The sequence below is a fragment of the Pagrus major genome, chromosome 21 (assembly GCF_040436345.1).
Source record: "Pagrus major chromosome 21, Pma_NU_1.0".
Taxonomy (NCBI): Eukaryota; Metazoa; Chordata; class Actinopteri; order Spariformes; family Sparidae; genus Pagrus; species Pagrus major.
The window spans coordinates 13,248,283-13,320,371 of NC_133235.1; the positions used below are offsets into that span (position 1 = coordinate 13,248,283).

Consider the following 72,089-nt stretch of genomic DNA (forward strand, 5'->3'; position numbering starts at 1 on the left):
CCTCTGTAACAGACCTTAGAGGTTAACTTAAATGGTTGAAATGTTAACTGAATCAATTGAGTGAGTTGTGTTTGGGCCTGCCCAAAAATGCCAAAGGATGGGGTTTAATGACCCACCCTATAAACATAACTTTAAAAGAAGTCTGACAACTTAAATCCTCCCAATAATAAGAATTATTCTAAATTTGACTGATTTCTGAACTGGATTACAAGGTTTAAAGGTGGATTGCACACAGTTAAACAAAACAGATACTTATACTACATAGTAATAGATATGTATTACTTTTATTTATACCATGAAAAGGTTTTTTTCTTCACACAAGTAAAACTGTACTGCAAAAATATATTTTTATGGTCAAATACATTATGAAATTAAGAAATTAGAAATTTTGGTGGATCGATCAATGAAAAATACATCAGCATACTGAACAGTTCTGAAAAATATTGCAATTAGATTAATTTCCCACATCATTCAGCCATAGTTTACATGCTATGATCTTAATCAGGATAACATCATAACTTGTTAGTATTCCTCCTCCACAGTAAACATGGAAACAACTTACTGTTTTAAGTGTTCCAGCGTGATACTACAATTAATATGAAACAAAATATGGCCCAGAAATGTTATTCTCAAAAACCCGCTATCAGAAAAAACATTTTAAAGATACATAATGAACGCACACAATGTCAAATATTACTTTCAGTGTTGTTATATGGGTAGCCTGACCCTTTAACATGTTTACTCTTTCGAGTGTTTTTGAAATGCAAGTTAAAGGAACATTATGTAAATATTTTACCTTAAAATCATTTTGACGTTACAGTGACTTATACAGAAACATCTATAATAAGTTAATTGCAATCTGAAACTGTTGGGGTGCAAAATCGTCTGTGCCTCTGTGTCAGCTGTCTCTGTGTGTGTAATATTGTATATCTGTTGGGTTGGCATCCTGGCAGACATCTTTTGCAGTCTTGCATTTTACGGATTCCTCACTGGGAGCAACAACTTTCCTGACTGTCGGTTCAAAGGCCACATCACTCCAGCCCCACTGGTATGTCCCAGTGGTTACAGTCTCACACACTGAAGTGAAAATGATAGGCATGTACAGCATCTCTTTGAATTCATAGTTATTCATTCGTTATTCAGTTTTTTTATGTAATGCAATCTAAATTACTGACTAATTGTCAATTTTCTTCTTACTTATTTTGCAATGGCAGATATTTTTTACCAATGTAAGAATATATTGAAATTGTTACATTTAATATCTACTAGAAAGCTGAATAGTCTTTTGAAGTTGGTGGTTAAGGTAGAAAGTTTAGGAATGTGCCACTGCCATGATATGACGGCAACCTGCTCTAATTTGGTGAGCTAAGGCTAAACTTACATGTGTGACGATAAAGAAGTCCATTATAAAGGGGTTGAAATCCACCAAGTATTGAAAGAGAGTGAACACAAGATTATGCGAGCCCAGTGAGTAAGTTAATGATTATTTTCATTAGTGATATTTTAACAATGGATATATTCTTTAGTCTTTTAAATGTCAAAAACATGTTCCTTTGTTCCAACCAACAGTCCAAAACTGAAAACCTCTTCATTTACTATCATAAAATTACAAAGAAAAGCAGCAAATCCTTACATGTAAGAAGCTGGAAATATTTGACATTTTTTCGTGATAAATGCATGAATGATAAATAAAAGTAATTTTCTTCCGATTGACCAATCGATTAATCATCTAATCGTTGCAGCTCTAATTCAAATATTAGCCTACAGAAATGACTCACAAAGTAAGAATTAAACAAAAACAAATAGAGCAAATTTACTCAAATGTACTATTTCTAGGTACAAAAGTATTGATTAATGGCTCTGTGAACCCACGCACACACACACACGCACACGCACACACAATCCTTTACAAGCACCCTTTATTTGACAAGCCTAATCTTTCTCAACACAAGAAGTGACAATAAGCAGACACAGCGGCATAATTAAAGGGACTTTCATTCAAATTAACACACACTCACACACACACATACACACACACAACCCTCTGATGACCCATTAGCCACACAATGGCCAGGACAATGCTTCTGTGTCACATACACATTCTGTCCTCCAGGGGGTAAAGCTGGGTTTAGATTTAGGAGTGCCATAAAAGTGTCTGCGGGGGTAAAAGAATGCCTTTAAAAATCTCTGTAAACACTCAACAGATAAGACAACAAGTTGCATATAGTGAATCTTTCATCTCGCCGCATCTGTTGTGACTGCAACCCCCCACCCTGAAGAGCCGCACATTTACAAGCAGAATCATCACTTATCTCTTAAAGCTCTTATCCGACCCTCCTCCTCCCCTTTATCTGCATTTGACCCTGGGCTTTTTAACGCGACAGGGGTGTGAAAGTCAGTTTGACCTCTTGGGGTAACCTCGAACACAAATCACCGTGCTCGCCACAAAGCACTGAGAGAATGGGCGAGAGGGCCTTGAGCAAATGAGCAATGACCACAAAATGCTAACCTTTACCTCCAGCACAATAAGCAGCTCTCGAGTGGGCTGCTCGGCACGTATGCAGGATCAAAGTGTGTTATTCGAAAAGGGAAAGATATGTCCTCCCTTTGAGAAATTAAGTTCACCTCACTGCTGCTTTGCGTCGTGTTTTGCGGTGGAGAAACTTTCAGATGCAACATTCGATTGCCTTCTAAAAGACAAAGGGCTGGCAGGAGATCTGCTTGCTTGTATTTGTTGCGGGGCTTCAGGGTAATCTGGTATTGTCGGGGTGGTTTTTTGAGGCCTTGGGGTCATGCTCTCTGCATCTCTGAGGAGAGAGATCCTCCACATCCTTCCTGTGTGTGTGTGTGCATGCTGCCCCACACAGCCCACTCTCTTTGCTCTTTGACTCCAATGGCCATATAAGGCGGCCGGCTCCATGGTAACCGCAGGGCTTGAATAGCAGTGTCAAATCCCTGGGAGCACACACACACACACACACACACACACACACACACACACACACACACACACACACACACACACACACACAGAGACTGCCCCCTCCCCCTCTGCACACACTCCCGCTCCCTCCCCCTCCTTCCCTCTCTCTCTCTCTCCATTGCTTTGCTTGATCTCTCCCTCACACACACACACACACACACACACACAGGTTTGAGGAAAACAGACAGACAAGAGGAGAGAGGGGTAAGGAGAAAAAAAGCAAATCACTGAGAGAAAACCAGCCTTTCTCTGACCGTGGCCATTTTCTTGAATCATAATTTGATTTGTGGACTCTGTAGCCCGAGAGAGAAGGAGGGGGGAAGAGGAGTACCCGTCCCCCTTTCCACCCCCCACCTCCTGTTTGCATGAGCCATAGGGGAAGGCTTTACACACACACAAACACACACACACCGACGAGCACACAGGGCTAGGCCGCAAGTCATTAGTTCTTGGTGGGCAAGCACTGACAAAAGGCTGGAGGGAGAAGACCGCATGAGTGCCTGGAGAGCAACCGCAGGAACTATGGAGGGCTGAGCAGACGGACACTTTCCTGCTTTTCTTCACTGTTTGGCTTTTTTTTTTTTCTAGGAAGGAAGCAGCACAGAGGATATCGTCACACTCGTGCTACAACAAGCAGGGAAGAGAGCTCACTTCCTTGTGTTGGGGATCTACTTGTGTATTTTGGTGGCTAGCGCAGGGGAGTCCACGTCGCCTCATCTGCTGCCGCCACACCGCCGCTGCTGCAGCTGGCGGTGCCTTGAAGAAGAAGCCCACGACCACATGAAAATGGTGTTGTTGTTGTGCGGACATCGGCTTGTTTTGCTTGATGTGGAATGTCTCCATTGTTGGTCACAATGCTGCCACTGAGAGGATTACAGCAGAATAGGGGAGACGTGTCTGCAGCCTCGCTGGATGGAAGGAAGATCTAGAGCGAGAAAGGGATTTATTTGCCAGTGAGGGAAGCCGGAGACATTAACATTCACTCTGAGGTAAGCTTGACATAATTTCTATAAGGGTTTAGAGGTGAATGTTTAGTTAGACAGCGACCTTGTATGAGGACGAGTCGGTGCTAGAAGAGACAAATTCATGTAAGGGGTACTTTAAGAGGGGTGGTCAGAGCCTCTCCAGGCATGTGCTAAGGCGAGCTACACTGAGGTCCTTTTTCAGCCATTACTGTTGCTACAGAGACAGAGCTGGGAGTGTATGTGTGAGGAAGAGATGAACAACAGTATGTAGAGCTGAAGCTAGAAGGAGATTTTCACATCTTGTGTCATTTGCTCACAAATCGTTCGCTCTCTTTCAAAAGAAATGTAATGTTTGACTCATTGTTTCCTGTGAAAGGTTCCAAGGCTGACGCGTGACACCATTAGACTGGGCAGCGTTCGAGCTGGCTTCTCTTTCACCATCTCAGGTACTGGTCTGAAGACAAGGACCCAAACAAGACACAGCAGCTACGCGGTGGACGAGAGAAGAAGAAAAGAAAAGAAGAAAAAGAAATCTACAGGCATGCAAAACTAAAAGTTGCCACACATGCGACTGTTTCCAGGTCATAGTGGAGTGGGAGGAGACAGAGCTGCTCTTGTTTTTTCTGCCAAACACCCTCCTCCTCAATGCTATAGCCTCTTTTTTTCCACATTGACATCTGCTTGTTTAGCCTGAGGACTGTTTTTGTTCCCCCTTCCCATTTCTGCTTTGTATGCTCAAAAACAATCAAGAGACGTAATTAACAAATGAGAGCACAAGCAAGCGGAAAAGACTGATTCGCTCCAGGTGAGGGGGAAACACACAATCTAGACTTTTGATGTTCATGTTACCTTGACAGAAACCAGAAATCTTGGCTGTCTGTCACATTTCCTTTGCGCTGGTTCGGTAACCAAGCGATGGCCATGGTGAGCGGGGGCTGGGGAGATCCCAACGGGGGCACAAACGGGCTAGGGGACAAGAGCTACCTGAGGGGGGACGAAGAGGAAGGCTCTCCCCAGGCGGGGGGCAGCGACATGGAAGCCGGAGATGATGACAAGGCCTGCGTGGTGGACTGTGTGGTGTGCGGGGACAAGTCCAGCGGGAAACACTATGGGGTCTTCACGTGCGAGGGCTGCAAGAGCTTCTTCAAGAGGAGCGTCAGACGGAACCTCAGCTACACATGCAGGTGAGAGGGGCTTAGTATTTAGATTAGTATTTCATTCAAGTGCGTGTTATGGTCAGCTCACATTGGGACGATCCAACACTTTTAAGTTAAGCTAGCAAAACCGTAACCTAGGAGGTTAGGAAGTAACCTAATCTTTGCCTTAACCCCAAGATAAAACCTACCAGAGACCTCACGCGTAATTGTAACTTCAAACAGAGACTAATACACTTAGAAATGTGTTCTTTGTACTGTACTGGCCTGGCCTGCAACCACGACTAGTCTTCCCTGCAGGTTTTCAAATGACTTATACAACTGTTAATAAATTCTCAAGCTTAACATAATGATGTTTTACAGGAATGTATGTACAACTAAACAGCGCTTAAATATATTGAGATTTTGATGTGCTAAATTACACTACTCGAAATTAGCTAGGGATATTGGGATATGGATAGGCCTGTCACGATAATCAATAAATCAATTAATCATACGATAAATTAAAATGAGCTCGATAATTTTGCCGGCCTCGATAATTTCCATTTGCATGCTTGTTTGTTTTCCTCGTGTCTCTCACTAGAACCCTCTTGTCAGTCACTAGCCCCATTCACGCAGCCGTTTGCATGCGGGGATACTGCGCCAATTCTCCGCATCCGCCTTTGTGTGAACGTTTCAGATGCGGTGAGGGGTGAAATTTCGCTGCGCCTCCGGAGGTAGTATCAGAGGCGAACCGAGCCGGCGGCGCGGAGCGAGGGCGTGTCGATCTGATGGTGTTGGTGTCTGATAACTGTACAGATGCTTCACTCAACAAAATAAAAATAAATGTCCCACAAAGCAACGTTACAGGACCAAACAACAGGAACGTAGTAACTGGTCGTGTCTTTCGCAACTTATGTGAGGAAAAAAATACCGCAGTTATTCGTGAAGAAGTGTCTGTCATCCTGTCGGTCTGACCGACTCTTCGTCACATTTCTGCCCGAAAAACAGCGTCTGTCCCCGGCAAAAAACTTTAACTCACCAAGTGTTTGTCGCGCGACGGTCAGTTACTGTTGTCATGGTGACGGTCAGCCCTCCCGACCAAGACTTAGTGAACTTAGTGAACCCCGCGAGTGAAATAGTCAGACAGCATCCAGTTTACTGATGGCGATTATGTAATTATGTAAATTATAGAAAAACGTAACTTTGTCACTTTCCAGGATGTTTGGTGTGTCAGGATCTCAATTACAACACATTATAACAGCATCCATATGATTATAAACAGACAGCTGGTACAGGTTTAGATTAACAGGGGGACACCGGGGAAACACCTTGAAAAAAAACACATACGTCATCATCATCACGTGTACCGTCACGCCTCCGCATCACTACAGACAATGGTGCCAACATTGTTGCTGCAGTAAGGAACCGTGGCTGGCCATGGCTCAATTGCTTTGGCCACAGCCTCCATCTTTATTTATTTTGGATATTTAAAATGTCTTTTTCACATTGCAATGTTAAATATTCTTTAGAAATAAAGGTTTATTGATCTTTGAAAGGGTGTACTTGCATTATTATGCCATTATCATTATATTAGTTGAAAAATGGTCTCAAAGCGACAATATTATCGTTTATCGCAATAATTTCTAGGACAATTTATCGTCCAGCAAAATTTGTTATCGTGACAGGCCTAGATATGGATGCATATATGCATGTGCATGGATATGCAACAAAAGTTATATTAAATGTGTCGCATTATTATTGGGGACCAAAACTATTCACAAAACAAAAATTAAAGCGAAACACTAAATATATCCCTAACTCATTTTGAGTAGTCTGTCCATCAACAGAAATCCACTGATAAGAAGGGCCTATTTTCATCAGTATGGCCTGATATTTGACATTAGGGGGTAAACAGACATAACCCCACTTCAGTTTACCCACTTTTTTCAAATGAAACAGGGTTTAATCACCCTGTTGAGTTTAACATTACTTAACATTGGACAGTATAACAAGTACACACTTGTAGTTTATACACACACTCGTATTGAATGTGTGTATTATTTCTTGTGAGATAAAGCTAGCCTCAGCCACTCCGCCCAACTTCTCATTTTCATCAAACCATGCTAACATACAAAGCTAACGTCAGCTAGCTTGCCAGTGAATTTAATCTAGTGTTCTCATGGCGCATGATGTCGGGCACATGTTAGGACATTCTAACATTAGCATGACTGGATAGTGCAAATTAAAAGTCGTGGTTAAGCAAATTTTTGTTCGTACAAAACTATTTTAACTCACCCTCCATCTGGAAACTCAGTACAGAGCTGCGACGGTTACTGAGCTCGCGCGACTGCCTCGTGCTGCAAAACTACGCACATCCGGGTGAGACCCGGGTGAAGGTGTGACAGTTTTCCTCCATGGCGGACCCGACAAACCCGCGGAGAGCCGAAAACGTACAAGACTGCGTTTTGTAAGTTACGGCGACATATGGTTGCGTGTAGGCCAGTGATGATTATATAGCCCACAGGCATGACAGCTAACATGTCGTTGGGTCTCCCGTAAATGTAACTCTACATGATGTAGCCTGTTGTTGACATTGTTTCTTCACTTCCTGGAGGCTTTTTTTGTTTGTTTTATTTCATGAAAATGATTTTTCAAGTAAAATGGCGATACATTACTGAATGAATCAAACATTAAGATGACTGAACTGTAACAGCTGCACAAAACAGTGTGACTTTGCTTGAGGTGTGTGGAAAGTATACACAGACCCACAAAACACATAATGTTTACAGTATGCAGTAGCTGAAACAAAAATCAGTTATCACCAATTGGTAAAGTAACTTCTCAAGCTAAAGTTACATGCGTTGTCTGGTTCAGCTTCTCAAATGTGAGATTTATTTACTCATTTATTTATTGTCTTGTATGATAGAGGACTGAATATCTTTGTGTTTTGGACTACCTTCACTATCCTCCTTTTCATTTTACTGATGAATCGAGAAAAAGTGTCAGATTAATCTAAACTGACAGTTGCCACTCCACATTTCTATGATGCTTGTGAAGCCTGTCATGCACAGAAGCACAGATAAAGGTGTCTATAATGCAAAACAAAATTCACATCCTAATTTTTAAATCCAAACAAAGGGATCTGTCAACAATTATAGACAAATAATGTAGTATCTAATTTTGTACCTATGTATTTACTGTAAATAAATCACCACATTTGAGCTCCATAAATATTATACTAAATCTAAACATATTCTACTTACCATTATGACAAAGAAAATTATTATCAGAAAAGTTGCAGTCATTTATTCTATTGAACAGTGTTTCTGCTCAACTTGAGTTGAAGCACATATTGTAGAGTAAACATAAGAACAGCTGGGATATGTGAGTGAAAGCACACTGAATGATACAACCTCCTTCTGCTTTATAGGCATGATGATGTTTCCTGTAACCTAATGGAAAATCTAGTTTCATGATGTAATATTAATGTTCAGATGCACTGTAAAAAGTGTTGCTATTATACTGCTTAATACTTTGTACGTTATATACATCAAATCATTTTTAATAGAAGATGATGACTTTGCATAACTGCTCAGCCTTCGTCTTTCACATTTTCATTTTTCTGCAAAGTAGAATTGGTTACACATTTGTAACTTGGATGTTTTTGATAAATCTGCATGAAAATCTGATTGAAATCAGATAACAACTTGTAGAGGTGACAGCAGATCACACAGTCTGACGCCTGCAGGAAAGCATCAGTCTCGTAATCATTTGTTTACGTTCTCAGGTCTAACAGAGAGTGTCAGATTGACCAGCACCACAGGAACCAGTGCCAGTACTGTCGACTGAAGAAATGCTTCCGCGTTGGCATGCGCAAAGAAGGTATCTATCCTAATCCATAAATCCACCATCCATTTTAATCCCCTCTAAAGGATGTGCCTCACTGTGGGACACACTGATTGTACATGTGCAACATTTCATACACTGCAATTGAATGGATATAGAAAATGCAAATAATTGATATTTCTTTCAGTGAAAAGCCTTTTCATTACTTCATTCAGTGGCTCTTAGAATAGAAGAAAATCAATCATAGTCAAATTTGCCTCTGCCATTATCTTCGCCCCTTCTGCTCCATGAGCTCCATAGTGCCGAGAAAATGCCACACATGGCTGTCGAGGACCTATCATGGCTAAGCTAGCCATGCGTGTCAGCTCAATGCCACGTACTAAGTGGCTTAATCTAGTGCCTGTGTAAGAGTGACTGAGAGGGATACAGTGCTAAGACACCTGCGTCCTGGAGCCTTAAGCCCCTGGTTGATGCCACAGAAACCCCTCTGCCTTGTTGACTCGATCAGGCAGAATTCAATATGGGGATTTCACCTTAAGTGGTGGAGCCCAAGTGAGGCATTATTCAATGTAATGCCAATAGACACACAGAGACAAATAATAAATAAGTACAGCACATACAACTGAATTTGTAAGGCTTTTCAAGGATGCAACCATACAAAATACATTTAACCTGTAATGTTTGAAGGCCTGTGATTTTAAAAACAACCTGATGTGTCTCTGAGTTGTCCCCCCCATACTCACAAATCATAAAGCATGTTAATGAGACAAATTACGGCTCCCTGAAGGGAAATTCCCTCGACATGACAACCTCCACAAAGAGGTCAGAGGTCAGACTCAGCTGAAGAGCAGCATTCCTCGGGTTGGAGTGGATTCACTGTCTTGCTCAAGGACACTCGAACAGGACAGATTGTGACCACATGAATCCATGTCCCCAAATGACTGTGTTTCTATTCAGTAGTTTTTGTTTTGGATGATGAAAGATGTACTATGTAGTTCTGGGAAAGACATTTTAATCAGAAGAGAAATGCCTAAACAAACTAAATAATTAAACTCTCTTTGTTTTCATGATCAAATAATATAATATAATAATATATAATAATATAATATATATATATATATATAATAATAATCTTCTCTGTGTGTGTAAAATCTGGGATATTCTTAAATTGCTGCAATAGCATGTGGTAATTCTCCTCCACAATTAATATTGCAGAATGTTAAAATTTTAATGGAGAGTAAATTCTCCTCTCAGTCGTTTTTTTATTTCCATAGATAACCTTCATCTCACCCGACGAGCACAAGAATTTTTCTCCTCCCTTTCACGCTCTTTTGAGTCAGTCTGGGCTCGATTATGCCTCCTTTAATCTTGAAGAATAGCTTCCTAATCGGGTCAAGCCGGTCTGCTGATAATCTGACATACACTGCTGGCTGAACTCAGTTTTAACTTTTCTTCCTCTTCGTTTTCTTCTCCAAATCCCCTCCTTCACCTCCCCTTGCCTTTGGCTATTATCTCCTCTCTTTATCTATTCCTCTCCATTCCCCTTTGCTCTCATCTCCCCTCTGTCTCCCTCATCTCCCCCCTCCCCTTTGTCCCCCAACCAAACTACAGCAGTTCAACGCGGTCGCATCCCACCTCAGCCGAGCCTCAGCCCCTCCATCACGCCCATAGGTGGCGCCAGCGGCCTTGGAGGCGAGTTCTACAACAACAACAACAACGGAGGAAGCGGTGGAGGTCAGCCAGTGTCAGAGCTAATTTCCCAGCTGCTGAGAGCTGAACCGTACCCCAGCAGTCGCTTTGGACACCAGTACAACCAACAGGCCGGTCCGGATAATGCCATGGGGATCGATAATATCTGCGAACTGGCTGCCAGGCTACTCTTCAGCACCGTGGAGTGGGCCAGAAGCATCCCTTATTTCCCTGAGCTGCCTGTGTCAGACCAGGTCAGATTGAATTAAAAAAATAAAGTTTGATGTGTTTGAGAGAGAAATATACAAAACAGGTTGAAGCAAAGTGTCTCCATCCAAACATAAATACACAATGAATGCAGTGAACATTAAAAATGAATGATAACAGTGTGGGGCAACCTGATTAACACACAAACAAATCCACAGGTGGCCCTGCTGAGGCTGAGCTGGAGCGAGCTGTTCATCCTCAACGCGGCCCAGTCGGCCCTGCCCCTCCACATGGCCCCCCTGTTGGCCGCAGCCGGCTTCCACTCCTCGCCCATGTCCGCCGAGCGTGTGGTGTCCTTCATGGACCAGGTGAGGGTGTTCCAGGACCAGGTCGACAAGCTGACGAGGCTGCAGGTGGACTCAGCGGAGTACAGCTGTCTGAAGGCCATCGCACTCTTCTCACCAGGTGATTGTTGCTTTATTTGCTGTTATTGTGACACAGTGTACTGCAGTGCAGAAACACCGCAGGCAGCCACTTTTAAAGGTCTATTGTTCAGTGATACAAGTGCTGGATGTGTGAGAGACAGATTAAAAAGGAATGATCAAACTGAGTACAGCAGTGGCTTAGGTTTTCTGTCTTTTATGCTGCGTTCCAGTCAGTGCTGGAGGTTGGAATTTCTAACATTCCCAACCTCCACAAATGACGTCTGTTTGGCGAGTGTAGACACAATTGCACACTCAGCAGTGCAGCCTCGTTGCATTGTAACAGAAATAGAAGATGGAAAACTAACACAAGGTGACAGACGCCATCGTACATTTTATTTTACTCCACTTTTCTACTTCGAAACGTGTCTAAATATTCCATTCACTCGCCTAATAGAAATACTGTCTTCTACAAATACATCCTACCCCCTCCCATGGGTGCTACTATTGTTGTGTGACGTCTGATAACTGCTCCCTCATGAAGTCGAGGTAGATGGATTTGCCCTGAGTTCACAAGTGTGAATTAAGTGGTGTTCCACTGACTTTTTGTAGTAGGAGGTCGGAAATGTTCGAGTTACGAGTTGTCTTGAACACGGCATTAGTCTGTATTGGGTCAATCTCCAGAAACCCTTGATCCTACATTCCCCATAAAGCATCTCAACCCTACCAAGGAAACACACAAATCTTTCTCCACACCTTTATTTTTTAAGGCAAGCTTACTGTTAAATAATATATTGCGGTCTCAGAGCCTAAAACAAGATAATCCTTATGACATCAACATGACATGGTCAGGGTTATTCTTTTAGACTTGACAAAGCTCCTACAGTAGGACTTAACTGATCTTCACGTGCAAAATTGTTGGGGTTCACTCTAATAGATAGCCATGGGTTGAAACAATAATTAAGAGTCTAAAAGCTTATGACAGGCCCACATAAGTGTGACCGTTGAAAATACTGACATTCTTGTAAACTTCATATTTAAGCTGGACATTTTCAGCTTAGAGAGAAGAAGAGAACTGCAGATAAGTTGCCACCTTCATCTGTGAATTTACCTACTATGGCACCATCTCCTGGCTTATTAATGAAAATGCATTAATGCACTTCATGATGCATAATTCAGTGCTGTCACTGATCATTATGCAGCACTGTGCAGTTTAAGACTTGTAAGACTTTTTAAGTGGCTTCCTTATACAAATTGCTGAGTGGGAATGCCTCTTCCAAAAGCATCCAAATGAAACTTCAAGTAAAAGACCGTATTCTGCTGTTTTTTTAAAGCTGAGTTCAGGGTTTTCAGGTTTTAAAAGATACATATTTTCTTAAAGTGCAGACATGATGAGGCACTATATTTGTATGTGTTCCCCTCAGGGGCATTTTATCACATTATCTGCTGGGATTTCAACCTTCCACTCAGTTCATCACGACTCTTTATGTAACCTGCCCACACTATTAAGTAACTACCTCCTCCTCCCTCCCTCTCAGACGCCTGTGGTCTAACAGACCCAGTCCACGTGGAGTCTCTGCAGGAGAAGGCTCAGGTGGCCCTGACGGAGTACGAGAGGATGCAGTACCCAAGTCAGCCTCAGCGCTTTGGACGCCTGCTTCTGCGCCTGCCCGCCCTGCGCGCTGTTCCCGCCAACCTCATCTCGCAGCTCTTCTTCATGCGCCTTGTAGGAAAGACACCCATCGAGACGCTGATCCGTGACATGCAGCTCTCCGGAAGCTCAATCAGCTGGCCGTATGTCCCAGGACAGTAGCCCCCTGACGGACGAGGTCTCCGTCTGGTATTAGTGACGACAAGGACCCACAGGAAACCTCTTGACTCATCACTTTCCATCTGTGTGGTTATGAAACTGCAGTGCCAGCTGGCCGTCATATGTACTGTACTGTAACCGCTCTATTCCCCCTCATGAAATGAGCCCTCTGTCTCCATGCGGGCCAACAGAGAAGAGAGGAGCCGGTGCCAGGATGGATCTGTCTTGTTGCCAGCCCACTCGGTTCTGGTGCCAGGTCTCAGGCCAGAGACCAGCTCCTCATGCTGGGCTCCGATATGGCCACCACAGCCAGTCATGTCACCACCCACATGCCATAGTGGCTAAAGACGCCACAGTTTCATGTAGAGGGCAGCAGCACCCTGCTACAAATACATCTAGAGGACAAAACTGTCCCGCCAATGAAAGTCAGCAGAGCAGTTTTTCCCACACTGGGCTCATTTTTCATGGCTCACCATTTGTGATACAGTGACCTTTATATCCACACAAGTGATGACATTATAAAAGAGTATCATGATGATAATAAACAATCTGAAGCATGAGGAAGCTGTGGAAGTACGGTGGACTGAATATAAGACACGGTACAGGCCTCGCTGTTGAAGATAAAATTCTGAATTCACCGCTTTGAACTTCGCTCGACACTGAGCAAGAAGCAAAGAAACTGATCAAATGGAACAGAAAGCAAAATAAAACCAAGGAAAAATCACCAAAGTCTATCATATCATCCTTTAGAGATGGTTTTTAAAAAGAATAATTAATACACGAAGCAGAGAGAAAGAGATGAACAGACTCTTGTGGCCATCAGGTGAACAATGCATTTACATTCATCCACAGGGCTCACTGTTGCTGTAGTTGAAGAAGAAAAAGAAGAGAACGGACTAATACCTCACTAGACATCAGAATGCTTTAGTCTGATATTTCCTAAACACAAACCTCTGTAAATGTTGTTCACCAGAAACCGCCTTCTTTTTGACAACTGCCTTGTTATTCAATATGAATTTGGGACAGCGACATGAAATATGAAATGAGTCTTCTGAGCATTGCAAACATTCGTCTTGTATCTTTTTAAGAACAGATCCTCCCAAAGTGATTTTGTTCACTTGTGTTTTTCAGTATGAGTTTTGACTGACTGAATATGGTGAATTCAGCTACTAGGCATTTCAAACGTTGTTTGGATTGAGCTTTTTTTTATTGTTGAGGAACGGCTGGCTGACGTCAACTCTGGTTCTAGCAAAACAAGCAATCCACGACGATAAGAATTATCTCACTAAATATAGTCGGTGATGAGAGTTTAAAACCAATACCGCCAGTTACATACCAGTTTACGTCGATCAGTGCTGTTTTCTGGGAGTGATGATCCCTTGATGTATTGAGTTGTGTATATATATTGAGGCCAATTTTGTCTTTTTGCATGTTCAAATGTTGTTTTGGATCTCTGCTAAGTTTCATTCTTTTACATTATGTAATTCAAGGTTCATTTAAACATTGAAGTATTGCTTTCACTGTTAGCTCCTAAATGTTTTTTTTCTATATGTATTTACATGAAAATACCTCTTTCATCTGTTCAGATGTCAAAAAAGAAAGCTTACCTTCATGCCATTGCAGCTGATATGACACAGATGCTCGTGCTCTCATCTCTAAGAGTGTGAGATGATACTGTAATGGGTGAAAATCTGGTGGAAAAACTGCACTTGGAGGATATTCAATGCCAAAACACACAATATCTTTGACAAGTTTAAAGAAGATGGGCCCTGATTGTTGGTCCACCAGGATTTACCTCACAAGTGTATTTCAAGATGCGAGTTTACAAAAATCAAAAAGAAATGATGCAACATATTTCAGCATTTAATCATGAAAACAAGGTGTAACTCTGCTTCTTGATCTACCACTGGGCCGTCTAAAAGTTGTTCGGATACTTTTCTCTTAGGCAACAACTCACACGATCATGTCATCGATGGAAAAAAAAGATAAATATACTATTAATGTTTTCTTATCTTTGTGTTACTGAGTTTTTAAAATTTCATGTGTATGGCAACGTTATTAAAAGAATCAAAAGATGACGATGTGTCTTTTGTTATGTTTTTGTTTTTTCAAACTACTTGAACAAAGTGTTGTAATTACATCTGTATGAAGAATGCCAAATAAACACTGCAACATGTACCATAAATGGGTATCAATGAAAGTGAATTCATGTGGTGTTTTAACATGTTTTATTCAAATAATCTCCTTTTCCAGTCATGACGTCATCTCTGTATAAAAACATACCTTACAATTGCATACATTACTTCCGATACTACAACAATTAAAGGGGCAATATGTGATAGTTTTAGCTGAAAACATTCAAAACTCATCTTAAATTATTTACAGAATGTGAAGATATAACAGTTTTGACGTTATGACGTCGATGTCCTGTTTTGCAGAGATATCCACTGAAGTTAGCATGCTAACTAGCTAGCCACGTTCCGTCCACATCCAAAGCTCCTGTGCTTGTGGTGTAAACACCAGCACCCTTTTTGTGCTCTGAGCTCCCAGTCTGGACTACTAGTTGCACGGCTAACTGAGCTAACTAGCTAACAGCAGCTTCAGTTAGCAGCAGTTAGCGGTAACTCTGGTGATATGCTAACATCTGTTTTCAGTATGAATTCGACAGGTGGCCAATTCTTACATATTGCACCTTTAAACACTTAAATAAATTAAAACTGCCACTGAAATGTGAAGTAAAATTTACCACAAGATTCAGCTAATTTAAATGCTAACAGTGCCGTGTTGTCAAGCAGGTTATAGCACAACCACACAGAGTCTATCAGTCGCTCTATCCTAACACTAATCTACTGTGACAGCTGTAAAAGTAATCCAGAAGTTGTAAACTTTTGGGTCAAAGACAGTTTAGGTTCAATGCCTGGAAGGCCAGTATGAGGACTATGTTGGTATGGGCTGTTATACGACAGCGAAGCAGTAAAACTGAGGAGTAAATGGAGGATAAATCCTTGTTACTTTAGCCAGGTCACACCCTGTCAGTGTCCATCCCCAACCATTTGGACAGATAATAAAGACACACTAACAAAGACCTTGGTCAAAGATTTTCACCAGCCGTTTGATGTGGAAAAGTTTTTGCCGAAGTTCTTTGCACTGTTTCTTCTTCGTTTGATAGTCTGGTGTCTGGAAGAAAGAGAAATTAAAACAACTGACATCAGATGTTTCTTAGCAGGAGTAGCATTACTAGTTATAGTTCAACATTTGAGCAATTTGCTTTGTCACTTTTTTTAGCAGACATTTAGAGAAGAAAATCAATACCACTCATATCTAAAGCTACAGCCAGAAGACGGTTAGCCTAGCCTAGCATAAAGACTGGACGCAGGTAGAAACAGCTAGCTTTGCTTTGACAAAATTTTGCAATTGAATTATCATGAGGTTGCTAGGTAACAGCTGAGACTCAAGGAAGTCATTGCACCTGGCCAAGAAATCTTACCGTTAGACAGAGCCAAGCTAGCTGTTTTCCCTTGCTTACAGTCTTTATGCTAAGCTAAGCTAACTGACTGTTTGCTATCCACGAGTCTTCTGTGGAGGTCACTAGGGAAATGATTACGGCTAATGTTTCTAGTGCTCGGCAGAACAAGCTAAAGTAAAAAAGTATTCGCAATAATAACTGACACTGGCACTTTCAAGGCTTTAGAAGTGTTAGCTAAGTTGGCTAAGCAATAATAATATTGTTAGTAGTATTCACTCGATAAGGTTGCACCTAGATCCTCATGAATGAATAATACGCTGTTCCAATCACTGTAAGAATGACGATTAGCGTCTGTGACCATGGCAAACCCCAGTTCCAGTTAAGTAATAGGACATGCTGGAAGTCACGCCCATAATTTGGTATTCGCAATGTGTCATGGGAGGAAGAAGGTGGATAGCTTCATATTTGACCATTCACACATGAGAGTGACAGGCTACCAATGTTCTTGTCTACCTCTCAGCAAAAATAGTGAATGAACATACTCCCCAAAATTAAAATACTCCTTTAATTTCACATTTCAATACCACTGATCCGATTCCACTTACCCTTTTCAGGTCTTTGAGTCTGTTATACTCATCCGCGACACCCTGAAAAAAAACAAAATTATTCTCTTACTTAATTATACTGAGTAAATAGCAGAAGCAATACAAGTCAATTCTGAATTCGTAGCACAAAGTGGCTCATCTCTTCTACTTTGTGTCTGTGGCAGTCCAATAGACTCCTACTGAGAATGAACTAAGCTGTTAGCTATAATTAAAAGGCACAGCTATGACTGTATATTCTCCTGGCAGTCGGCCCCAAATTTTTCCACTCTGCCCTCTTTTTTTGTGTCCCTACCTGGTACTTCATGGAGCCCTCGTCCAATGTGTCTAGCTCTCGGCTCAGCTTGTGCATCTGGTCACTGATTTCATCCATCTCGGCACAAAGGCTCTTATAACGGGCCAGATCGGAGTCAAACTCCTTCTTGTACTGGTGGCGCTGCTCGTCGGAGATTATCTCTGGGTACAGCCTGGAGTGGGACATTAAGATGAAGACATGAATTGATTATTAAATTAAAATTGAGGCTGTGACAAAAACAGAAGAAAAAAAATCAGTCTTCTTGCCAGTATGAAATTATAATAATTTTTAACAGTTGGCCAACTTGCCTTGAGGAAAATGCAGCCAATTTGTGTAGTATTACAGCATTTTCTTCTGAAATACTGTCTGTTTCAGGTCATGGCACATTCTCTCCATTAATGCTGTGATTAATTAGAAAAAGTTAAGCCTGAAGGAAGTAAGGCTTTTCTCATATTGCTTTTAAACACTTTCATTTGGGTACAACCAAAGGGTTGTTAAAAATTGACACTGATGCAGATTTTTCGGGCTTCGAGCTGCTGGTAGCCACCAGTTTAGTGATCTTCAACATCTTTAAATTTGAGCATTTTTCTGCCTTAAAGGTGCAATATGTAAGAATTGTCCTCCTGTCGAATTCACACTCAGAGTAAATACGGTGCAACATATCACCAGAGTAACCGCTAACTGTCTCTTTGCCATTAGCTAGTTAGTTTGGTTAGCCATGCAGCTAGGACCAAATGTGTACCCTGCTAGCACAGGACTTCCCTTTTGTTGTATTTCCCTTTTTGCCTTATTGAAAAGTATTGTGCAGGAAATGTTCCACACAAAAACACTTTCCTTGCCTAAATACTTTCTCACAACAGCATGATTGCATTCTTAGTAGGCAGCAGAGTAGTGGCCAACCTGTAGAGGTAATCTGTGTGGTCTCGGTCCAGCTCGTTGCCAGTGTCTCCAGTGGTGTAACCAGTTTCATACTGGGACTCCATCATCTCCTGAGCAGCGGGCCTGGGCTGTCGGTCCTTCCTCTGTTCCCTCTCCACACGATGAGGAGGAGGTTTCCTGAAGCTGTCGGTCTCGTCTGAGGAGCTGCTGGAGCCAGCAGCCACCCTGCTGTTCTGGTACAGAGGCTCAGCCCCCCGACGACTGTTCTTGTCAGCAGAGACACTGTGGAAAGACACAAATATTAGATTTGTACTTCAGCGTCTACAGCTGCATTCATTTATGTGGGATTTATCAGAGTTTAAACTGTTGTATCACCTATTTGTTGTCATGAATTGCTAATAGTGCTGGGAGGTTTGAGTGTTATGTTGCCTCAGTGTACTCAGGTCTGAACTAAATATTTCAAGTTCTATGAGTTTTCAAGTATTTGGTGTGGCGCACTTTTCACATACCCTCTCACAATATTAAGCTTTAGGCTACACAAAGATGATTAAAGATGAAATCAACTGACAGTTTACTGAACTTACAGTGATAATTGTGTGGATACAAACATATATAATAAACAAAAAATCTACCAACTGGTATGTTGTAGCATCATAGCAGCAGAAATAAAAAATGACTTGGACATGATAAAATAAAAATGCAAAGCTATTGCAGTTAATGGTTCATAAAAAAGGGTAGTGGAAGATTTTAAAATGTTTATCTGCTGGTGGCGCTATATGAAAAGTTCATGGATGACTAAGTTTTTACATTTATCCTTATTGGACGTATCAGTCTGAACCGAAATGTACTAACAATCCAGATGTTGGGAACTTTTATTTAAAGCCACAAATGTCAACCTCATGATGGTGCCAGAGAAAAAGTCAGGGGATCATAGAGCCACACCACCAGCCTGTCTTAAAAAAAGATCACTTCTGTATAAAATTTTAGGCAAGATTCATCAATTTACTCCTTTTTTAGGAGTTGTCTGTGATGCCTTTTCTTCTGTGTTCCCGCTGACCTGTGGTGTTCCCCAAGGCTCCATCCCCGGCCCCCTGTTGTTCTGTGTGTACATGCTGCCATTGAGATATCTTATGCATAAACACAAACTTCAGTACCGAATGTATGTCCCATTAAAACCCAGTGAAGATGGACATTTTCAGCAGCTATTATTTTCTGTCAGACATGAAGTGCTGGATGTCCCAAAGCATGTTTTCTTAGCAATCCAACCAATAGTTCCTAAGATACTTTTTTGCATCAATGTCAACATCATGGCGGTGCTGAAAAGGTCAGGCAATCATCCAGTAGCAGTTGAGATATTTCAGTCTGGACCAAAGTGGTGGATCGACCAACCAAATGCAGACAGTACCATCTGTACAGCCACGCTGCTCGCAGAGTGAGTCTAACAAATGAATACTTCAAAGCTCAATCATTATTCTTTATTTGTCCCCATTAGCTTCCACAAAGTGGTTGCATTCCTGCGGTCAACACAAAAACAAAACAAAGCAAAACTAAATGATACAAAACAATTTATCACCACACAAATCAATAAAACAGGAACAGGCAAACAAGCTATTTATATAGATCAGAAGTAATTAAAATGACTATTTGAAACAATAGACAATAGTAGCCTAAAGACGAAACAAAAATACTTACAAATACACAGTACCAAAAATAATTTTAAAAAAAACATCAATCAACAATATTTTAGCAATAATCACTTCAACATCTATGTGAGATTCATTGACTTTTTGAAAGAAAATCTACTTTTGGTCAGACTGATGGTGGTGGGGAGTTTTTTTCTGGATAAAGAACAGTTCTCATCACTCTATTTATTAGTGCACTTGGCTTCAGAGATGCCACTTTGAACTGCTTTAAATCTTATTTATTTTTTCGGTAGTGCTCCATGATGCCTCTTCTTCTGTGGCCCCTCTGACCTGTGGTGCTCTCCAAGGCTCCATCCTCGGCCCAGTGTAGTTCTGTGTGTACATGCTGCCACTGAGACATATACAGTACATTTACACTTCAGATCCGTTGTCATGTGGATGAAATGCCAAATTAAAAACCAGTGAAGACAGCAATTTTTATTCGTTTTCTTCTCTGTCAGACATAAAGTGCAGGATCTCCTGAAATGTTGTCCAGCTACATGAAAACAAATCTGAAAAACTCATTATTGGTGAGCTAAAGTCTGTCATAGTTTTACAGAAACACACTGGCTCCTCTACAAATGTGAGCCAGAGACCTGGGTGTAATTTTTGACAAGTACCTTTCATTAGAAAAACAAGTTATATAAGTCGCTCAATCATGTTTTTGTCAGTTGAGGAGCATCTCGAAAATGTCACACCTTCAGCTACTACAAAACAGAGCTGCTGCGAAGATCATATCAGACCTATTTAAGTTTTACCTTTACCTGATTAGCTTCAAAGCACTTCATGGTATAGCTCCCAGTCATATTGCTGATTTGTTGCTCACCTATGAGGAGGAGTGCGACCTCAAATCCTCATACAAAGGGTCCTAACACTAAAGGTGACCTGGTCTTACAGTCAGGATCCTGTCTAAGGATATGAGACAGACCGAGCGACTGTAAATCATAACATTTCCTTGAAAATGCTTTTCTATCATTGAAACAATGTAATCAATTTGATCAGACCAAGACTGAAATTATCCAATTTAAAGCAACATTATGTAACTTCTTTACCTTAAAATAAAAGCCTCAAAATCATTTTGATGGTTCAGTGTCTTGTAATAAGGTGTCTCCGCCCTCCATCACTTGTTTCTGCACTATGTAACTTCAGTGAGAGGATAGGATCACAGCGTTATATACATGTTTACTTCAACAAACAAGTTTTCAACATGCAACATTGTTATAATGTAGGGGGCACTAAATTGCACAAAATGCCAATTTCTACATCATGTTGCTTTAATCTGATTTTAGTCCATTGTTCCATTTCTTCCAGTATAAAACAATACATCATTACAAATGTGTCTTTTCGTTATTATGTAATCCTTGTTGTAAGAGTGGCCATCAATAGGCATTAAAGGGGCATTATGTAGTTTTGGAGAAGAAATTCAAACTCAGAATTAAACAAGCTCAGAACTCTGCTTGAAGCTACAAAGGTGGCAGGGTCCACCAAATATAAACAAAGTAAAACAGTATGAAATTGTGTCGTCCTTTAAGATCAGTTCGTAACTCATTCTGACCATTACTCACCTGTTGCTTTTATAATTCCCATCACTGTGGATGCTGACAGTCCCGTTGCCATAGGAGACCACGCTGTTCTCTGCCCTCAGGTCAGCCGCTGCTCTCTCCGATACAACAACAGTTGGTGCCTGCTGGGTGCTGCGTGCCTCTCCAACATGGTTCACCTGAGATAATATCGGGAGACTGGAATCAGAATCTCTTCATTAAAGAAAAACAACAATAACAGAACATTTTTCATCCGTATGTCCTTCAGTATTCTGAAACAAAATGCCATATTATGCATCATGACATATATGAGAAAGTCCTCAAGGGGAATCAAATGCATTTTTTATGCTGGAAAGAAAATAAGCTTTTCTGAACTAAATCTGTCACATAATCGGTGAAGTACAAAACTGGAGAGTTCTCTACACACAGCACACAGTGTTCAACAACACTTGGATAAGAGAAGCTGTGTCACTGCCAGACATGTTCGCATGCAGCCAGACACACACACACACACACACACACACACACACACACACACACACACACTTGGTCATAGTGTGACACACTGCAGTAAAATGAAAAGAAGCTTGTAACACACGTCAACCCCAGAGAGCAGAAGTCCTTGTCGCACTCCAAGTCCTTTCTTTCAACAACTATCAGAGCCACTTAATTGGAAGGAAACACACAAAACCAATTTTCTGAACTGTGTCTGACATGAAATGCATGTTACCGCTGGACAAGTGTGTGCCTGTCCTGTTATCTGGAACACCGAGAAAGGTTGAGACAGGAGTGAAATCAGTGGAACAAACATTTCTGCTGTTCCATCTTCCTGAACTAACACGCAAACATGCAGCAGAGCGCCATGGTTCTTTTGTTTTTCAGACGGAAATATGTCCTTATCAAACACCTACAGCACATCACAGCAGTGTTACAACCACAGAAACAGAATGTAAATACAGCATTATAAAATAAAAACATTATGTAAAGAAAGCATCGTCAAATGATACCAAACACTAAAACTGCATTATGTATCATGTCATAGTGTGTGATGCATAATTAATAACTTCTAGTCTTTGGCCTATTTCTGGATCGCAGCATAGGATCCAGTGAGCTGATGTGAACGTCTGGAAAAAGCAGCCGGGGAAATAGATCTCATGAATGTGGAGTTGGAGGATGATCCTCTGCTGGGAATCCGATCCACTGCAGTAAAAAGGTGCTGTAAGAGCTGCTGCATTGTGAAATTCAAGTGTTTTTAATACCTGTGCAGTTCAGTCCAGTCAGTATTTGGCTCTAAAGACGGCGAGAGGGAGACTTCTGTATCTATTATTGATTTCAAAGTCTGGAGCCGATAATAACATTTCATTATAACTTAATTTGCTGATTACTTTCTTCATGATTTGATATCCAAAAAATGCAAATATATTGGGGAAAAGCACAATTTTCTGAAGCCCAAGGTGCCACATTTAACAAGCTGGTAGCTTGCAAATGTTCAGCATAACTGCTAACTGTATTCTTTTTATATATCCATCCACTGTGGCTACTGTTAGCTATATAGCTCAGATAGCCATGCAGCTAGCTGGACACAGAAGCTTTGGACTGCTCAAGAGGTATTCAGGCCGGGGGCTTGGTGATTGACTTCAGTAAATATCTCTTTATCACAAAACATAGACGCCTGTGACATAATACTTAAACCATTATTTCTTAAAATTCTTACATATTGCACCTTCAAAGAAATGACAGGTTTGATGTGTCAAAGACGTCTATGTATTTTGTTGCACAGATAGCTATTGACGTTAGCATGCTAACCAGCTCGCCCCAGCCCATCCTGTCTCGTAATACCGCTCCAAGTTCACTAATATCTACACAGTTAACTGGGCTAACTGGCAAACTAAAGCTACAGTTAGCAGCAGTTAGCTTTTACTCTGGCGATATGCTGCGCCCCATTTTTGTGAGTGACCTTTGACAGGTGGCCAATTCTTACATATGGCACCTTTAATTGATTTAATCGATAGACAAACTGACCTTAAAGGACAACACAATTTCATACTGTTTTACATACTTGTTTTATATTTGTTTATATTTGGCAGACCCTGCCACCTTTCTAGCTTCAAACAGTGTTCTGGGACCTTATTTTCCTCTGAGAACAGCTTTTTTATTTGGTTATGGAAAAAAGAAATATTTCTGAGTTTGTATTATTACCTCAGTAATACCTCAGTAATATTGTTAATACGAAAATTCTGCATTTGAATGTTTTCTCCAAAACTACATAGTGCTCCTTTAATTATTCCTTCATGGTTCTGCAACATAAAATAACCCAACATCTCCACGAGATATGTCTGTGTGTGTTTTTGCATACTCCATCTTTGGATATTTACTCTGTCAGGAGGAGCTGCACGCTTGACGCCTCATCACATCATGTTTAGCGTTGGTTCTGCTCTCCTCTTCCACTTTGGGGCAGTTGCCCTTGTTGATAAATATTAATTGGAAAATCCTTTTCGATGCAGTCAACATACAACTTTCAAACATTATTCAGTGTTTGCTTTAATTGCGTTATCCTACATTCTCTTCCCTCAGTTACCACTCTTTTCCAGTTCTGTTAAATAGAAATGTAGCACAAAACACAAGGAAATGACTTCTTTGCCAGGAGTCTAATCTGCAGCGGTGTGTAGCAGTCCCTTCGCATACTGAATCATTTAGCGCCACCACACTCTGTAGGGATTCACACAGCAACTCTGAGGCAACTCAACCCTTTTTATACATTATACATGCCACATACATTATATATGCCTCCCTGCAAGGCAAGCATCTTCACTGCAACACAAGCGTGCCCCAGAATAGGGGCCTGCATCTCTATGAAGAGGCTCCCTACACACACTCTGCAGCGACGGACAGAATGTAGGCCAAGGCCTCGCTGGATAAACTGATTGAATATGTTTCTTCCTTTTCAATAATGAGTCATGGTGGACATGGTGCGTTCATAGTACACTGCTACTGTAGTACATTAATCACTGCTAAATGCCACATGAGGCTCCTGCTGTGAAGTACAAACTGCACAGCTTTCATGGGGCTCTGCAGCACCTGCTAAAGGCTGGTGCACTGATGGTCTGGGACTGTGGCTCTCAACAAAATCATGCATATTGTTTTAGAATTTTCTACACTGTATACTTTCACCTCTTCAGGCCTCCAAAAGATGGATCCCCACAATCAGACTTCAAGCTGTGAGGAGCGGTAACAAATGGACCTTAGGCTGGTCAGTGGTGACATAATGTGGGTACTGGTGTCATTGTTGTTGTCATTAGTAGCTTTATTGTTGTTAAATAAATCTTTTTTTTTTCTTTTTTTTGTTCCGTTGTGCTTTTTAATTGTTTTATACAGTATTATGATGTAATCTTTTACTTGTGTGGACCCCAGGAAGAATAGCTTCTCCTTGGTAGTGGCTAATGGGGATCCAAATAAATACATAAACAGATAAATAAAACACATAGACGATACAAGTTGGACGCTTTGTACCCCTCATATCCATCTACAGTGCAACAGTATCACAACAATTTGGACTCTCGGATCAACTTGTTTACTCGGCACAAACATATGTAGTTTGAACAATCGACCAAAGCTGCCACTCTTTAAATTATGTTTTTATTTTGACATGATCAGCCCTGTCAATGTTGTTGATGATGATTTAACAACAGCCTCAATCTACAGGTCTGTAGATGTTATTCCCACACTGGTATCACATTACACATTTATTTGTGCCCTGAATGATCATTTATGTAATATAATGTCATAAATGTTGTGACTAGGGTTTGCAAACTGTATGTGGTGAGCTACAGTGCATAAACAATAGCTTATCTAACCCACATCATGACCACAGGGGGGGAAAAGCCAACTGCCAAATTGCTGCAAGACAAAAATTTTTGAATGTAGACGCATAAATGTGCTACACTACGGTATAAGAATTTGTCAAGCTGAGAGTTCAGAGCAAAACCTTTGGGTGTAATCCCCATTGCTGTTGAAGGTTTATTAATACCTTTATTTGTTGAAATATATGATGCAATTTGCTTCAAACCTTCATAGTTCTGTGCTAAAGAAAAAAGATTTTAGAAGTAAATGTCTGACAGTAAAATCTTGACATCCAGCTTGTAGCTGCTTTGGTAATTTTAATCATTCACAACATCTTCCTGCTGCGTCGGTGAGTATGCGATGATGACTGTGTGTAGTAAAAGCAATGTGTGTAATGATAACTGATCAAACAAAATGAAACTTGAAACCTCGCTGTTAACACAAGGTGGATTACTCTAAAGAGGTCTCCTGACCCGTTTCCTTTCACAGGAAATCCTATAATGTTGCTTGTCACCCATTTTTATATGGTTCCTGTTGTTATCATTAACTAAACTGTGATGACTGGTCTGGTTAATGATCAGTCAGGGTGAAACCTGGGTGTGCCGAAGATAAAGAGCAGCGTTATCTGAGTCAGCAGCAGCAGGTAATGTCAGTGAAACCTGAGGGACACTGTGAAGAAGTGAGAAACTTAACAATGTGTTTGCAGTAAAGGTAACGGCCCTGAACTTTATACGTGCGGCAAGATGAAAAGAGCAAACATGAGATTGTAAACAGTGAAGTCACTCAGGCTTTCGTTTCTTTATCAGGCCATAGGAGCAGAAATAAACATAAACCACAGGTCTTTGTAGACTTACTGTATATAATATGTAATCAAAAAATAATGAAACTCACCCAGTCCTGTACATCCTGCCCTTCTGAAGGCCTGACCAGCGGCTCATCCCAGTAGATGTTGGCTTTGCCGTGGCGCCAAATCTTGCTGCGGGTCTTGTAGGCGTAGTAAGCAGACAGGGACAGGGCCAACACCACCATCAGCCCCAACACTAACGCAACCGCCTGAGGAGGGAGAGTAAATTATAGATCAGAATAAGATAAAATAGAAGAGAATAAAAAAATAAGATAGAATAATCCTACTAACCTCCTCGGGGTCCATGTAGCAGTAGTGGTGCAGGTATTGATTGTACAAAGGGAACCCCCCGGGGAAACCAGCCCCCACGCTCCCGCTGAGGCTGGGACTGCCCTGGATGTTCTGGCACATCATCAGCATGGGGTTGTAGAGCATGCTCTGTGAGCTCTGAGACATCGGGTTCACCCCGATCACAAAGATGATGTCTATGATCCCCTTGAAGTCAAAAAGAGACAGAAATAATTTAAATGCCTTCATTATTATCTTTAAATGATGAAAAAACCAAAAGACTATTCTCTTAACTGTCACACTTCAGCAGATACTAGTTCATACTCCAACTTACCTCAGAATTACCAAGTACAGTACAGTAGATACAGGCGTTAAGAATAACTATAATAACTATATAGAAATAGGCGATCTTCTTCTTCTTTATGTGTTTTGTTTACAGCGTGTTTCCGCTACCCTAATAGCACAGAAACTGTAATTACAAGTTTAAAGCTGCAGGAAAAGCAATGTTTTGATATTAACATTTAATGAAATGTCTCCCTGTCATGTAAAACAATTTCTAGCACCACTGATCTCACTGAGAGTCAACGCTAAACTCTGCAGCTCTGAACAGCTTTCAGACACTTTCAGCTCATGTTATTTCCCTCCAATGTTGAACTGTTGGATTCAAGTCCTCATTAAAACTACACATATCATTTTGAATATTCTGCAGAGTACAATTATACGACTGAACTAAGAGAGAGTACAGCATGTCATAGAGGGGGCAGAGATGGGACTTAATACCACAGAATGCAGTGTGGCGATTGCTAAAGGTGTTTAAAGGTGTAATTTGTCAGAAATGGCCAGAATTTGAAGGTAGCTCCAAAACTATAGGGGGCAGCATAACCACTTACTGCTGCTCACTGTACTGGACTTGCTACTCTGTTACTGTCAGCAAGTAGCTCAGTTAGCTGTGGAGCTAAGTGGCACCTATTGACTGACAGCAGTCTTTGGCATATTTTTCTGATTAGTAAGAAAAACGGGTGTAAAAATCATATCTTTCCAGACTTTTTGTGAGTAGCTTTGCTTTAACATCTCCCAGCTGAACCCTTGGGGGGCTATCGGACTATCGCCTCTTGAGGTACAAAGTGGTATTACAAGACGGGACGTCGTATGTGTGGTGACACTGACCTGCAGGACGGCTAAGATGATATCACAAATGAACACAGTGAGGTAGAAGGTGCATCCTCGCATGAGCCGTGACCGTGAGAAACTCGCCACCAGGAACCCCAGTGAAAGCAGGAAGTTAATGGCCGCCATTGAAATCATGGCCGCCTTGGCAGACTGTGGCGTCATGTAGGAGCTACTGTAGCCGTAGCTGCCTCCATAATATCCAAACTCCGCCCCTGTGGCGCCCCCTCCAACCCCAACACCGTAGCCCCCGTACCCAAATCCATTCATGTCCCACACCAAGGTTGAAGCTACGCAGGCGAAGATGACGAAACACATGAGTACTGTGGCTCCTTGGAAGGTTTTGACGAAGCCGGGAGGAGAGAACCAGCGGTAGAAGAGTTGAGGCTTCTCCTCCATGTAGTAGGAGTCTGCAGGGGCGTTAGGGGTGTAGGGGACATACTGGCTCTGAGGGGAGTGAACGCTCCTTGGGGGGTAGAAGGCTTGGGAGGTGGTGCTGTAAGGCGGGCTGTACACTGGGGGGCTGTACACAGGGGGGCTATCATAGTACCGAGGCTCATACATGGTGGAGAGGGTGTTACCTGGAAGAGGGAAGAAAAATAAGACTAAATCAGTCCTGGTTAAAGCATGTTACACGTCATCATAACACTTAACATAGCTTATACATGTATCTGCACGAGGGATGTGAGAAGTCAATAACAGGTCGAGGTGCTGAGGGGTCAGTCTATACAATGACGTCACAGTAAATGGTGCATGACATTCATATTTTTGTATTATTTTGAATGGCCAGAATAACATGTATGTGATCAGTGTAAACAATAATTTACAACACTTTACAAGCAGACGGCAAACTTGAACACCAACATATTACAGGTCAAAGCAGCCACATCAACTACAGTCAACAACAGCAAGGAGATGAAGAGGGAGAGAAATTACCCAGACTCCCTTAAAAAATTGCTCAATTTTGGGAGTTGTTAAGTTAGGAGAAACTTTATAAATTTTGTGAAGCGCTGTTTCTGACAAATTCTTAATCATTTGGGCCTTCTTGTAAATTCGGCATATGTTATAGCCTTGTTTTTCTTTAGTCCCCACATCCGTGATCAGCACTAAAAATAGCTTGGAAGCTGGCAAGTTGAAACCTGTGTGCTGGAGCGATGCTTCGATGAGTAAATTGACTTGAAAGTGTGATACAGAAAATGAAATATCTTTACTCTAAATGCCTGCTTTCAGGCCTTTGAGCACTTTTTTCTATTCTAATGTAACTAGGCTTATTCTAATCCGTCTCTGCTGCTCCTCTCTGCCCTTCATTCACCTCGGTCTAACCCTGAACCCTCTCTCCGGTGTCGCTGACCCACACTTCATCACTCCAGAGGAACAGGCTTCAATAATTCAGACAGGCAGCAGATAAGAGGCGAGCCGGGGCAGCCATGCAGGGTGTTTTACTGCAGGGGGGAGAACCACAGACGTGTTTCTGACCTGTGCCCACTGAGTTAAGGGGGAGCTACTAAATGAGTCCAGCCAGCTGTGGCAGAAGAGTTTGGGGTTTTTTCTGATCAATTGCAGAGTTGAAGTGACTTTTGAGAGAGGAAGAGAAGCAAAACAAAAATAACTTCTTCTTTTCTTTTTTTTTTTTTTACTTTCCTCATTCCTTTCTGCACCTGAACTCATCTATACACAATCATCCATGCTGGTACACATCCAACCACACAAACTAACACACAGGCCTGACATCTGACGACTTTAATTGGTCAAAACGAATTGCCAAGTCATTAAAAACATGCTGAAAGTCATTTTTTTAATGTCTGAAGTTCTTTCCAAACACTCAACAGGTCAAATGATCCAACAGATACAACATCAAATACTGATTTTACAGTGAAATGCTGCAGTAGACTTCCCAACTCACCCAGACACTAAAGAAAACGTTCCTCAGCTTTGCAGCCGGTCATCCATGTGAGCTGCTCTCTCACCGCACACTGTCCGCTTTAAACCTCACCGACGGTCATAAACAGCGTCATCTTCCATTATGGACGCTTCTTCCCGACCAAAAAGCCCGTAAATGAAACCTACGGAGCAGTGTGAGTCCCTGTGGGCCCTGAGGAGCGGCGGAGTGTCTGAGGCCGCAGTTCACCTGCTGACTGACGGCTCCAACGTGCGCTGTGATTGGCTGCAGCCTCCTCCACATGAAACATTAAAGACAGGCTGAACTCTGAGACAGGTCAGCCTCTGACACACCATAACGATGATGACTCACAGCTTCGTGGTGATAATAAGTTTATGAGTCATTATTCTGAAAGCTGCAGACACATAATGTAAAGCGAGGCGTTCATACAGTAAAGCAACTTTATTACAGAGGATCAGAACTTGAAATAAATGACTGATTGATTGATTAGAGGATCAAAGGAAAACATATGTTTAATATGATCGATAAATTGTATAAAGGTGCACTGTGTAGTTTTGGGGAAGACATTTTAATCAGAAGAGAAATGTTTTATGCCTAAACAAACTAAATAAACAAACTGATCTTAAAGGACAACACAACTTCACACTGTGTTACTTTGCTTGTATGTGGCGGACCCTGCCACCTATCTAGCTTCAAACAGGGTTCTGGGGACCTTATCTTCCTCTGAGAACAGCTTGTTTATTCAGTTTTTGGAAAAATACATATTTCTGAGTTTGTTTTATGACCTCACTAATATTGTTAATATGGTTTCTGAGTTTGAATGTCTTCTCCAAAACTACATAGTGCCCCTTTAATTATTCCTTCATGGTTCTGCAACATAAAATAAACCAACATCCCCATGAGATATCTCTGTGGGTTTTTGCATACTCCATCTCTGGATATTTACTCTGTCAGGAGGAGCGGCACGTGTGACGCCTCATCACATCATGTTTAGAGCGTTGGTTCTGTAAATATGTAAATATTAAAATTCTGAGTTTGAATTTCTTCTCCAAAATGACGTAGTGCCCCTTTAAGTCAACTTTCAAGCAAATAATTCTCAACTGTGAGTATTGGCTTACCTTTGTCTTATGTGAAAGTCAACAGAAATATATTCTTCATAAGATGTCACTTTAAGTTTGAGGAAATTATGATGGACAGTGTTATTTACTTGTTTATGACACCTGTTTGTTTCGATTGAGAAAATAACTCTCAGACTAATCATTTTAACAATGACCTGTGTTTATAAGGTAATATAAGATTCTATTGGTTTTGTAGTGTTAATGCAATAAACCAGTAAGTCTCTTTATAGTTGGTATCACATTATATTAACCATCATTAATAAATGTTAAAATAATAGTAAAAATAACCTTTACTTGATTATTATTTTACTGTTAACAAACAATGAAATGCTTCGCAAACCATTTATTAAGCGGTTGTTTATTGTTAAGTTGCAAATGATGTTTATAATACTTTGTAAATGGTTAATGAATAGTGTGTAGTTCACCTTTAAATATTCTCTGGAAGGCCATGGTAAAGTTAATGATTATAAACCTTTATAATTGCTTGATAAATGGTTTACAAAACATTTCATTGCTTGTTTACAGTGAAAATTAACTAAAGTTTAATTAACCATAAATTCACCATGGTTATTAATCATGGTTATTATAAAGTGTTATAATCATATATAATAGTCAAATAAATAGTTTAAACTGGTACCATCCAGAGTACAGCTGATTAAACAGTATAACTGTGGCTTCACTTTACCTGAGTCCAGATCACTTCACAGCAGCTGTCAGTCTGCAGCAGACACCACTGTCTTTATGACTGCCATACAAAAATATCCAAATGACATCAAAAGGACCAGCAGCACTGTCCACACAATAGCAAAACACTTTCATGATGTGATCTTATAGACACTGATGTAAGTGAGGTGAGGTCACTGCTGTATCAGAACAGAAAAACAAGTCAGTGTACAGAAACTAACGATGAAGCACGCACATGTGATTTTATAGCTGGAGGGACACCGCAAGTTAGCTAATGTTTGGGAGTTTTGGCCAAATAGCAGCTGACTCCAGAAGAACAACACAGACTGTTATTATGTCGCCACATTACCAAGATGTTTTCTATCCGTTTGTAAAAATGTGTCGGATAAATCAACAAATCTGTTGTTTATGTACAATTCAACTTTTTTTTAAAAATACTTTTTTTTCATACACAATATAGAATAGATTTTATATAAGAATTGTGTTTTTTGCTCAGTCATAGAGGATTTACTTAGAGTCCTCCTGTGGTTTCCTGAAAGGGTGAATTGTGTCACTTAACAACATGTTTTGGATTTGTCTAAAATTACACCAGAGGACTGACACCATCTCCAACAGTCGAACCCAGAAAGTGATTGTATACGACATTTGTGCTTTTTCTATTACACAAAGTGTTTTCAACAACAGTTTCGGACCAGGATAAAAGGTTCAATAACACAGTTTTGTACTGTCTGTTTACTGGGCTTGACAGAGTTTTTGATTAACAGTAACAATTTTTCTTATTTACTGCACCTGATGTTAGAGGAAAGGTACTTTTTCTGAAGTACTATTATAGATTTCAAAGCTAAGGGACAATAAAAATCAGGGATAAGCTGAGATAAGATACGGTACGATGAGGTAATATGTGCCTTTATTGATCCCCGTAGAGGAAATTCAAATGATGTTGTTAAAAACCAAACAAGGCTCCCATGTGGCAGTAAGTTAAACCAGCCATCAACATAGATTCAAAAAGAAGTTGGAAAGAAAACACAAAATGGCAGTGCAAATGAGAAACAGCATGTAAAGCATATCATATAAACATTTACAGATTTGTTTTGTAAAAAAATGTACAAATCAGCAGAACTTTAATTTAAAACATACACTTAATCAACATGTTGTTCCTCAGCGTTGACATAAATGACATGGATAATAAAAAAATGAAACATGACACGTAATGAAAGCTGTTCAAAAGGAGTGAACCATGTAGCCCTTATAATGTATAATGTTGTAGCTCAGGTGTGTTTTAAACCAGGTGTCATGTCCACTCTAACCTCACGTTGATGAATCAATTCATTCAATACAGACAGAAAAATGTTTTTGTATTGAAAATATAATATATTCAATGAAATATAACAACAAAAAAGAACCAATCAGAAAAAGGTAATCTGGCGCTGTAGACATTTCTCCATGGTCGTCTTCATGTCTGACCATTCGCCATCATCTCCTCATCAAAAATGCGGATTCTGTTCTTGATGTGACTTAATTTGGCTTTTAAATAGTCACAGCGTTCCTTCTTCTCCAGGAAGGCAGGATCCTGTGAAAACACAACATTAAATTAAAATTTCCAGAGGTGCCCACATTTTATGATGGAAGCAATATTATTTGCATAAGTGGATTATTAAAAAAGCAAATATTGGCAGGGTGTTTAGACAACATTACAACACAGATCAGGGTCACACTTTCACTTACGCTCTTCTTCTCCTGATACTTCTTCAAAATGTGTTGAATCCTCTGCCGTTCCTAAAAGACAAATAGAATGATACCTCAGTGATTTTCACTAAATGTCACTTAAAACACACAACAGTCTACGTCACAATTACACGATGCAGAAATAGTAAGTATAGTAATAGTAATACTTGTGGCAGAAAAGTTCCTACGGTCTATGAAAAAGCTTGTTCTGCATCCGTCTCACCTCTTGGCTTTTTCCATCTCTGAGGAGTCGAGCCATCGCGGCGTCCAGCTCTCTGAACTTGGTGAGGGTGGTGCTGATGTCTCTGTGGAGGTCCTTGTACTCCTGAAACTGGTCATTGAAAACAGCTTTGTACTTTTCCCTTTCTTCCACACAGCTGATCTCTGGATACTTTCTGTATGGAAGGATTTCAGGGAAAGTTAGTAAGATGATTTTTTTATTTTGCTTGGTCAAAACCCCTTCACATGCACAGTTTGAATGTTCACTCACATGATGTAGTCTGCGATGACGTGTACTTTGGGGGTGTATTCAGATGCCGTGGTTCTGTTCAGACTGACTGTGTTCTTATGGACCTCAGGGGTGGGCGCATGTTGTTTGGCATAGTCTTTACGTGGAGACTTATCCACCTCATCCTTGAATGATATGCGCTTTACTTTTTGATTGGTTAGCGGGATGGACTGGTGAAACTCCTCCCGGGGCTGAAGGTAAAAGAGAAAACGTATTGTTCAAAAAATATGAACCACAAAAATGAAAGTACTATTACACACAAGTATGTTTGCATCCCTGTGACATCAGTACAAGGAGCTTTCTAAGAGGCCTTTAAGCAAATACGTGTTGGAGAGATTTTTTAAGAAAAAGCACAGCCAGGGGAAAAACTCCCCGCTCTCTCTGCTAAGCCCCTGACGATGCATTCCCTCAGCTGGGAGATGGAATTATTATGTTCACTCCTGGCCTTTCTTTTGACATCAAACACATTAGCTGACCGTGCTGTTTCTCAGCCGTAGGTGGTGGCTGTGATGCTCGATAACATGGACTCTTTTTGAAAGCAGTAATAAGCTTGGTAGCTGCTGAAGGTAACAATCACGAGTGCTTGGAGCATGACAACAACAGCATGTCTGTTTTTAATGTGCTCATTTTAGTATGTTGTACTGAGCATGCAGGTGTCCTCATGTAGTGTGAGTGTATCTCAGCCATATGTGGGGATTTATGTTGTTAGATATAAGCTTTAATATTAACATGTCTGATTTTGTCACTTTTGTCACACAACACTTTTAGCCAACATCTGGCACAACAGTAACAGACGTCTGGTCTAATGCTGATGCGTCCAATATAATATTGTGTTGGATGTGTACTGGATCGCTTCATGGGCATGTTGTGCTAGTTAAATCGTATCAAATGCCAATTGTTATAGTAGCCTGATCTCATTCTGTTATAGAGGTCTTTTGTATTTCTTTAAACCAATCACGTTCACCTCGGCTGGTGCTAAACCCAGGATCATAGATTTGTATAGAAGGCCTAGATACCTGACGCAAAGATGGCGCCTATTCAAACCAATGAGAACTGCTCGCCAAGCACCTACACCTTTTTTTTTTCGAGCGTCCGGGTTTACTTTCTGGTTTTGTAACTCACTGAATATGCTCAGCAGAGTTTCCCCCACCGGCCATCACTCTGCGAGTTCCTGCTCGGCCCACAGAGTTTACATAGTGATGACATCACAGATTTTTAAATCGCCAGCATAACTTGCCAGTTTCAGTGTGTAGGTCACCAGCTCAGAGGCTGTTGTTGTTGTTTCCCAAAGAGACAGGGATTTTGAAACCAGTAACACACAGATAGCAAAAGGGAGGTGAATACTGAGTGAAATACTCAGTCAGTGGCTGGCCCACATCTGGTGAGTCAGACTATTTTGCTAGCTGTGTGTTTTTAGCCATGCTAGCAGTCTATGTCGGTTGGTGAGTTGATCCAAACAAAAATGTCTCAACAAAATGCTAATCAGATCAGATGAACGTGGCTTGGTAGCATTGTTATGGTGAGCATGTTAGCATACTATCTAGCTCAAACGAGCACATAGCCTCTAGCATGGCTTTGATGTCCCCTGCCACAAGGCAAATGACACGGCCATTACATAGTGGATCTAATGTTGGTAGCTACTGTCAGTTACCCGGTGCTGTCCATTCAAAATGAAACTCACTGAAGATACCACAGGAGGCAGCAGGGTTACCTGTATTTACCTGCATGCAACTTTGCGCCTCATCATTCAATATCTGTACTATATAATACTAATATTGACACTTCTAAAGCTATATCTCATTGGTAGTATTAACCATGGCCCCATAAACAAACATTTCTCTTATTATTTGACATGCATTGAGAAAATATCATACATGTGGAAGCAGAAAAAGAACGTCTGCTTCACCTTTAACATTCATACAAAGAGGTCAGCAGTGTTGAGAAAAACACAGTTTACAGCTCTGGGATGAATCCTTGTTGACTGCTGTGGCCATCAGCCAGCAGAAACAGCTGACATATCAATACTGACAAATGGCACGCTCGATGCAGATTGTCGACTTGACTGACTTTAAATCTCACTGGATCTGATCTGCCACTGTTGTCGGATCATTTGCAATCAGTAATACTATCACTTACTCTTGCCACCAATAAATGTGGCTTTTGATCCGTCACATGTTCTTAAAACGAGGCGAGAAAAGAGAGAGCGAAGCCTGAACTTTGCTTCAACAGTCTCGTCTCACACCTTAGGAGAGAGTGTGTGACAGAGCAGCACAGACAGAATAAAATGAGCCACACATGAGAGGGGATAGATATTTCCAGCAGCTGAGAACAAAACCTGTGAAAGTGACAACACTTTAAAGGGTAAGTTCGCACTTTTTTGTAAAGGCTTTATATCGTAAATTCAACCACAGCTCTGTGCTGTATTGACGAGGAGCACTTCCATCAGACTAATGAACTGTACCTGGTTCTCAAAGTACTCTCTCTCCCTTCGCGTGGCCTCATGCCTCCACATCTTCAGACACACCAGGAAGCTTCCCAGATACATCGCCATGTTGATGAAGATGAAAGCGGTTCCGGCCATCTGGCCCCCGTCAACACGACACAGATTGGCCATGATGGGGTTAACGCCTATTGTCGTGAAGCACAGCCCCCCACGGTTCAAGTCGTTCAGGTAGACGATCCCTGCCGCCATGTAGAGCAGGAACATGATCACGTTGATGAAGGCCTCTGTCAGAGGCCACCAGGGGGAGTCGAGGAGGATGGTGCGATAATACATAGTCATTCCCATCACCAGGAGAGCAAAGGTTAGAATCCAGGTGACTCCAGCTACTGCCAGGATAAAGGGAGTCATAGGACCTCTGTAGCTGTACCCAGACAGGCCCAGACCGTTGTTATACGCACCGTTATAAAGTCCGTAGCTGTTGGACCACTCACTGTCTTTCTGGATGTAGGCGATGACACAGGCAAAGACCATGCCCCCAAAGAGGAGCTGAAGTCCGGCGAGAAGTCTGAGCAGGCCCGGCCAGGACTTCAGATAAGAGTACTTCTGATTATAGACTTCAAGCTTCTCGGCGTAGTACTCTGCAGGGTGGATGCTGGTCAGGAGAGATTCCTCTCGCGGGGCCAGATCAAACAGATCATCAGACTCCCTTAACAAAGGCCTATGGGAGTTCTGGCTGGAGTCGCCCAGTGATTCAGTCCAGTTCCTGCGCTCCAGTATGGGACTCACAGGAGGGCTCACCCTGGTCCCATTAGGAAGGATCTGGATGCTTCTGTTGCTGCCCTCATTAAAACTGTCACTTTCCTTTGTCCATTTATGGAGGATGCTACCCCATGACTGAGGGAGAAGGGACTTCAGCCTGTCCTTCATGCCCCCTTTTTTCTCATCGCCCTCATTCTCCTCATAAGGTGGAGTGCTGGATGTGCGGCCTGTGGAGTTAGTATCACCGTCATCTGTGATATTATCGGGTGTGGGTGTGTGAGTAACCCACACAGGCACTGGTGGATCACTGATGGAGTTCCTCTCACTAGTGGAGGACCCAACCACGCCGTCCGGCTCTTGTCTCTTGAGTTTCCTGCTCCAGCTTTTCATGCTGCTGGATGATTATGGTGATTCATTGAAAAAGAAGTAATCACACAATCCTTATGAGGCATGGAGTGGCAAAACTGTGGGGAGGGGCACAAAGATTAACTATTAGTTATGTAGAATACCCAGTCAAGCATATATATCATAATTAAATGCTTTAAAATGTTTAATTAAAACACCTGAACATGAGCAGCTCACAGTTTCACATTTGATTAAAATCAAAATCAGATTTATGAGCTTTAAACTTTCTTAAAAGACAACATGAAATAATGACAGCAGTCTTCTTTCTGACAATTTAATCTTGAAGGCCCAAACCTGTGTGGTTGCAAGATTATAGTTCTTTCACTACAAATCTGCAAACTTCACATTTTTAACCCAAGACCTGTTGCTTTTAGATGTATTTTATGTACCGGTCCACCTCTGACACTTCAAACTGGCATTAACTGATTTTTTGGCCACTTGGACACAGAAACAAGCCGACAAAACAAAAGTTGACATGATATCACTTGTTGCAAAGCTGCAAAGGCGAACTTGTTAGCAAATGAGCAAAACTTATTGCAACATAAACATTTATTCTCAGAGTCATGTTTATGTCAACCTTATTAATGTAAATCCAATGTATTCACCGTCTAGGCTAGAGACTAACTGTGTCTGTCTTGGTGCTGTGCAGGGAGCGTTCAGTTGGATGACCCATGTATACTGACATATCTGCATGCACTGTGGGACTAATTTTAGATATTGAGAACCGATCGCAGTACAATCAGAATAGATATAATAAGCACGTAGATCAAAACCACCTTTAAATGCAGATCAGATAATGTGTCTACATTCAGATCACACATTAATACAAGGTGCCTGTGAGTGATCTCTTTATGAGGTCATTTGATTAGGTCATTATAAAATAAAAATATTGATTACAGAAGCTTTAAACTTGATCGAGTTGTATGATCCATCACAATTAAAATATGATGCAGACTTAAATGTATAAATGATCATCAACAGACTGTGGAGAAATAACAGTTATGATGTTATGTCAGAGATGTCCCTGTATTGTGTTACAGAGTTATCTACTGAAGTTAGCATTGCTAATATCAGCCTGTCCTGCCTTTAATAACACTCTGAACTCCCAGTCTGGATCGCTACCTGCACGGCTAACTGAGCTAACCAGCTAACGGCAGCTATAGTTAGCAGCAGTCAGCGGTTACTGTCGTGATATGCTGCCTCCTCTTTGTTTGGATTTACCTTTGACTGGTGGCAGATTATACACCTTTAATGTTAATTAGCATGAAGGTAATTAGTTGCAACTTCAAACTTAGAATTTTAATATTTACGGTTTTAATGAGGTAATAATACAAACTCAGAAATATTTATTTTTTCCATGACTGAATAAACAAGCTGTTCTCAGAGGAAAATAAGGTCCCAGAACACTGTTTGAAGCTAGAAAGGTGGCAGGGTCCGCCAAATATAAACAAAGTAAAACATTATGAAGCTGTGTTGTCCTTTAAGGTCAGTTTGTTTATTCAGTCATGAAAATGAATAGTTTGCTTATTTAGTTTGTTAAGTCATAAAAAAAGTGAAGTGAAGAACTTCCCCTTCTGATTTTAAACTACAAAGTGCACCTTTAACTGTGATCTGCGGCTTTCATACCAAAACACAGCACACATGTCAGAACGACACCTGACTCTGCCACAGTGGAACAACTCAGAGAGGGACCGCAACATGAAGAGTGTAGCTCAGGCTCGACTAATAACAGAGGAGTTTAAGCTGTGCTGTGACTCACAGCAGGCTGCTGCACAAGCTCTTAACACACAGCCATGAAACTGTCACATCACATCCAAGTGGGAACACATTAATAACAAACACCATATGTGGTTGTAAGACTGTAAAATAATCTCTGAATCAACAACTTTTCTTACCGGTTTGACCCTGACTTGTCTCTGTGGTCAGAAGTGGCTGCTTGTGAGGAACCAGGAACTGATACCTAGTGTAAAATGGCTGCCGTGTCCAGCAGACCCACACAGCTCACCCTCTTCAGTCTCTCAGGTGACTCACTCCTGGTGTTAGATGTTCAGTTCCGCACACGCAGGGCCACTGGCCAATGTGTGTGGAGAAGTGAGGGGGGAGTAAGAGCTTAAACATTAAACCTGAACCGCCCCTGTGCTGGTGCTGACTGGCACCACTAGGTTAATCTGTGGGGGAGAGAGAGAGAGTGAGAGAGAGAGCGAGGCTGAAACTGTTGACATTAATAAAAACTGAGGAGAGGAGGTGGAGGTGGTGCATGTAACCCACAACAGGTGCCATTCAGGTTGTTCATATTTCCGGCACTTTATTGAACGGTAAAGGCTAAAAAGTTGATAATCCACTCATTAATACTGCTTCAGTGACAAGACTCGCATTGTCTAATAATACTTCAAGCATTACGGATATCACTTTAAACCATCAAAAACACTGGCTTGTCCCCGAGATTACACTTATTTTTAGAGACAAGCATGTGTTTGATATCAGCCCTGTGATATCAATTACATCTCATATCTAAGATCTGTGAAATACTGCTTTATCATCCTGTCTTTTATGAATAATTCATCCTCATCTCAGCTGTGTCATACGGGGTTGTTGTCACAGAGGGAGTGTCAGGCACTAGAGGGCAGCAACATCCTGTGTTCTCACTCAGATCACCACCTCGCTCTCTCTCCCTCCCTCGCTGAGTTTGTTCTGTCTCTTTATCACATTTACCGTCTCTCGCTTTCCCACTTACCCTTTTTCTCTGCTGCAGCTAATGTTTCCCAACCTGGCAACTAACATACACTGTATGCACAAGCTTGAAGCTCCAAGATAAAAATACATCCTGATCTTGAGATGTTAGAATGTTTTTTCGAAGTAGCAAAGTGCAGGTTGTTCTTTTAACATGAGCAGTATCCAGTCTGTTTCACAATGTCTACACGTTTTCTTATTATTAGGATTTAACTCTCCATGTGTGACTCCAGGAGTTATTCCTGCTCCACAACGTGACGTCACTCTGTGCCAGCGATTCTTCCACAGCAGTGCCTATTTTCATGTAGAGAAAGCTCAAGGCAAGGACATCTGTAGTGACCCACCCCCCTCTCCACCATCACCCACACCGACACACACACACACTGCAGTGCTCATAGCCAATACAGTACAGTAAACACATAATGCAACCCAATTTCTCAAGTAAGCACTGAATCCCACCAGTGGCCTTGGCCTGGGGCTACCTCATTTGTTGGTGCCATGCGTGTCCTCTATGTGCAGGTGTCTGCTCAACTGCAAATAATATGCGGAACGATGTAAGAGTCGTATAAATGGGGGTGTTTAGGTTATATACTGTATGTGTGTGTGTATAGTGAAGGCCCAATGTGAAATAGTTACATAAAAGAGCATATATACAGGTCTCTCTGTCCTGTGTAACATGAATATGTTGAATAAGTGCATCAAATGTTAAAAGGAATGGTTTGAAATGTGAGGAAATATACAGGTTTTTGCTTTCTTGCTGAGAGTCTGGGGAGAAAATCGATGCTCTCATGTCTGTTAAATATTAAAGGTGCAATATGTAAGAATCCCCCATATGTGAAATTTATACTCCAAACAAATAGGGGGCAGCAAATCCCCACAGTAACTGCTAACTGCTGCTAACTGTAGCTACCCTTCATGGTAAATGAACATATCTAATAACCCATTAGTTTGAACTCATGTTAGCATTCAACCACTTCCTCGCTAACATCACCATTTGGCAGCGTTACGAGATACGATAAGAAAAGTGTAAATCGATTCTAAAACATCAAAGCACATATTGGATGCATTTGTTTAAATTTGGAAGTGAAACACGCTGGATGTAAACAAATACAAATGTTAGCTAGGAACGAATGCTAACTTCAGCACATAGGTTATCAAATATGTTGTTCCCTCCAGATTTTCACTGTCCATCATCTTTTCAGTCAATAATCAGTCAAATGATAACAGTTTGTTAGAAAATGGCCGCCTTGGGAATTCGTTCTATTAAGAGTAAAGCAGGCTTCAGCTGAGGATGATGGAAATTCAAGCCATTATTTGCCGGATTTGGTCATAAACCAAGTGCTGGACAAATAAAACAAATGACACAATGAGCTAACCTAGGCTAACCTATGCTAACTATCTCATTGGTGAAGCTTTATATTCAACAAAGAGAACTGAGTACGTAGATCTTCTCATGTAACTCTCAGCAAAAAAAACAAAAACAATGTATTAAAATGTCTAACGATACATCCGTTAAATCCAGAGGAGGTTTTTATGTGAGGACGAGGAGCTCATGCCGTTGCTATCCAGGAATCCTACATTAAAGCTCTTCTAACCTGTTTTGACACTTTTATTTCCTTTATCATCTATTTGCATTTGATTATTTGATCTTATCCTGTTTATCTCATTCTATTTTAATGGACATTAAAGGTCCTATACAAATACTTAATGTATGTAATTTCCCCTTTGACCTCCATGCATCTCTGACATGTTACAATGCTGTTACACTGTTGTGCTTTTACTAAGACTTTATGTGGTTTGATGGCACAAAATACCTCTTATATTCCTTTTAAAGGTGTCAAAGTTGTCATTAAGGAGTCTGACTTTGAATGCCTCATTAAATGTACTGCGTGATAACAGACGAGACAGTGATGGTGATGTCTGTCTTCTGGTGTCTGTAAAGAGAAGAACTGACAGGACTGATGTGAGATGTGATCATGGATCTGAGTTTCTAGCCTTGGCTTAAATGATTCTGTCAAGTGGAGGACACGTGTGAAGCTACTTGTATGTATCATGAATGTGTTTCATGCACACTCTGGATGCATACATGTACGCTTTCATGCTTGAAGTCGTGACACATGGCTTGAGGGCTCTCAAAAGAGCTTTTCTTTCCCGTCCTTCACAGCTAAATGAAGCAGGGAAGCTACGGCAGCCTCCAACAGACAACCTCATTTGTATCAGTTCAGTCTTCCTCGGGTCTCTCAGAGAGAGAAATGAGCAATCGAGGAAGAGATACAGACAGAAAGAGATGGAAAGATTGAAAGAGAAAGAGATAAAATGATTGATGACACTCCAAAACCATTTGTTGGAATAAAAAGGCCCTTTACACCCACTCTCCACCACTACAGGATTGTGCATTAAAAAGGCCAAAAACCGAGATCAATACTGCTTTTCTCTCTGATTTCCCCAAGTGTATGCCAAACCACGTTAGCTGAAAGTGATAGGGAGGGCATTAAGCATAATGCAGCTGCTAGCTATTAGCTCCCAGGACAGACAGGGAGAAAAGTGGGGCCTGTAATAAATTCAATAAATGACTCCCCCCGCCTGCCGCAAGCTGTCCCCGAAGGACCTTTTCACGGTCTGGGATGATCCTGCAAGATGATCCCTCCCCCCGTCCTTCCTCAGTCCGAGGGTCATCTTCATTCCTCTGCAACCTGCTTCCTTCTCTTGTCTCCTCTCGCGCTGGACTTGATCTTCAGTACCCTCTAGGGGAGATCTCTGGTAATTTGATGCCTCTTTTCTCCTCTTTTTACACTTAAACACAAGAAGGAGTAGCATCTGGGTGAATTAACTGTGCTCATTAAGGGGCTGACATTATTACAGAAGGAAATAATGAGAAGCTTACCAACTCAGGACATCAGCTAAGCTGGGTATCTGTGGCAGAATTTTACGAATTTTTCCACTTCAGCTTGCAATATGAAACAAGATTTAAGGATCATATATAAAACGACAAAAAACAACATTCCTGCTCATTCCTCCCAAGAGAAGAGGAGCAGCACCTTGTGTTTCCACTGCTGTGTGTCTTTGGGGTTGTATAGCAACAACTACAGGGTGACTGACTCTGCCACTCTTGCGGGATGCCGGTCTGCTGCCAAGTCCCTCCTGGTTTGGCTGTAATTAACGAGGCTGAGCCTTGTTTGTGCATGTGGACATGAATAGTAGCTTGTTATTTGAACATTAATGGCTGTGTGTGTGTGTGTGTGTTTTGTACAGCCCATGGTTCACCTTGGAACAGCGCCTCAGCAGCTGTGTGTCCTCTGGAGCACTGTTTATGTTTGTGTCAATACATCCTCCTGTAATCATGTTTTAGGATGTCCCCGCTTCACAGTTTTTACAGGAAGAGACGTGTGATGTCTATATCCGTCATCAAGTGTGCCAAGCCACCTTTCAGAGTCACAATTGAATTTAGGCTGCTATTTCCCTTCTTCCTGAAGGAGACCTAGTGTGCAAAAGTTTCAGACTGGAGGACACACGTGGCAGGATGTGAATGTTATTTTGTTGATTTAAAGATACTACATGTAACATGACACACCCCCTGAGCCAGCATCGCTCAGCTTGTATCCAGTCAGCTCTGTGGTGTTTTCAGCTTCCAGTTAGCTTCACTTCTAGCGCGAATATGGGCATAAATAATTGAAATGTGTGACACGGTGACCTGTGATGTCAAGAAGTCACAGAACTGACGACCAGTCCAGAACAGGACTACTGACGAGGCGTTTCAGGCTCTTAAGGAGCAATGTTTTCTATGAGGGAGAGGAGCTCCCATTGACATGGACTTTGGGCTTTTTAACATTCAAGACCTTCCACGTGCACACGAACCTATTTAACAGTATGAAGGAAAAGGGGAAAAAAACGAAAAAGCACAATAGGTCTCCTTTAAAACACGACTATGTCTGTAAACATTCCTGCCTGAGTCACGTCAGATAGATTTACATCTGCAAAGGTGGCTGATTAACAAAAACCCAATCGCCAGAATAAATGTTGGCATTGTGTGTTTCTGCATACAACAGATATACTATACATTTCTTTAGGTTTGATTTTCAATTTTATGTTATGAAAACTCTGAGCTTATTGTGTGGTTAAACACTTGGCTAGGGTTCGGAAATGGTCATATTTTAGCTTAAAATACCTGTTTTTGTTGCCATAAATCGGCTGGAAAATGTCCCAACGTCTAGTTAAAGACACAATATGTAAAATTTTGGCCACCTGTCAAATGGATACTCAAAACAAGTAGGGGGCAGTATATCACCAGAGTGGCTGCTAAGTGCTGCCAACTGTAGCTGTCGTTAGCTAGTTAGCTCAGTTAGCCATGCAGCTAGCACTTTGGACTGGAAGCGTGAGGATCAGGGAAGTGTTGGTGATTACACTGCTTGCACAGGGGGTTTGGACCGGGACTGGTTGGGCTAGCTGGTTAGCATGCTAACATCAGTAGATATCTGTGCAACACAATACACTTAATGTCAAAACTGCTACTTATTAACATTCTGTTGATAATTTTAGTTAATTTTTTAATGTTTTCAAATAAAATTCTTACATATTGCACCTTTAAAAATATCCACACATACAATTGCTGAAACACTGTCTTGAACAGGGGTTTCTGGCTTGACCACCTTCTCGCCTGCCTGTAACAGCACCTCCCAACATGAAAGTCAGCTCATACACATGTACTGTGAACGTGATATGACACCTAACGTAGAATGTCAATATGCTACATATGAAACGTACAAAATTTGAATATGTGCGATTTGCAGAAACGCAAGTTGCCGACATTTCATTCTGGCTCTTGGGCTGTGAAGACAACAACTCCCATGACCATTTTGATTGAGAGACCCTCAGTGGCAGAAGTTACATACTGTGCGTTTAATGGAAAATAAAGCATAAGAAATTGTGTTGAATGAAAGATCCATCTACAGCTTCCCAAATAAAAGAAGAAGAGAGTTATGGTCATAGCTGAAGATAGCCTTTAATGATTTGACCTTGGTGTCTCTCCTTGCTAGGACAAAAGTTCACCTGCAAAATGAAGGAACAGCGAACAGTATACAGAGAACATGTTAAACCCATTTGCCATCCATTAAAAGTTGATTTATTCCAGTGCTACTACGTACATTATGCATCATGTGGCAGTGTACACAGAACAATGATTGGGTTACATTTCTTCACTTTTGGGGGGGTTTTCACTCTGTTGTTGTTCGGTTGAAGTGTGTTTCTGATTCCTGCTCTATGAGGAAAGCCTACTTTTTCAGGATAATAAAAGACTCCAGGATGCGTTAATCACTTTGACTCGTCTACCGTCATCGGAATAACATCAAGAATGTCCCTCACTTCACTACAAAATACTGTGTATTTTTTTATTATTTTCTGGTGGAGAAAATCGGGTCACTATTAAATATTGGAATGGTGTTTTTGGCAGGATTTTGTTGGTGACAATGAAAAAGAAAACAACAGGGTAAAGAAAAAACAACAGAACCTGATCAAACATCCATCAGCAGAAAATTAAGTGAAATTAACAAAAAGCTATCTTTAATTTCAAACCCTTCATATCCTCTCTAGATATTGTTTTTCTACTGCATACTCTCAACATGCTGTGCAGTGCACCCAGCTACCTTTACCCCTGCGGTTCACCATTTGTCCCGTTTACTTGGCGACATCTACAATGAGGTCATATTTACAGGACACCCACTCTTGCTGTTCACAACCCCCCCGGGCCAAAACGGACATCTGTCAGTAAATGAGCTACTGCTCTCGTATTTCTCTCTGTTTCTTTTTCAATCTACTCTCTGCCTCTTTCCTGCCGCCTGATGATGTACGTTAACACCAGTACCGTCACATCTCTCTGGGGAAGACACTCCAGCATCTGCGATCCTTCCTGGTGTAACTGAATATTACACACTGAGCGCAACATGGAATATGACCTCAGGGTTCCCCTGCTTCTTCCTTTCTTTGATGTTGTTTTCTTTTTCAACCAAACCACTCAAAGTTAGTGGGAAGCCTCTTTGTGTGTTAGGGGGACTGATGTTCTTAATGATGACAGATGACAAACGTGAGGCTAAACCTCAGATGTAATGAAGAGGGGGAAACCTTAGATAGGAACAGGCAGGTAAGGTCCCAATCAAGCAGATAATCTTCCATTAGCTGTCCTGACTCATTGGATGACACTGATTGAAACGGAGACTGTAATGGCATGATAGATCCCTTCATAGTGGAAGGGTGGAGCGTAGCACTGTACGAGACGTGGCTAAAGGTGGGGGCAGTAAAGAGTCATGCTTCATCAACTCAAGTTGAAAAGAAGAGATGCTAATATTCATGCTTGATTTAGTTGCAAACTGAGTATGTTCTTAAATGAGGTTCTCTCTGACCAGTCCAGAGTCTGTGGGACTCGCTCAGTCTCACAGGGTTCGACTGACTCAGCCTGAAGCAACTTAATTAATATAATTATTAAGACCCAGGAAATAAAAATGATGCCGTTTGTCTGTTAGCTTATGGGGCCGTACAGATGATTTTTTATTTTTAGCTCGAACATCCTTTTGGGACTCAGATTATCTACCATTCAAACTACTTTAGGACAGCATGCTAGCCCACTAACCTGCTGACTTTCTGATCTGTCTTTTAAATGCACTTTGGAAAAAACAATAATTTCAAAGATCCTAAATATGTCTCTTTAAATCAAAAGTCTACAAGTCATCACAACTCTAGGATGCGTCATACACCATGCCTCTAACGTTTTCTAAAAGTTTCTCCTCCATCACAGAGGCCTGATACAGTGATGTTAATGGAATAGTTTGATAGTTTGGGTAATACCCTCATTGGCTTACTTGCTGAGAATTACATGAGAAGATCAACACTACTCTTGTGTCTTTGAATATGAAGCTACCATCAAAAGCTGGTTAGCTTAGCTTAGCATTAAGACTTTGTTACTCCTATCTAGTACCCTTTAGCGTTTGTGTGTGACACGCAAAGCATCCCAGCCAGAGAGCCTTAATAACGACTGGTTTACATTATAAGCCACTTTGGTTAGGTTCAGGCACAAAAACTACTTGGTTAGGTTTAGCGAAAGAGCATTGATGCTTGGTTTCATACACAAACCCCGTCCTCCTGGGTGAACAGTCTGTACTCAACCCCGACCTCCACCCTTCTGGGACTTTCTCACTCTGTTTACAAGTCAACAGAAGCAGTCGCTGTGATCGTCTCATATTGCCAAGGATGGGTTTATGTTGGAGTTAGCGTCTCATACAGATGCTAAAAGGTGCCTTCTTGTCTGCAAGAGACGCCAAACTACGTGATGAAACGGCGGTAATTTGATGCTCTGGGAAGGAAAATCAGGCGCCAATAGAAAAAGAGGAAACGAGCTATCCTGAGCTTCAATATGTAACGATTGGCCAACTGTCTAATTCATACTCCTAACAAACTGGGGGCAGCATATTGCCAGAGTAACAGCTAACTGCTGCTAACTGTAGCTGCTGTTAGCTCAGTTAGCCTTGCATCTAGTGGTCTGGACTGGGAGTTTCGAGCAAAGCTAGTGCATAGATGTCACCACATTAAAATGCCTGTTTTTTCAGTTTTAAAGGTCATATAGATAACGTCTTTATGTAGACAAATCACTTAAAAAAAGAAATCTATTTTCCTTGAAAACATCGTTATGATTGTGAATTCATTGTTTTAATCTATTATCTCTGTGTAGGAATTCTGGTGGTTGGGTCAAGCTTTAAACAAGGTTTGTCAGCTAATAGTATAACACCGTTGGTATCACGCGGTATCTGTGTTTTGTCAGAGTCAAAAGTCTTGGTAGTTTCCAGTTAGTGGGAAAAAAACATAAAAATGGCTGATTTCTACAGGATGAGCCCAACGTACTGTACTGCCCTAATGTTAGCGACGTTAATGTTGGCTAGCGTTAATGACGTTAGCTGGATTCAGCCAGTGTAAGCGACATTAGCATTAGCGACATTAGTAGTAGCGACGTTAGCTACAACAAACTCATAACCACATGAAGGGCCAGATGATACAACAGCGGCGTTGTGACGTGAATGCAGTGGAAGGGGGAGATGGAAAACCACATTTAGTGGTTTACCTTTAATTTCTAATGTTTTTGACGACCGTTCTGCGACGTACTGCACCTTTAAAGCTCACTAATTAACATGTGATATCACATTCATATAATCTGTACAAAAACCGTCAACAAGTTGTGATTTTATAGATATGATGTGTTAATTTTGGACTGAGCGTTGTTATCTGTTACCCCTGTCTCCAGTATTTATGATAAGCTATGCTAACCGGCTATGAGCAGTAGCTCTATATGTGGTGCACAAACACGAGGGTGGAGTTGATCTTTTAATCAAACACTCAGCTGGTAATTAGTAAGTAAGCATTTTTCCCCAAACATTTAACTATTCCGTTAAACTTGCAGAGGGACCACGTCATCAAAGTTTCTTCAGCACTTTTATTTGTATTCTTCCAGGATACTTTTGTAATAGCGATTTTTTTTCGCCGCATGTTTGAAACAGGGAATGCATTACAGAATCACATTACTGCAACTCTCTGGGTTCTGCAACTCTAAAAAACCCTAGGTATCCTAGTAAAAAAAAAAAAGTAGTAAAAAATAACAAAAGAAAGAAAGAAAGAAAGGCAACCAACAAACAAAAGTAAACATAATAAAATGAAAATCATGTAAAATCATCAGGCCGTCTGAGGAAGATTGTGTTCCATTGTCATGTTTGCACAGAACCATGCAAAGGGGCAGGGTTGGTTTCTCAGTTCGACCGGTGACGTGTGCCTGTGTGGCCGTGTATACCAGCAGACCTCAAGCCATGCCATTATCTGAAGACCACAGGAAGCTCTAATTAGTGGTGGTGAGAAAGGTAGACTACTATATATTTCATTGTTGTGTGTATGAGTGTGCACCATTGAGCTAAAAGTGAACTCACTCTCTGACAAACACACTCAAAAATATTCTCTCAGTCTGTCTCCACTTTCGCTTACTCTCCGAACTTTTTCATTTCTCACGGTGTTAGTAGAAATAGAAAGGAAAAAAATAGGTTTTTCAAAACATTTAGAGTTGCTGTGTAATGGAGGCAATGTTATGCATTACATTAAGACATTTTCTTTAAATTTTTGGAGAGGAATGTATCTGAAAAAGGAATGCAATGCTGTATTCAGACTGTTAACATCGTAAAAAAGCTCTGAAATTAGTAATTAAATAACCCTCTACTATTTATACATTCAGGCACTGAAAAATCACATGTCAATATGTAACTAAAAAAGATAGTCGCTCTCATTTTCCCTTGGTAAGAACAAGGAAGCTGAAACCTTGAAGTTGGCAACTGTGTAAATTTTTCCTACCCAGTAGTAATGCCATATGCATCCCCTTTGCTCCTCTTCTGTGTGACAGTTTCCCCTCCCACCATGAGCGCATTTTCAAACACTGACCTGAAGTCAGAGCTGTCGTGGCCTCTTCTAAAGCTTTCACCTATGGGACCTATGGGAAAGAATCCATGACACTAGTCTTTTGAAAGGGAAATCCAATGGTTTGTCTCGCTCTCCTCACCGTACAAACAGATAGACAGACGGATGGGTGGACGGATGTCCTCCATGGCCTCAGAGGGCCAGCAGGTGAGCCGAGGCCCTCAGCTCCACAGACCAACTTCCCCCCTCGTGGTTAAGGACTCTCTGGTGTGATAGCCAGCTCTCACCCCAGCGACCCTGAACTCAGTCATTTTTTAACTATACAAGGGCTTTTACAAAAAAGCTAACTTGAACAGCCATACAATGGCTAAAACATAAACCATATCTCTACTTTATCTCGGTTTTTCAGTCATTTTTAATTTTTTTTTTTCTCTTTTTCTTTTTTTGGATGCATTTATGTTTTTTTCTTGATTTAAGTCTGTTTGCTTTTCTTTGTTCTTTTGGAGTAGCTCTGATCCAGTCCTGTGCTGAGAGGCTCAGTCACAGAGGAATTGGTTTTTGGATTTGATGTCGGGTGTGGAGGGGGGAGGGCAGGGAATGGGTGGGAGGGAGGGAGAGAATAAGGGCAAGGATCAGGTCAGGGGTCAAGATATGGGTTCATTATTAGTCCAGGGATGGACTCGCCAGCGGTGACAGGGACAGCTTTGGATGGGTCGGTTAGGGAAAGGTGGGGCTCCAAGGTGATTGCAGGAGGTTTGTCAAGGTTATCCGCTATCAGAGGAAGTGTGTGGTGCTGTGGAGGGAGAGCGCCGCCTTCGGGCGGTGGAAGTCCAGGATCGCTCGGAGCGTTCGGAGCGCTCTGAGGCTAGTGAGGCGGGCCGAAAGCGGTGAACAAAGCCGTCCAGGAAGTCCTGCTGCTGCTGGGTTATGGCTTGGGAGATGAGGCAGGGCAGCGCCTGCAGGCTGCCCGTCACCGAGTCCAGCTTGTCCTCCAATGTGCCGATGCGCTTGTCCAGCTCCTCACTGCGCTCCTGCAGCTCTGACACCAGGTCGTACATCACATTCTGGGTCTAATGAAGGAGAGAAAGTAAATGTGTTCGGGGAGGTGCAGGAAGAGGTGGACAGAGAAGGGAGAGGAGGAGGGCGGGACAAGATGAAAAATATTTAAACATCTTTTACAACTTCATTTTTCCTGCTACCGGTGTGGACATTTCTTGATTCTAAGATGCATTGCAATGAGTAGCAGAGCTTAATGTTGACTGTTGATTTTAGTTACATCGCAACATTAGCTGATGTTAGGAGATATCATGGAGGGAGGCAGAGATCAGCAGCCAGTGATAAAAAATGCACCCAGTAGTTTGAAAGCAGACGTGGACACATTTCGGAGTTTATGAACTTGCTTGGAAGCACGAACTAGACAAGACGCACGAGTCGTGTACAATTTTCACCTGAAGCTAACGTCTGCAGCCATAAAGAATACAGCGAGCTTAGAGGGAGATTAGTCATGTCTGTGATGTCTGCTAAATTCAGGAAGTGCTGCTATGTGACAATAATATTTTAGTAGATGACAGCACACGTGTAATGCACTGCAGACAGATTTATGTTTTTTTTTTTTTAAATGTTTATGTTCTGAGTTGAGTCACACCGATACTGGAATTGAAAAGATGCAACTTGTGCTGCCTCTCTGATGCTTCAAGAATCGTTGACAGCTGAATCGCAATCGAATCGCGAGCACGGTGAAGTTTCACACCTCTAATACAGGCCAAAGCAACAGATTACATTCACAGTACTTACAATACAATGCCAGGAAATGTAACAGTTCATCATAAATTACATGAGCAGACAGTCTAAATCTGACGTACTCGGTCTGAAGTGAAGGAAATAATGGCAGGAAGCAGCAGTGGAGAGGAGCTGTATAGTTTCAGCAAGTCAGCATTGATTTTATCTTCCCACCATTTCACAACCAGCTCCTCCGATCCATTTATAGCCAGAGAAGGTCTTTAATGCTTTATGTATACGGCTGACACGACTCATTCATATAATGAAATGTTACTCCATTATTTAGACACTTATTGTTCCGCAGTGGATTCACTGAGGCCGGTGTTAATGTATGCGGCGTCTACATGTAATTATTGTCTTCATGCTATAACAATTTTATATGTATGTATTCTACATCATTTCCTTTTAAATTTTGAAACGTTTTCTGAAATCTATTTCTCCGTATGGGTTAAAGAAAACTGCGAGCCGTTGAACCACTGTAGGGTGTACAAAGACGGATCTGAGCAGAGTAAGGGGCAAGTAAACACACATTAAAGGAGTTGGCCTCAGAACCTTTTTTAAAACACACACTGGAGTGCAAATGCCATCCACATCAAATGAGGCTGCTGTCATGTAACTCCCTTTGAACCCCCTCTCTGCCCGGCTTTGGTGGGTCACTGGTGGGTCTGGCTGGACAGAGGCTACCGAGGCGTGACTGCATCCAGCCTCCTATACAGCCAGACAGTGTTTACAGTGTGTGGTTTTTACACCGCTGTGAGATGTTACGAGAAAAAGGAATTCAGTCTAAGTTGATTTGATCTTAGTTAATCGACAAATATGAATACACAGAACAAAAGTATACAGTAGACTCAGAGATAGTTCTGGACTTCTTTCCATTATTGTCTCTGGTGATTATAGATGTCATGTAGGTCCCACCAAGAATGAGACAACTGACCAACATTTAAAGATATAATGTGGGAATACTGCATTAAACCTCTGTTATATAGTTTACTGAGGTGTGTACTTACATTATCCCAAAGTTTACATTCCTGCTCCAGCTCTAGTCGGCAGTCAACATTACAGTACATACACCTAAAAATGGAGGTCAGTTTCACGGCTCGCTGCTGCAGTCGGGTTGATAAACAGGACTGAAGACAAATCCACTTTTTAATCCCAAAAATTTAAAAGTAATCTCTGAGCTTTCCGTTAAACGGTTCTGGATCAGAGCAGAATCCGAAGTGACTCCAGGTGTTTATACTCTAATCCAGAATCTCTACCCAGCTGTAAGCAGCTCCGTCCGGCCCTCCACAACACTCAGCAAACATCTTTTGTTTTGTTTTGATATAGAGCCCCCTAGTGGCAGAAGTTACATATCGTATGTGTAAGACAATAGCTGTGTTTACAACATCGATCTATCGTCTGTGTCCGATACAACTTGTTGGTCGAAAGTCTAGAAACAACAACAACGTTCAAATAAGTGTTTGAAAAGATGAAGAATCAGAACCAGAAACGCAAATATTCTTCCCAGGACAGGATTTGGGTCGCAAGTTATATTTAAAGGCAGAGAATCAAAAACAGTAAAGTCGCTGGTTGTTAAAACAAAACAATCTGAGGGATCTGACGGGAAAACGTTGAGTGTGAGGTGACATCAGATGAGACACTTACCTTCGCCAGGTCCACCAAGGTGTTGGCCTGATCATTGAGTTTCCTCTGCTCCATCTTCACACTGCGCAGTCTGGTAGAGGCACAGGGAGGTGGGAGCAGGAGGAGGAGGAGGGGAGGAGGAAAGGGGAGGAGGAATCAAGGAGAAGAGTGGCGGAGGGAATAAGGGAGTAGAGGGGAGGAGTTTGCAGGAGAGAGACAGGTTGTTTGGGTTTATGAAGGGACAGGAGGAGGGAGAGAGGAGGAGGAACAACACATTTTTTTATCAGGCGTGCTCTCTTACCGATGACATTGAAAACAGAGAGGACAGCCTGCATGCATCGAAAATATATGTACTTTACATATCTATATGTATACATGTATATGGAAATATATATGTATATATATACAAGCATTCCTGGTCTTGGTCAATGCAAACCAAAACATGCAAAACTGTGGAAGCATACTACACTCGTTGTGAGAAATAAAGACTGTCTTCATCATGTTTTATCCCTTTGTAACAAGATCTTTTTCTCATAAAAGTTTTTCTTAAAAAAATATATTTTTGCTTTGATGAGAAACAGACTTGATACTGAGAGATGATCTTGTTACGACCCAAAAATAATTTGTTTTTGAATAAGAGGAAAAAAACATCTCGATATAATGCCGAAAAACGTGTTATTACGATGACAAAACATGATGCTGTTATCCGGCGAGAACGCAATATGCTTCCATACAATAAAAAACCCCCAAAAATTTGAAATCAAAACATTCTCGTCTATTTCCACCCCAAAAGTAAGACAGTAAATAAAAGGAAAAAGATGACATGCCCTTTGTCAGTGCTACACACAGCTCGGTGGTAGGACTGCATATATACACACTGGTCATTCAGTAAGCGTGCAGTGACTGTGAGTGACTTTGTGCACAATGAAACGTTGTGTGTGTGTGTGCGCGTATGTACATGGGTTGATGGGTGTGTGTGTGTGTGTGAATGCCACAGATAAAAGATGAAGCTTGCCAGAAATAAGTCTTAATGACACTGCCGAACATACGGCAACATAGACATTTCAGATAACTTGTGCAATGATACATCGGACATGTTTTGTGATGCCTTTGACGTTGTGCCTCTTTATCTCTAATCAAATGCATTATGGCGCTGTAAGAACTGTTAACGCTGATGTGAACAATGTGTCATTGTTAGCGGTGGCATCACACAGCCATCATCTGGATGTGCGAGAGGAAGAATTTCCCTGTTCGGCAAATTATGAGACAGGATGACATTCAAGGGCATTTATTCATGTGCAAATCAGTATATCAGAGCAGAGTGAGACTGCTCGCTTACGGCTCTATCTCTGTGGGAAACCGTTTCAGCTCCTGTGCGTCTGTTTGCTCCGCTTTGTCATCCCTTATGGCTGTCGAAGAATAGGGGCTAAAAGCTAAAAGCGCTACTTATTAGCGTAGCGCATTATGAGCACAGTTTTGTCCTACGACCTACGTGTTCTGTCTTTCTGTGCATCAATGTCATGTGCAAGCTTTGGCCTTTGATCTTATGTGAGAAAGGAAAAAAAAAATCAATGTTAAAACAACAGCAAACATTTCAACCTCATTAAAACTACAGTACATTACTGTGTGTGTGTGTGTGTGTGTGTGTGTGTGTGTGTGTGTGTGTGTGTGTGTGTGTGTTCATGTCATCACAAAACCATCAGGAGTGTAGGATGAGATCTGTGGATGCAGGTTAATATAGCCTCCAGAGCAGCTATATTAATCATGGGCAACAGTATACAGTACATTGTAGATGATTATGAACCGCTGGCCAGGCTAACAAAGCTCATTCTGTGCAAGATGCTTTTTCTTTCACACGTTCTCTCCAGACAACCCTCCACTATTGACACTTGTGACAAAATGTTGATGCTTTTTTTGTAGTTTCATTCCATTTAAAGGGGGGATGGGAGGGAGAGGGAAGTAAATGGAACACTGAAGTTAAAGAAAAACCAAAAACGATTCAGCATCCAGCATTTTTCTTCCATGTTTTCTTTTTTTTTTGGTAACAAACGCTTTTTTTTTCATGCATGTCAAACGCAGACATGGAGAAAGGAGGAGGAGGAGGAGGAGGAGGAGGATGTTGAGGAAACAGTAGGAGGAGGATACATAGAAGACTCAACTTACTTCTGAGCTCTGCGGTGATAGAGCAAAACAAAGACAGAACACAGTACAGAGTTTTAACCCCACAACATTCACGAAACGAGTGAAACCATTACACTTGTCACTGTAAGCACAGGGTCAAAGGGGAGTCGGAGGGAGAGGGGGACGGGGAGGGGAATAGGAAGGACCATTACACTAGATTGTAGCGTGTGTGTGTGCTTATGTGTGTGTGTGTGCATGTGAGAGAGCTTACATGTGTTTGAGCATAACAATCAGAGGAAATGGTACTCTAGGAGAGGAAATTGTAACAGAAGCTACTTATGAACCTCAGCTAAGACAACAATTCAGCAGTTTATTAGCAAAACAACTATAAATAATACAGCCGTAATATTTTCTACCACAAATACCGTTAAGACAATCACATGTATTGAACATCATAAGACATATTGGTGGGCCTTAACATTACAGCTCAGTGACAACGTGGTAACAGTGGGTAACAGCTGACAGAGGTTATGATAAAATGTGCACTATGTAAGAATTGGCCACCTGTCGAATTCATAATCAAACATAAAAGGGGGCAGCGTATCACCAGAGTAACCGCTAACTGCTGCTTACTGTAGCTGCCATCAGCTAGTTAGCTAAGTTAGCTGTGCAGCTAGCAGTCCGCACTAAGAGCTCAGGGACCAGGGGAGTGTTGGTGTTGATACCGCTAGGAGCTTTGGAGTGGGATGGGCTGAGGCTTGCTAGGTTAGCATGCTAACATCACTAGATATCTTTGCAAAACAACACATAGACGTCATCACATCATTACTGTTATTTTTTCATTATTTTCTAAAATTCTTACACATTGCACCTTGAAGTCATAGCATGTAATTACCAAAGTAATAACCTGGTAATAGCTTGGTACATTATTAACATTGTGTATATCTGGGTAATATTAAACTGAGACATATGTAAAGTGGTAGTAAGGGGCCAAAGAGTAATCAGGGGGAAACAGTCAAAGATATCAACAAGGCAAACTATTTAGTATTCGCACAGTAATATTTTGGCAACAGTATTGTAACCTGGTAACAATAAAATGGTTATATCATTAATATTTAACAATATTTGGACTGAAAATGGTAATATGGTGTTCAAATGACCTAAATAATCAGTTGCCTGTATTTGTTCAAGGCTGTTTTCATAAGGTAGCTGCTTTTATTTTGATACCGGTAGTAAACCAAAGACGCACACAAAAGAGAAAGTGCACAAATGACTCTTCCAAACAAAGTCAAAATGTCATATTTTGACTTGTTTGGCAGCTGGCTGATGAGGTCACAAGGTTTGTCAGTATTTCATTTCATATTGTGAGTTACTTTAAAATGTCTGTGTTAATAATCTTTCCAAGACGATGAGTAAGAAAAGCTAGCAAATTGCTGTATTAGCCAAGCAGTCAACATTACCTGGTGTTTGTTATTTAAATGAAACGCTGTTTATGAGAGATATTCGAATTGCAGTTACTGCAATTGATTTAAACGTGAACGAAGGATCAGAGGAAGCTTTATTCCATGTTTATTATTACCATTATTCACCTTTTTTGGCTCCTTATTACTACTATTACATAGTTTTCAGTCTAAAACTACCCAGATATACCCATTGCTGATACATAGGTATTACTTTAGTCATTACATGGTAATTGGAACTTAATTATTGCTCTTATTTACCAAACTATTACCATGTTATTACCAAGCTGTAATTAAAACTGCTACCAAACTATATTTACAACATACTTTTTCATTGGGCATGCTTATTGTTTCCTCTTGGTAGTTGTTGTTGTTTTGGACAACTCTGTCATATTTCTGTCAAACACTTTATCATAATTACATTTGACGACACAAAACAAACGCCGTGCAGGACTTACTGGTGAATGGCTTGAAGAAACTTGCGCTGGTGTTTCCGCACCTTGGCGTGATCTATCTTCTTGACCAACTTAGTGTGTTTGTAGATGAGCCATGTTTCCCTGAGTACATTGGCAGCTGTGTTCTTTACCTGTGAAACAAGGTTGAGAAAGACGTCAGACGTACAGCTGCTTCTCCAGGGGGTTTATCACGCATCCATGATTAATAAGATTAGATAAGATTGGATTAATGTTTATTGTCATTGCAGGGAGTTCAAGTACTGAGGCAAGGAAATGCAGTTTAATGTCAAATGAAGATGCTAAGATAAATACAGTAAGATACATACAGTATGTGCAGCTACAGCGGCCTGTATTTATGTATATTATTAATACTGTCTAATGAAATATAATGACAGACAAAGGTGAAATATTGGCAGGTAAGAAAGAAAACTTTTCTAAACCAGAGTTACAGGCTTCCATTCAAAAATGGTCAAACATAAAAAATAAAACAAAATCAGAAGAAACAGCATAAAACCACTTGAGTACTACGTTATACTAAGTTAAATACAAAATATAGAGAGTTGTAAAGGCTTTTAAAAATGCAACATGCTTGTGATACTGTGGGAGAGTTTATTTATGAATTTTGATTATGTAAGACTAGTATCAACATAGGACATTTGTAAGGACGTCATGTAAACCAGTGGCTCTCAAACTGGAGGTCATCAGAAGATCAATTGAATAAGAGATGAGAAAAAAAAAGACTTTCTCAATTTATCTTTTAAATGGGAATTTTACTGTTTTTTAGTTTCACTTCTTCAGGCCTTGTTGCTGGGAGCTTAGACCCCAATATACCTGCAGCAAAGTCAAGTTTTAGTCCACGCTTTAGGCCTTTATGTGGTTACAAACCGCCCTTGATGTTAAATCAAAACAGCAATATAATATTGAAGTGACTCTAAATGCAGTAGTGTGCTGTGACTCACTCGTTTGCAGAGTTGTGTGTCCATCATGAAGTTGTGGACATGCTTCTCAGCCTTGGTCAGCTCCAGCTTCCTGGCTACCACTGCAACCACCAGCGCAGTGCAACCAGCTCCCTGTTGTGCAAAGACAGGAGGACGTTGTTAGTGAGCTTTCTAAATACATCAAAAACAAAACAATATGTTAGATTTATTTTTCAGACCTTGAAAAAAATTGTTTGGAAATCACGTCATAAGGAAGCTGGAACAGGCCAAAACACATGTGCAGCGATACGTGAAAAAATGCTCGCACGAGAGGACTGTGCTCAATAAAAAGGCACATTTGGATGAACAGATTCAGTCATAGACTCTTACGGATCATCGAAAAACAATGTGCTCAAAATCTTCACATTTATTGACCCTATGAAAGTTACACAAGTAGAATTATATATAAAGTTAGCTCAAAGTTGTGTCTTTCTTGTTGCAGTTCAGTCGTGGTAAGAGTGTAGCTGGCAGCGAGTGTTAAGTTTTATAACTGTTCCAGGCAGAGTCCTGTGAGAATGTTATGTATTTATCTGAGTGAAGAAGAGAGGAACCCACCATAATCCCTGTAAGCAGACACACGCCTTTCCCACAGTACGTGTGTGGTACCATGTCCCCGTAGCCAATGGAGAGGAAGGTAATCGAGATGAGCCACATGGCTCCCAGGAAGTTACTGGTCACTTCCTGTTTGTCATGATACCTGAAGTGACGAAGATAAGCAGAAGAGGGATACACACAGTCAGTAAAGCTGCACACAGCTGCTTGAATGTGAGCATGCTGGAGAATGACGTGGTGCTGTGTGAACCAAACAGGGGTGGGTGGGTGGAGGAGGTGGAGGTGGTGAAGATCGCGGAGGGAGGAGGAGGAAAAAGTCATGACACAAGGTGTTACACCTGTTTTGTGAAGCCAGTTTGGCAGGGTGGCTAAAAAAATGCATCAAAGTTCATTCTGAGGAACAAAAATGAAGGTACAGTGTATATATATATATATAAAATCAATTTCTATTCTTCGTCTTTTAGTAATTTCTATCTGAGAGAGTTTAATGAAGAAACATGTTTGATGGGAGGAAACTCAAACTGACAAAAATCGTTTTTTTAACGAAATTGATGGGATGAAACTAAAAGAGCAAAACCACCGAACATGTGTTGCATGTTCGGTGTCTATCAATATAGAAATTAACCATTTGGTGGGAGGAATGATATGAAGGAGCGCTTAAAAAAAAATGGGTTTGAGTCCAAATCACTTACTCTTGTCGCACATTAGCATAGAAATGACAATTTTTAGACGACATGTTTCAAATGACAACGTGACGGGGCCATGTCGCCGTAAGTGACTGGATTAAGAGCACCGCAGGTCAAACTTGATTTGAATGTGACAACCCAACAGATGTAATGTCAGAGCATCCAGAAATGCACACACAGCTGCATTAAATCAAACTAACAATTGGCTTATTGGTCACAGTTGGCTGCAAATCTTTCCTCCATAGAGTTTACGCTGCTCCACCCCCGCCCCCCCCGAAAAAAAAAAGGTTTGGCAATGCAAATCATCACTTCAAACATGTTGTTCGCTGAAAATAGCTGACAGCCATGCTTGAATTGTCAGTCCAAAGGCCCCACAGTGCATACACAAAGATACTTCTATGAAGAAAAACACACTGTACAAAGCTGGATTGACGATGACATTCCCATACCTTTTGCAGCAAGACAAAAGTCCATCACAGAGGCGAATCTGCCTCACACACCCACCCTCATTCAACTCGCCTCATTATTCCCAATGGGCTGTCTAGGAGGAGGTCAGATAAGATTTAATTTTGGAGTTAAAATCAAATATTCATTAAACACTTTGAGACAACATCTCGCTAACGTTCTTGTGACAAGACAACGTGACTGGAGTCTTATTTCCTGGGATTTTGTTGAGGCTTTTCTAAAGGGGACCGGGCCAATCATGAATTGCTAACAACTTTAAATTATCCAGCGGTGACCCAGCATGTGGACTCAAAATGGCCAGAACAATCACCTCTAATTAGTGCACAAGTACAAACTGGAACACTTGGGGGCCAGATGATGAATTCCTGGAGGTTTTCTTTCAAAATTAAGGCAAAAGAAAAGAAAAAAACCCCGTGTTGGTTCTGTAGAAATGCCCGCTCCTCCTTCTCCTCCAAGACAGTCCATTGTTATCAAATATCATCAACCAGCTAATCATGCCTTTCTGCAGTTCTTTAAACTCACACTCTCAAGTTTCTAATCATGCTCAAAGTCAGAGGAGAAAATAACTATGAGCACTTTTTTTCCCCCTCAGAGTGACAAAAAGTGTGCGTTCTGTGGGACTCAAGCTTCGTAAATGACATGCAGAGAAGCAGTCTGTACAATACCATGCAGGAATAAAAAAGATGTCTGCATCCTGCATGCTTCAAAGCCAGTATATTGAGAGCAGGGGAGCGACGGGAAAACCTGGCGTCCGTCTAGAGATGAAAACCACCTCTGACAAATACTGCAGTATTATATCAGGTCGGAGGGGATTGTGCGTCTTCTCGGATGGGCTTTCATTTGCAAACATTGGGGTGGGATCGGATGAGTAACAAAGCAAGAAGCTCATTGAATTTGACACCGCTGTCTCTTTTACCTGCATCCCAACACTTCAGCAGCTGCCCTTTGATAGCTGCCAGGGGGCTAAACTTGATCAGCTGGCTAAATATTGTAATTACAAGTGACTAGTATGTAAATTTCATTCATCTTGTCATCAAGGCGTGCAGAGAGTGAGTCATGTCTTCAAGGCAGGCAGAAATGTGCTGCACCTTTTGGCACATTGAATAAAGTATTACACTTCTCTCTGTGAAATATACCCCATAAATATGTTTGACAAAAATGCAGAAGGCATCTGTTTTTGGGCAATAAAATGTTTTGGAGAATGCTTCCTGTTTTATTATCTGTGTTTCTAATGGTGGATGTGGCGATATATTTTCAGCGCACATATTTTTCAATAATTCTGAAAAAAGAGCAGAAGACAGCAATCGGGGGAATAGAGACGGAAGCTGAACGGGGAGCTGATCAATAGCATTTTAAGGCTCTCAATATACTGTGTCAAGTTTTGGAATAGCATGGAGAAGAGCTGGCACCACTTTCAACCTATTCCAGGACAAGAGGTATATCATGTCTAGAGCGGACAGTTTTATCCCCCACTGTTAAATCCTCCCTGACAGACACTCTGCAGCGAAAGCATTATCCTGAAATCACTTAACTCAAATATCGCAAAGTTATTTATCCAACACTGTATATAAAATAATACTGTCATTGACATCCAAATGAGCTCTGAAACTTTGCTTCTGTGGTGGGTTAGAGGAGGGAGTACAGCATGATTCAGACAACACCTCGACGGCTCGATCTGCAACTAAACAAGTCAACAATAATCCAAATATGCTATCATTAATGCATGAACTTGTCATCCCTGCCCATTATTAAAATACTCTCTGTTTATGTGTGCGACTAATGATTCACAGTGGTTTAATATTTCTCACTGTCACTGTGTGCAGATGAGCCTTTAATACAAACAGCATGACGAGTAAAAATACAGCTGCCAACGCTGACGACACAACCTCTGAACAAACACAATCATAACAATGGACCGAATGTGATAGAGTCACACACACACACACACACACACACACACACACACACACACACACACACACACACACACACACACAAGGGCCTTATTGACATAATGAATTCTCCGCCCACTTACCCGAGCCTTACCCAACAAAACTAAATGCCTGAACCTTAAACTAACTCTAACCTATTCCTAATTCTAACTGAATCCTTGAAGGCAAGTCTTAGCATTCAAACAGCACTTTAAAGTTGGGAGGACCGGCCGCGAAGTCCTCACTGTGACGATTAAAGATCCAGTCCTCACTACGTATCAAATACAAGTACAAAAATACACACACACACACACACACACACACACACACACAAATACATACACACAAAAACAAACAAAAACAGGTGACAAAATCTGTCGGGAATATGTGAAATGTTTGATCACAAACTCTAAAATACCCACTAAGTTAAAAACAATAAAAGTGTTTGTGCATGCAATAGTTGAATATTTATAATAAATGTAAAATCAATAGCTTCTATCTAGATGATTTTTTATGGAAAGTGTCACATTTTTATCAGAAGTTACTTGTTTAATGTTTGTTTTTTCCAAGAGCCGTTATATTGGAGTGAATCACTTCACACACATAAAATCTGACCCCACCATGACGATGATGATGCTCAGTGTGCTTCCAAATAAGAGAGCTGTTTAAAGTACCTTTAATATAAATGTTACTTTCGTGTTTTCTGTTTCTAAATTACACATTGTTGTGTAACAACTGTTCGGGAAGAAAGAGTCTTTTAATCTGCCGATCCTAGACTGAAATCTACACATCAAACTTCCACAGCATCGCCTCTGTTTCTACTTTCCTCCGCTGGTCAGCAGCTGCAGCTGCAGCAAACAACTTCCTCCATATTCAAAAGCGACTGCTTAACATTCTGCAGATATCGCCTGCGTACTACAACAGCACTTCCCCCTCTTCCCCCACTTCCTGCATTTTCGGTTTCACATCAACAAAAACAAATTAAAACATTTTTTCAACAAGTGCGAGCTTGTTGATATAAATGAATTTGAGCGTTGGCTGAGATTACTTGGGGACAAATATGTTGGGAAGCTCCTCGGGGAGTGTGATAGTTGCAGTAAACATGAGCAGATTAAACTCAAAGTGATGATGACCTAATTAAAAAACTGCAAAGCTAACAGTGTTTTTACAGCGCAGCCAATATGCAGAGCAAGCAAGCAAGCAAGCAGCAGCACACACCAAGTGGACTGTAGCATTTTTATGGCATGTGCATTACGTAATGTTTTTCCAAGTTTCAACAAATGAAAATAAACAACCATCCAACTTAGTTCAGTTGAGCTAAATTGATGAAAGTTATTTTCATTATACTGTTAAAATGGTTTGACATTGTAAAGGAATTACAACATCTAGCTATTGCAGTCTGAGCTAATATAACTTTGGTGATGTCTTGATTTTGAATCATCAGGTGAACATCTCCATTGTCTCTATCGCTTTCTGTTACTTTGGTTTCTGACTAAATATCTACAAAACTAACATTCTCATCAGCCTCAACTTCACATTCTGTTTATCACTAATAAGCAAATGTTAGCATGCTAACACGCTAAACTAAGATGGTGAACATGATAAACAGTATACCTGCTAAACATAAGCATGTTATCATTGTCACTGTGACCTTGTTAGCGTGCTAATGTTAGCATTTAGTAGTTTTGCATTTAGTAGGAGGACATAAGACAGCTTTTGTAAATTTACACAAAACTGTTTCTTGCTTGGAAAAAAAACACATCTACTTGGAGAAAAAATGTGAGATTGTTAGCATACTGATGTTAGCATTTAATACTTTAGCATTGAGAAGTAAGACACAAAAACGTACACAAACTTAAGATCCCGCTATTCTTACATACATGTTTACTCTTTCCCTGGTTTCCCTGTAATGTGCACACTTAAACCTAATCAAACTGTAAGAAAGGTTTAGTCATCTTATTCCATTCACTTCAGTTCAAACACGAATGCAAAGGACAGAAAGTATCCGCAGCCGTCTCCATCTCTTGGCGCTGTGCCCGACTTTAATTCTGGCCAATGAATTCTTAAACACACTCGACCAGTCAAGGGGCTCAATGTCACCGTGACCCCCTCATCCGATAATCAAACATGGAGCAGTAGCATTCCCACAAGGTGTGTTGGAATTGTACTTTAGCCAATTAACATAAAATATAAACCAAAGAGAGGCTCGCTGTGCTGCAGAACCAGACATCAGCTTCTGATTAAATAGGACTAAATGAGCCTTTGTTACAACAACTTTATAATTGTTGAAATTACTTTTTGCTCAAATGGCAATACAGTATGATCGAACTGTAATAATAAACTATACGTAATGTATTGCTGTCGGCCAAGTTGTGATTCCAAAACTAAAGAGCTGCTTGGGTTTGCTGACTTGCAGGTTTTGCGGCGAGGCAGGCTTCAGGCCTCCGTTGCCAAAACTGATAAAATGTGTGTGTTTGCAAATCTCATCCATTTTAAAGATGCTGTATGAAAACTTCAAAAGAGTACACCCTTTTAACTAGTCAGATTTCCTGCAAGTCACTCTATCACGAATCATGAAGTAAGACACATCAGCCAAGGTAAAACCCTTGACACAGTCTTGTGGAACTCCCCTTGCAAACTTTCATATTTAAGCTGAGCACTTAAGTACATTTTTTTTGCTCAAAGTCAGACCTTTTCTGTCCTCCTTAATCTCAAAGGCAACCAGACAGGAAGCTCTGATCAGAAATCCCTTAATCTTAATGTTACAGTGCTGCAGTGTGGTTATGTCTCTGGGGTTAGCAGATAGTGAGTGTCCTATTACAGATGTGTCATTGAATTAGGTTAGAGACACCTCCACAAAACTCAACAGTAAATTCTGGCATCTCAGTCCCTGCAGAGCCTGTTACCAAACCTGTGCTCAAGCAGGAACAAATGATCACAACAGTCCCCGTGTAATGTTTAAAAAAAAGGTACTTTGCTCGCAGAAATAATACACTCACGGGAATTCATAACATACCCAGTAGTGTTTAAGTTTACTCTACTGCAAACTCTGGGTATCTAACCTTCAGGGGACACGAAGAGCTTTGAAGCACCGCCACCACTCCACCTCCACTGCCAGCTAAGTACACCTCAGCATTTTCTTTCATGTTCCCAGTCTTCCCAGCGTACTCAGCACTCCAGCTAATCTCCTGCACTTCTGCCCACAACACCAAGTTTGGCTTTTTAGGTAACGCTTTCTCATTGGAACCCGTGAGATTGCCGACTGTTTTACTAATCTATTCCCACGTTCAGGTGCCCCGCATTATGCCTGTGCAAAAAAGGTTTCAGGGTGTTGATTCTGTCAGAATAAGTGGTGATTTTCCAGCAGTTTGTTCTCCTGATTGATGCTGAGACACGCGGACATGTTTAGGAGAAACTCATCCTACAGCTGACAAAACACGACTGAGAGTAGAGATGAGATAAGAAAGGATATTATCAGCCCATATTCCCTAATTTGATACTTATCAGCTGTTTGTTGCAACAATGATTTAGAAAGTGTTGGAAGTAAATTAAGTGTTATGAGTATATATATATATATATATATATATATATATATATATATATATATATATACATATATATATATATATATATATATATATATATATATATATGTACATATATATATATATATATATATATATATATATATATATATATATATATATATATATATATGTATAAAAGGACACAAAACCACCAAGTGTCTTAAAAGGGACATATTATGCTCTTAATTAATTTGGGTTACTACTTGAATAAGTTTACCTGCTTTAATGCTCTAAAAACACACCAGTTTTCTCATACTGTCCAGTGTTGCAGCTCTGTATTCCCCCTCGGTCTGAGAGGCTCTGTTTTAGCTCCTGTCTCTTTAAAGCCCCCCCTCCTGAATACCCAGTCTGCTCTGATTGGTCAATTTACACACGCCTGAGCCAGCATTGTTCACAATGTCTGCGGTCGGCTCTGTTGTGTTTTCAGCTTCCATTTAGTTTCACGTCTACAGTGAATATAGGCAAATGTGTGACACGGTGCCGCAGTGTGATGTCATGAAGTCACAGAATTAAAGGTGGGACTACTGACGAGGTGTGTTCAGGAGCAGTGTTTTCTGTGGGAGAGAGGAGCTCTCTTCGGCACAGACTGCAGGCTTTTTAACTTTTACATGCACAAGAATATATATAACACACTGAAGGAAAGGGAAAAAATGAAAAAGCATAATAGGTCTCCTTTAATAATATCTGAACCACGACTAAAAAGGTAAAAACTAGTCTTGAAAGATTTTGCTGCAGCCTAAACCATTTGTAAAAAAAAAAGCAAAATATTGGTTTATTGACTGTGTTTTTGATCTCTAAATCACAACATGTAAACACGATGAGTTTGTTAGCAGGAGGTAACTGATTAAGGATTCGTCTTCCAGATTACATTTGAGAAACTGTGTAATTAGATTACAATAAGAACGTCAAAGATTACTGGAAAATTATCAAAAGAACGTGAAGAAATAACAGTTTTGATGTTTTGACGTCTATGAACTGTGTTGCAGAGATATCTACTGAAGTTAGCATGCTAACCAGCTAGCTCTGTCCTGTGGTGCAGTGCTAGCAGTGTAAACACCAACATTCCCCTGGTGCTCGCAGCTCCCAGTCTGGACCAATAGCCGCATGGCTAACTGAGCTAACTAGCTAACAGCAGCTCTAGTTATTACAGTTAGCAGGTACTCTGGTGATTTGCTGCTACTTGTTTGTTTTATATATTCAACAGTAGGATTATATTACTCAGCAATGTGAGTGTTTGTTGAATTGTGATAGTGTATGTTCTGTTCTGGGTTGAGTTGAGCTTGGGCTCAAAAAGTTCTGCCATGATTGAAGCAGTGCTCGCCTACAGTGCAGTCAGTGTCATGGATTGGGTTTTCAGTTTTGTGGTTTGCTGTTTTATTTTTTTCCACTTCCTTTGTCATTTTTCCTTATCCTTATGCCCTATTAACTTCACCTGTGTCTTATTAGTCTTCCCTCTCTTGTGTATTTACGTCTGTGTCTTTCCTCTTTGCCAGTTGGGCTGTTGTGTTACCTGCGTCAGTCCTGTGTCTCCTGTGTTCCTCGTGTTCCTGCCTGTGTTCCCAGTGCTTCTTTGGTTTGTGCGTATTTAGTTTTTTTGTACTTCTTATTCTTGGTTTTGCCTCTGGCTGCTTCCTCTGTTTTTGTTTCCTTTCATTGCCAGCTTTTCATCGGCCTCCTTCTGTAACTTGCGTGTAGGATTTTGTGTATTGGATATCAGATTTGTTCTTTTACCTGCCTCCCCCTGTCTTGTGTTTGGGTCCCTTTTTGATTTAAACTCAGTCCATTTTGGGCATTATCACAGCTCTAATGTTAATAGATAACTGATTTTATTTGAGATAAGCGGGTGCACCTCACCAAGCACGAGGGGATGCAGTACTCACAAATACTCCTGCAGTTTAACTGCTCAGAGCTACTTGTGGTTTTGCCATTTCTGATTGGTAATATGCGCCTACACAAGTAAACATGTTTTTTCTCTCCGTCATGGCTCAAATCTCACATGAAAAGAAACCCAGAGAGCACATGACTCAGCATTAAGTCCGTCCTGCAGTGAGACATGGATAAGAGCTCAATGACTCCAAAAATCAGACTAGTTCATAGGAAACTGATCCCTTTCTAAGAGCTACAGCGACTCTCTCAAACTGGTAGGACATACCGCAGCTGACAGCTGCTATTTTGCCGACAATGGACAGAACAAACCCACAGAAAGAAAAAGTAACTGTGCCTGAAACCTTCTTCTTTAAGCTACTTCTACCTGTCTGTGAGCAGAGGTTCAGCTCCTGATCTTCAGTGCAGATCATATCTTGGCTGATTATAACTTCCACATTCTTTCTTATGCTAATATGCTTGGCAGGCTTTGTATATGACTTTGCCATAGGCTGCAATCAATACTATGGCCGCAGAGCATGCATAGTTTAGAAACAAATTATCAGATCAAGTCATCAAAGCATAGAGAATCCACCTGTCCTTGAGGTTGCAAGTAATTGCATAAAATCCATCTGTCTTTGTGGAAGAGATGCTCATTTTAAAGATAATGTAGTGAATGATTCAGGTTAAGGAAAAGGTGTATTTAACTCTTAGATTGAAAATGTATAGCAAACTATACAGATCACTTTGTGATCCTTGGTGTTCAGTCAGGAGAACGAGGAGGCATTTTTTTGTTGCCTCACATTGTTAAATCTGTGTCAGTGATGGATCCGTGTGGTTGCACTCGTGGCCTGCAAACTGTAAATGTGTAAAATCGACCTGAATATTTCATGTAAACCTGTGGCTGGTGTGAGAAAGTTCAAGTTGCAACGGTGTGTGTTTCTCTGGTCAGACACTCGGACAGTCTGTTCTTGGCTGGCGCTGTTTGTATCTTGTGGCTAACCGATGACACGATCTGGATGTCAGACCTCGGGAGGTGGAGGTGGAGGTGTAGCTGACTAGTAACTCAAGCCTGATAATCCGGCGCTACGCTCTGAGGGAAAGTCAGCTAAACTTTCTGAGAGCTTGACTTCTTTTTTTCTTTTTTTCACGTAGCCTACGGGTCCTCGCCGGAGAAAGCGAGGTGAGACACAGCGGTCTCACTCACATCACCTAGAAATAGAGCGTTTTGTTTCAGATAACAGAGTTAGAGAACAGGAGAGGAAGAGAATTAGATAACAGTTAGAGGGAAAAAGGAGCGAGAAACCGGGGAGGGAGGCAGGCAAGGCATGCATGCGAGTGTGTAACTGAGAGATTAGGCCTGCTTGTTATGGATAAGGGGAGGCATTGGGACAGGGAATCAGTAGTGGGGAGAGATGAGGGAAAACTGCAAAGCATGCCACGTTAGATGGGTACAGTAGGAGATCTGCAAAGGATCAGTCAGGAGTAAGAGAGAGAGGGAGGGAGCCTTATGGTAGTGAGGGAGAAGCCAAAAGAGCTTAGTTAAGGAGCTTAGTTGAGCTAGGTTAGCTCTGAAGATGGACTGTATCAAGAAAGACGGGGCCAGTGACCAGCGTTAAATCCAACCACTGTAACATTAGCATTCCTCCTCAACTCCACCCTCGCTCCATCCCTCTCTGTCCCGCTGGGTTGTGCGTCTTTCATTCCCCCCACCGAGGCATTTTCCAGGTAGACTCCGTGCTCGTCCAATCTCACACCGTACTGCCCTTTGATTGGCTCAGGAGCGTGGTCAATACGACAGTGTAACGGCGCATTTTAACAGAAAAAGTCACACACAGCACTTTGGGAAACAAGCGCCTCTTTTGTTCCACTTTTTTTTTGTCGTTATTTACTTGAAATGATGGGATCGGTAAGTAAACATGAAAACTCACATGCTGTTTGGATGTTTACCAGAGGAGGGGGCGAGGGGGGGATGAGGACATTCAGTTCACAGGTGTAAACAGAAAAACTGGAGACACTGCATTCAGCACAGATCACACTCCTCCGTCCACAGTGTCTCAGTTTAAGAACAATGTGTTGCGCAACAATGGAAAGCAATGCCCTCATTTACCTGCCTATCTTTGAACTACATAACACTAGTCATATATATATATATCAAAATCATGCTGTGCTAGATAGTAAGACACACCCCAGAAGTGCACAAAATGCTTTTGACACTCGTCCTTGCCCTTGCACACTCCCTCCTTCTTTTGGCTGCAGGAGACAAACTGTCTTCACCTTGAGAGCAAAAATCTTTGGGGCAGAAGCAACAAAAGTCTGTGGAAAACCATTACAACACTGTTCAATTAATTTTGTGAAGGGAGACACATAATGGGATGATAATGTGTGAACACAAAGAACAGAGAGGCTTTTTGCTCCTCGACAAATCTTTGGAGTTGCTGCTAAAAAGACTTTTTGTGCAATATGGATCTATAACAATTGCATAAGGAGAGGGAGAGAAAAAAATGAGGAAAGACAAATTGCCCTCTGGCCGATTCGTGAAGGTGACTTGAAGGAGCTGCTCCATTTTAGCACAAATTTCCTCCTCCTCCTCCTCCTCCTCCTCCTCCTCCACCTCCTCCTTCTCCTCCAGCCCCTACCGGCCTAGCACACAATAGTTAGCAAAGAGACGCTTGCTTCAAAGTGCTGCTCACACCGTTGCTCTCTGCTGTGCTCCTAAAGCCACTAACAGCCTGTTTTCTTAGCAGATGGATGGTGCCACTTACATGCCAACTAAAGGGCCTACCTAATCCTCCTTTGCCACACTGAGTTTGGAAAGGATCATCGGTCAATTGTTTTAGAGGGGCTGCCCCTTCTCCCCACTACCACCCCACCCTCCAACCCCACTCAGGGCAGCAGTGGCGCCAGCTCGGTGCAAAAATGATAAGTTGTTTTGTTTCCACGGCTAGAGAACGAGGACTCACATGGTATCCCTATGGAGCAGCATAGTGGGGAAATAGAAAGTACAGCAAAACATTATACAAACACACGCACATGCACACACGCACACCTACATGTGCATGCCCGCACACATCCGTACACAAATCCAACCCCATCTGAACACACATGTTATTCTTAAACTGAAACCAAAGGGCTGTCAGCATGCACTGCTCATGGGAGGTGTGTGTGTCGTGTGTGTGTGTGTGTGTGTGAGAAAACCAAGACTCTGTTAGAGATTCTCATCTCATCTGCTCTTTAACTGTCGGATCAGGGGTGTGAAGTGTCAGAGGTCCATTCTTCAGGTTTGTTCTCCTATAATTTTATGGATCCTGCCTTAAAGGGATACTAGACACCCAATAATAGCAGTAATTTCAATGTTCAGCCAAAACCTTCAGTTTAAAGAAATTTAAACATTTTGTGAAATCCACTTATTTTCTTTCTTGCAGCGACTCAGAAGAGAAGATTGATACCAATCGCATGTCTGCGCTGCAGCTGACACCAGGAGCTGGTTAGCTTAGCTTAGCAAAATGACTGGAAACACTGAGTTACCTCCGTCCAAAGGTAAGAAAATCCCTTGACGCTCACAAATCAACACGTTGTATCATATTTTTGTAAAGCAACATTATGTTATTGGCATTCTGTGTGATTTAGCGCCACCACTGTCGTCAATACAAATTCCAGGTCTGTATCAATTAGTCAGACGTAATGTAGGTGCTAACTACAAGCTGCTCTGCCCGGACCAGGAGCTTGGAACGCGTCTGTGTTGTTTGCACCTTTTTTGCAGGTTTTACACCTCTTGAGGTACAAAGCCATGGGCTAACTGGTTAGCATGCCAAGTCCAATGGCTGTATTTCTGCAACGCAATACAAAGACGTCTTTGACGCAACATCAAAACTGTGATTTCTTCACATTATGTTGATAATTGTAGTTATTTTTATAATGTTTTAAACCAATATTCTTACGTATTGCACCTTCTCACTGTTTTACAGGGGGTTATGTGCTCGTCTATTTCTGGGCTGAAACCAGTAACTTCCTGAATCTTCAGCTGGTTACCTGGCAACCGGTTTCCCTCTGTTTCATGACTTTGTGCCGAGCTAAGCTAGCCGGCTGCTGGTTCCAGCTACATATTTACCATAAAGACATGAGAGTGGTATCGATCTTCTTGTTTCATTAAGAAAGCCAATTACTTTACGTCTTTAAGGCTGCGAACGAGCCATGAACTCCCCAAATAGAGTGTATAGTGTGTGGTGGCATTACAAATAGTAAACAAAGTGGACGGTGTGTTGATTTGAACATGTGCCCACATTGAGTTGAAGTGACACCAGTTACACCTCATTGTGTTCCAGAGGAGCTGGTGTCAAAGGTTTCATTGCTGGTTCGGTCTGCGAGGTTTAAACCCCCCCAGCAAACAGCTGGAGGTGCTGAAGGTCCCAGAGGATCCAGGGTTGGGCGTGCGGGAGTGGGGGAGGTTAGTGACAGGCGTTAACACGGGTGGGTAGTTAAGAGGAGAGGTTGAGGAAGGGGAGGGGAGGTACTTAGTAAAAAAGCAGGCGAGGTGAGCTGCAGGAGGACACTGAGCGTCTGTAATCAGGGCCTTCTTCTGAGCTGAATCGTGACTTTTACAGCGCAGCACGTGCAGCATCACATTGGGTCTGACAAGAGCTCTCCCACCCAGCCTACTCAAGTCCCCCTTCCACTCCAACTACGCAAAAATGACTTTGAAACATCAAAGCTGGCATTAGCGTCTCATTTCCCTATGCAAATGCAAAACGAGAAAGAAAAAAAAAAAAAGCTTTTCAATCCTCCCTGCCTCTTTCATTTTCAGTGAGAATCGTTGCTGCCCCCTTGAGATGAAGCCCGATGCGCAGTTTTGGGGAGAAAACGGGTTAGGGGATCCTGGGGGCTGCTCTGCATTACCAAAACAAACCACTCAGCAAACAAACAATTAGACACTCATGAATTATGGACAAGCCATCTAAAATAGCAATAAAAACAAGGAGTGGGGAGTCGTGGAGCGATTGCTGAGCTAATGAAACGTATATCAGGGTGTTTTTAAACACTCAGGCAGTGGAGTACTACGTGGGCGTATCAGAGTATACTATCCTCGACACATGTGTACAGTATTTATATGTAACCTATCCTGATGACTCTGTGGACCAGTGCAGATGAGCGACTGAAACCAAGCTAACACCGAGAAGAAGCTTGGGACGAAACAGAGACGAAGAGAGTGAGGGAAAAGAAGTGT

The 72,089-nt window shown here is 41.3% G+C and overlaps 3 protein-coding genes across 6 annotated transcripts in view; 1 reads left to right on the forward strand and 2 right to left on the reverse strand.

Moving 5' to 3' along the window:
* The first annotated feature begins 3,210 nt into the window (after positions 1–3,210).
* nr2f6a (nuclear receptor subfamily 2, group F, member 6a) lies at positions 3,211–15,136 on the forward strand. Of its 3 annotated transcripts, none has more exons than XM_073490615.1 (6): positions 3,211–3,972; positions 4,325–5,132; positions 8,872–8,966; positions 10,542–10,873; positions 11,045–11,291; positions 12,787–15,136. In XM_073490615.1, the coding sequence occupies exons 2-6, from the start codon at positions 4,864–4,866 to the stop codon at positions 13,059–13,061; spliced, it is 1,218 nt and encodes a 405-aa protein (XP_073346716.1). In that variant the 5' UTR covers positions 3,211–3,972; positions 4,325–4,863; the 3' UTR covers positions 13,062–15,136. The 3 variants fall into 3 exon arrangements, with proteins under 3 accessions (XP_073346716.1, XP_073346717.1, XP_073346718.1); XM_073490616.1 differs by having other exon boundaries at positions 10,545–10,873; XM_073490617.1 differs by lacking the exons at positions 3,211–3,972; positions 4,325–5,132 and adding an exon at positions 7,495–7,551.
* Positions 15,137–15,269: 133 nt separating this feature from the next.
* Positions 15,270–39,186, reverse strand: LOC141016326 (uncharacterized). Its single transcript, XM_073490621.1, has 14 exons — positions 39,100–39,186; positions 36,059–37,263; positions 33,580–33,788; positions 33,313–33,484; positions 33,090–33,140; positions 32,829–32,934; positions 27,663–28,243; positions 26,499–26,702; positions 26,255–26,416; positions 21,548–21,702; positions 18,322–18,582; positions 17,422–17,593; positions 17,130–17,171; positions 15,270–16,235 (listed from the first exon to the last, which is right to left on the reverse strand). The coding sequence occupies exons 2-14, from the start codon at positions 37,187–37,189 to the stop codon at positions 16,134–16,136; spliced, it is 3,348 nt and encodes a 1,115-aa protein (XP_073346722.1). The 5' UTR covers positions 37,190–37,263; positions 39,100–39,186; the 3' UTR covers positions 15,270–16,133.
* Positions 39,187–50,130: 10,944 nt separating this feature from the next.
* Positions 50,131–72,089, reverse strand: part of kcnn1a (potassium intermediate/small conductance calcium-activated channel, subfamily N, member 1a) — a 27,624-nt gene continuing 5,665 nt past the window's right edge. Inside the window, exons 4-9 of one of the 2 annotated variants that reach the window (XM_073490613.1) lie at positions 58,337–58,478; positions 57,764–57,874; positions 56,808–56,935; positions 54,932–54,940; positions 52,790–52,859; positions 50,131–50,436 (exon numbers count right to left, since the gene is read on the reverse strand). In XM_073490613.1, coding sequence (XP_073346714.1) covers positions 50,131–50,436; positions 52,790–52,859; positions 54,932–54,940; positions 56,808–56,935; positions 57,764–57,874; positions 58,337–58,478 — 766 coding nt within the window. The remainder of the gene's footprint in view (positions 50,437–52,789; positions 52,860–54,931; positions 54,941–56,807; positions 56,936–57,763; positions 57,875–58,336; positions 58,479–72,089) is intronic. The other variant, XM_073490612.1, reaches the window with a different exon arrangement.

Bases quoted from the DNA above. Each gene is read 5' to 3' on its own strand.
- nr2f6a (XM_073490615.1), top strand. From the start codon at position 4,864: ATGGCCATGGTGAGCGGGGGCTGGGGAGATCCCAACGGGGGCACAAAC. The intron at 10,874-11,044 runs GTCAGATTGAAT...ACAAATCCACAG, and splicing joins AGCTGCCTGTGTCAGACCAG to GTGGCCCTGCTGAGGCTGAG. The intron at 11,292-12,786 runs GTGATTGTTGCT...CCTCCCTCTCAG, and splicing joins CATCGCACTCTTCTCACCAG to ACGCCTGTGGTCTAACAGAC.
- LOC141016326 (XM_073490621.1), bottom strand. From the start codon at position 37,189: ATGAAAAGCTGGAGCAGGAAACTCAAGAGACAAGAGCCGGACGGCGTG. The intron at 32,935-33,089 runs GTAAGTGAAAGT...GTGTTTTCACAG, and splicing joins AGTATCAGGAGAAGAAGAGC to GATCCTGCCTTCCTGGAGAA. The intron at 17,172-17,421 runs GTAGGGACACAA...GTTTTTTTTCAG, and splicing joins AGGGCTCCATGAAGTACCAG to GGTGTCGCGGATGAGTATAA.